This window comes from Papaver somniferum, chromosome 7 (genome assembly GCF_003573695.1).
Source record: "Papaver somniferum cultivar HN1 chromosome 7, ASM357369v1, whole genome shotgun sequence".
In the NCBI taxonomy this organism is placed as follows: Eukaryota; Viridiplantae; Streptophyta; class Magnoliopsida; order Ranunculales; family Papaveraceae; genus Papaver; species Papaver somniferum.
In genome coordinates, this window is record NC_039364.1 from 241083539 (window position 1) to 241155627 (window position 72089).

Sequence of the window (72089 nt, forward strand, 5' to 3'; positions counted from 1 at the left end):
ACATTCGTCAAACGAGGAACCAAAAACAGAGAAATCATCCATAAAGATCTCGAGAAAACTATCTATCATGTCAGAAAAAATGCTCATCATGCAACGCTGAAAAGTAGCAGGTGCATTACACAACCCGAAGGGCATACGTCTATAAGCAAACGTCCCAAATGGACACGTGAATGTAGTTTTTTCCTGATCTTCCGGAGCAATGTGAATTTGGTTATAACCGGAAAAGCCATCTAGAAAACAGTAGTGACTGTGTCCAGACACACGTTCTAGCATTTGGTCAATGAAAGGGAGCGGGAAGTGATCTTTCCTTGTTACTGTGTTCAACTTCCTGTAGTCGATGCATACTCGCCATCCTGTGGTTGTACGAGTAGGGACTAATTCATTCTTGTCGTTCTGAACTACAGTAATGCCTGACTTCTTAGGCACAACTTGAATGGGACTAACCCATTTGCTATCAGGTATTGGGTATATGATACCCGCATCAAGTAGTTTCAGGATCTCTCCTTTGACTACATCTCTCATGTTAGGATTAAGTCTCCTTTGCATTTCCCTGGTTTGGCATTCTCTTCAAGGTTAATGTGGTGCATGCAAATGGTGGGACTAATTCCTTTGAGATCTGAGATGGTCCATCCTAAGGCCTCTTTGTGTTCCTTAAGTACTTCTAAAAGCTTACTTTCCTGTTCCGTGTCTAAACATGATGAAATAATGACGGGTAAAGTATCAGAAGAACCTAGGAATGCGTACTTCAACGTACTAGGCAATGTTTTCAATTCAAGCTTGGGTGGCTCAACAATGGATGGAATAAGCTTGGAATCAGAGAGTAAGGGTGGTTCCACTTCATATTTCCTTTCAGTGATGTCCATTTGAGGTACAGATTCGAGCAGAGATAGGACGTCACTACAGTATGCATCATCATAGGAATCTGGGTTAAAGTTCTCCATACATGCTTGAAAGGGGTCGACGGATAGAATGTTAGTCAACGAATCTTGCATTAATCCTTCAATCATATTAACTTCATGCACATCATCATCATCAAGATTCACAGGTTGTTGACTAATATCGAACACATTCAATTCTACCGTCATGTTACCAAAAGACAGTTTCAACACTCCATTACGACAATTAATGATCGCGTTGGACGTAGCCAAGAAAGGACGTCCTAAGATGACAGGAATGTGACAGTCTGGGTTTTGTACAGGTTGAGTGTCTAAGACAATGAAGTCTACGGGAAAATAGAATTTGTCAACCTTGATCAAAACGTCTTCGACCACTCCACGAGGAATCTTGACAGATCGGTCTGCCAGTTGTAGAGTGATAGATGTTGGTTTCAACTCCCCAAGACCTAACTGCTCATAAACAGAATATGGCAGTAGGTTAACACTTGCACCTAGGTCTAATAACGCTTTATTGACCGTGTGTTCTCCTATAGTGCAAGAAATTGTTGGACATCCTGGATCCCTAAACTTGGGTGGAGTTTTGTTCAGAATGATGGAACTCACCTGCTCAGCTAAGAAAGCACGTTTTTGCACATTGAGCTTGCGCTTTTGAGTACACAAGTCTTTGAGGAATTTGGCATAAGCAGGGATTTGCTTGATTGCTTCAAGAAAAGGAATGTTGATGTTGACTCTCTTGAACAGATCTAACATCTCATTGTAATGGGTACTTTTCTGTTGATAGATCAATCTTTGAGGAATGGGGCAACAGGAGAATGAGTTGGCAAAGGGACATTCACAGCAGTAGAATTGTCAGGCTTTCCAACTTGCTCAGATTCTTTGGTTTTCTGGGGTTGTGGAGACAGCGTGGAATTTGTATCAGATTCATTAGGTTCGCCCACGTTGTTCTCGATGACTTTACCACTTCGGAGGGTGGTAATGGCATGGACTTGATCGGGTGAGGTTTCAGTGCAGGATGTTGTGCCTGTTTGAAATATCCTCTTTGGATTTTGTTGGGGTTGGCTCGGAAGTTTACCCTTTTCTCTCTCACACATTTGATCCATCTTTTGATCTAGATTTTTCTGACTTTGCATCAAACTCTGGAACATTTCCTCTAGGGTGGATAATCTCTTGTCGGTATTGTGTTGAGGATATGATTGTTGTTGAGAGTTTGATTGTTGTTGAGGGTTTCTCGGGTGTTGATAACCTTGATTGTTCTGATATCCCTGATTGTTTTGATAGCTCTGATTGGGTTGAGATGGTCCTCCCTGAGTGGGTCCTTTGACCATGAAAAGTTAGGGTGGTTTCTCCATCCTGGATTGTAGGTCTGTGAATAGGGTTATGTCTGGTTTTTGAAACATGGCATGTGCCTGTTCAAGCCTAGATTCCTGGACTGCAAGCAAATCGGGACAATTTTGGAATTGATGGTTGGGATCGTTACAAGCGGCACATACAGACGAAGCGACATGTTCTCGGAGAGTAGTGGTGGAAGGTTTTGAATTTTTGTAGTTCTAACTCTTCTAATCTCCTAACTATTGATGCCATGTTTGCTCTTCCCTCGAAATCTGCTTCAATCCTAAAAGCCTTCGCTTCGGATGTAGTCTTTCTGGGTTCACGGATGGATTCCCACTGTTGCGTCTTTTCAGCTACTTCAATCAAGAAGTCCCAAGACGCATCAGCAGTTTTGTCTACGAATAGACCATTACACATCGACTCAACCGTTGTTCGGGTGGACACATCTAGACCTTCATACAAAATTTGCACAAGTCTCCATTTTTCAAAACCATGATGGGGACATTGGAGCAATAATTCATTGAATCTCTCCAGTATCTAGCTAAGGTCTCACCTTCTAATTGCACAAAGCTATTCAGACTTTGACGAATTGTCGCAGTCTTGTGGTTCGGGAAAAACTTTTTGAAAAACTCCTTTATGAGGTCATCCCATGTCATGATGGATTGAGGCTGTAAAGCATAGAGCCAGGCCTTTGCCTTATCTTTCAGGGAGAAAGGAAAGCCTTAACTTTAGGGTTTCGTCGGACATTTGAGTGAAACGCAGAGTTCCACAAATTTCCTCGAATTCTCTCACGTGGTGGTACGGGTTTTCATTCTCAACACCTCTAAAAATAGGAAGCATCTGTATTGTGCTTGATTTCAGCTCATAATGGCCATTAGCCTCGGGTAGCACAATACAAGAAGGTTGACTGGCTCTAGTTGGGTACATATAATCCTTGAGGGTACGGGGTTCTCCCATTGTTTCTGGTTGATCTGGACTGTCTCCCTCAGAACTTAGAATTTCGATAGGTTCGTCTGGGTTAATTCTAACAAGTCTGTTTGTTTGGTCTCTGTAGGTCACAATCATGTCCTAGTAGGTACCTTAACTAACATGTTGGTCAGACAGAGCAATCGGAAACAATTTGGCCCACAAGGGTTATGAAGATTTGGTTTTGAATGGGTGGTTGGACTAACAAGGGATTTTGTTTTTTGGTTTAAAGTTGGGCTTTGGAAAATTTTTTGAACTAAACCTAGCATAAATTAGCACAACTCATAAAAGAAAATAAAAACAATAATAATAATTACAAGCCCATAAAAGAAAAATAAAAGAAATAAAAGAAAAAGAAAATAAATAAAATAAATAATTATTACAAGCCCAAATTAAAATAAATTAATTATTACATACCCAAATTGAATATTTAATGGGGCCCAAGTGGGTTACTCATGGTTTAGGCTTACTTGGTTAAGGAGGGAAGCCCAGTTAGGCTTTTGTTCCCTTTAGTTGCACAGCCCAGTTGGGCTTTAGGATCGTCCTTAGCAGCTCACGATCAAGCCCAGCAACAACAGGTGGAACAGAGCCCAGCAACAGAAGAATGCAGAGCCCAGCAGCACTTGGCAAGCCCAGTTCAGTTGAAGTTGGTGAAGCCCAGTTCAGAGAAGTACAAGCCCACCAGTAGAAGGCAGAGCCCAGCAACAGCAGGTAGCAGCCCAGTTGCTTTGGCTTGGCAGCAGCAGGCTTTGGCTTAGCAGCAGCAACAGCAGCAGCAGCAGCAGCTCAGGTGGCCTAGCAACACAGCTCTGCAGCAACTCAGCAACAGCAGCAGCAACTCAGTGGCACCTTCAAGTGAACAAGAGTGCAATGATATCAGGAGACAGCTTCAAGCACAGCAAGGTAATATGCACTTTCAGCAGATTATGCAGTGGTAGATGAAAGACAGCAAAGGAAAAGAAATTCAACACACAGCACCACTCCCCGGCAGCGGCGCCAAAAACTTGGTGTGAAATGGAAAACACACAAAAACTCTTGCAAGTATACAAGGCCAAGTTTATAATATAGGGATAAGAAAGGGATCAGTCCACAGGGAGTAGGAGTGCTTAAAAGAAGTTTTCCTAAGCTATCAATGAGTGCAAAGCACTATGGCAGTGAGCAGTGATGGATGAAGGCAGTGAATAGCACTAAAACAGTTAGCAAAGCAAAGCAAATGACAAAACAGCAAGGAACCAAGGCTGTGAGCCAAGGGCAGGGGTGAGATTGTGCACTGACTTCAGTGCACACAGCTTCAAAATGCAAGAACTAAGCAAAACAGTAAAGGAAAGTAACTAAGCAGTGAATAAAAGCAGAGCTGGAATTGTAAGTGACTGAAGAAAGGAATTGTGGCTAAGCTAATGGCTTAGAATCCACCTTGGTGTCCTAGCCAAACAATGTAGTTCTAGGTTGAAATTAAGACCCTAAGCATACAATTGGAATGGAAAGAAAATCAGCTTGCTCAACTAATGTGCTCCTAGCATTGACTGTCTTTTGACAGTACAATCAATCACAAGCACACAGATGAGCACTAATCTCTCCCATTGCTCAAGAAAAACAAGCATTAAGGCTCTAACCTAGCAATTCATCATCCAACAATGCACTAAGGCTTCATCTGAGCCTTAGCTGAAGTAACTTAGTTCATGAAAAACATGTTAACACCATCAACATTCATCACATATGCTAATTGAAACAACATTCTCAACATTGAAGATAAAAATCAAAACATCATATAACATTCACTATCAACTGTCATGCAATAACTGAAATTGATATTGTGAAATAAAACAGAACAAAATGTTTTTCTGGCTAGTCCAGAGATCATCCCCCTCTACCCCTCTACATCACCCCCTATTTATATCACCAAATACCCAATTTTTCCGAAACCCTAGAATTGAAATTAGGGTTTTCAATCTCCGAAATTTACTCACCAAAACTTTGAATTGACGTCGCCCCATGTCTTCTCTGCCTCTCTCGGTTCTTCTCCTGCTCCCAATCGCTACAATTGCTCCTTAATTTGAGGTGTTTTATCAACCCTCACCTAGGTCAGTTGGTGAGAGAGGTTAAAGCGCTTCGAATTAGGGGGATGGGTCGTGTCGGGTAATGATGGAGATGGTGGAGTTGGTGGTAGTTGGTGTAGGTAGTGGTGGTTGTGGAAGTGGAATAGGTGGTGGTACGGCAGGGTATGGTGGTTCTGTTGCAGAGAGGGGGAGAGGAAGACGAAGGTGGAGGTCGATATGGGTTAGGGTAGGGAGCTGTTTGGCTAGGTCATAGGGTTCGAGTATTAGTGTGTTAGGCGGGTGTATCAAGATGTGTGTACCACGAGCTGAAGCCGCTGGATATGGAGATGGTAGGTGGATCGGACGGCTAATAAAGAAGCAGCTTGTAGCGACCGTAGGATGTAAAATACAACGAAGTCTACGGTGCGAGATTAGGTTAGGTGTTGTAGTGTTTAGCGGAATCATCGGGATTTGATGCACAGGCATAGGAGCGACCGTAGGATGCTGAAATGCTTCGATCTGACGGCTGAAATCCGAGACGGGCTTGGATATAGAAAATGGGTTTGGGTGAGGGTTTTGGGCCTTGGGTATGCCAGGCCCATGTCTTCTTTAAGAACAATTCTTCCTCTTCAAGCCCACTTCTAGCCTTTTGGTCTTGTGCACGACATTCTTCGCGGCTTCCTTGTGTAATTCCTCCCGTCTTTTCACTACTTTTCTTCTCTTTTCGCTCCGCAATTCATCCAAACTTTATTTATTACCTAAAAATGCAAAATTAAGTAAGAAAAATATTTATTCTTGAAAACAATGAAAATACAGAATATGAGATAAAATGTAGAATTACTGCGCAAAAGATGAGTTAAATGCCAACAAAAAGGGATAAAATTATAAAATATTTGGCACTCATCAATAACACAGATACCAGAAATTTTGTTGACGAAGAAATCGCAAATGCAGAAAAACCCCGGGACCTATTCCAGATTTGAACACCACACTGTATTAAGCCGCTACAGACTCTAGTCTACTACAAGTTAACTTCATTGGAATATAGTTGAGCCCTAACCAATCTCCCACTGATTAAGGTACAATCGCGTTCCTTACGCCTCTGAATCCCAGCAGGACTCTATGCACTTGATTCCCTTAGTTGATCTCCCCCACAACTAAGAGTTGCTACGATCCAAGGTCGAAGACTTGATAAACAAATCTGTCTCACACAGAAAAGTCTATTGAATAGATAAATATGTATCCCGTAGAAATACCTACGAGTTTTTGTTCCGTCTTTTGATAAATCAAGGTGAACATGAACAAATTGATACAGGACTTATATTCCTGAAGAACATCCTAGTAATATCGATCACCTCACAATAATCTTAATCGTATGGTAGCGAAACAAGATATTGTGGAATCACAAATAATGAGATGAAGAGCTTTGTGACTACTTTTTATCTTACCTATCGGAGATTAAATCTCGATCAAATCTTAAAGAATATAATACTCAATACGATAGAAAAAAGTAAGATCAGAATACGCAACTACAGAGAAAATAGTTGGGCCTGGCTTCATAATCCCAATGAAGTCTTTAAGTCGTTAACCTAGAATGGTTTTAAGAAAAACCTAAGTCAAAAGAGAATCGACTCTAGTTGCAACTAATATTACACATGAGGTGTGGGGATTAGGTTTCCCAGTTGCTAAAGTTCTTCCTCAATTCATGGTTTGGAATCAATGCTACCTTGGTAACAAAGTACTCAATATTCACCGTTAGATGAAAAACTGATTAGAGTCAAGCTAATATCTGTCAACCGTTAGATTGAGTTTGCTTGTTACATACAAATAAAATGTGCCTTCATTTAGATATGGGTAACCGTACCTAAACGTGTACACTTGGTTGGCTCAAAAATAGTTAACCGAAGTTAGCCATATGAACACTTTCATATCAACCTTGTTCATCTTTATCACAACTAGTTCAAATGACTCAAATGAAACTAGTTATAGAGTTGTTCAATTGTTTATATTCTCATAGAAGTATACAAGACATAATTGAAGCAAAATCGATTTTGACTCACTCGAATCGATTCATGAACATTATATCCACAGCTTGCAAAGATTGCATTCTTTATTATATAAATGTTTTTTTTCATGAGTTTGTAAACATACATAACCGATTTTAGAACTTAACCCACTCAGGTATGCAAACGGCTACGCATACCTAAGTTCCCAGACTTAGTCTTGTTCGCCAGTATGGAAACAGGTACGTATACTTTCGTTCATGATCGAACTCAGTTGAATCAGTATGCATACGGGTATGCATACTATAGTTCCCGGACTTCAACTGTTAAATCAGTACGCATACGAGTGTGCATACTAAATTCCCGTACTTGGAATACACTTGCACCAGTTTGCATACAAGTACGCATACTTTGCTTTATCCAATTAATGGTTAATTGTTTTAAACTCTCATTTTAATCATTGAAACATTCTTGGAAGACGAGAATAGCTGTCTCACACAAACTATTAGCTTCAAAGCAATTTTCAAGTGATCGAATGATCAATACGAAACATTCTGAGTCTCCACAAATGCCTGTCCCACACAAATCATGTAAGATGTTACCAGGCAATTTTCACATGTTCATCTTTTTACTTTCGTCAAGAATAAAATATGAACTTGGTTAAAGCGAAAGCTTACCAACACATATTTTGAGAAATATGTAAGCGAGTTAAACTCGACTCGAAATATCAAATGTGTATAATGTAAAATCTATATAGCTATACGATTTTTGTCTCAATAGGAGATAGAATAGAAATAAACTTCTGAGTGATAGATGAGTTCAAGTCTCCACATACCTTTTGTTGATGAAGTTCCACAATCTCCCCTTAGTAGTTCTTCATCTTCAATCTATGAATGTCGTGAATTCTAAAGCTCAACTACACATTTTATCCTAATCCGAGACATATCTATAAGTAGAATAGAAATCAAGACTTATAGGACAACTAAACTTGACAAACAAGCTTGAGATATCAACGCTTGCGAGTTCGACCGAGCAGTGCTCTAACACCTACTACCAATCTGGTCTATGCGCGTGAATTTTAAGATAAAGTCTACTATATTAAGTCGATTCACCCACTGTGAAGACTTCTAGCACTCAACTGCTTTGGATCGTATTCTGAAACAGTGAAGCACTAAACTATTACAATAACCACTTTATCAATCTCCCAGATTAACAAGTTAATCAAAGATAAGTTGAGTTACAAAGTTTCTTTCGTTTGATACTTTGTATCGGTTTCATCAACTAAGATATAAATACTATCAGAGATAATCGATCTTTCTTCACAATCTATCAAATTCGGATTCTGAAGAAAACCACCAAGTGATAGGTTGTCGATCTATGCGTCAATTTATAAATAGTCTATCATGATAAACGAGCTTGTCGGATCCCTGTCAATAAAATGTTCACGAAGCATAATCACGAAGATCATAATACCAATAAAGAAATTTTTTTAGTTTTTAGATCTTAAGTCTTCAAAATCTGCACAAGCAGCTTGATTCCCTTGTGATTGATCACGCAGAACGATGTTAACAATGGATGATCACAATTCCTATCTTTAGACCTTGAATAAAAAATCAGATCTGAAATCGTGATCCTTGATCTAGTTCGAGTGATCTTATATTAGAAGAGAAGGATCACAAAATAAACAAACTAGGTGATATCAAGGTTCAATTATGTCAATAATCGAAAACTAAAATAACAATACGATTCTAGTTTACCACCAACGATACTACTCGATGCTTCTTGATTCCAAAGAAGTCTTTAAATGAAGCGCACATAAGAGATTCCACGTAATTAAATTACGTTCCTCTTTAGAGAGTATTACGAGAATACTACTGGTGGGATTATCTCTCACCAACTACAAAATGAAGTACTTGTGCAAAGGGGAAAGTTTGCAAGAAGAACAAACTTCACTATTTATAATGACCAAGGTAGTTTGGACATCAAGGAATTTTCAAATATAAAAATATCAAAAGATATGCAATAAATACCAACTTTCGGTTTTCTAAAAGATTCCAATTATTTTCCGACTAATATACCAAAATCTCTCATAGACGAAAACCAAATATTAGTTAGCATACAAGTATACTTTGTTAACATAATATCCAGAGATATGCTTTAATTACTGGGAAATTAAAGACATATAAATTCCGAATATCAAAAAGATATTATAGAATATATCGGTTTAGCTTCCCACCTTGAGTATCAAGGAAAATACTTGAACATTAAGTAATAAGAGTTTATCACATGTTCAAAATATTATATCGACATTAATGAACTTTTCATGTTAACCATAATATATTCAAATATATATGCAAACCCTAAAGTAATAAACAAATTGGAAACACGTTTTTAAATGGTTAACATAATATATATCAGTCCTGCAATAGATCGATCCCCAGGTAGGGATCGGTTCTTCTATAGATCCCCAGGACCGGTCTTAGTATAAATCAATTTTCAAGGGATAGGTCCTAGAATGGATCCTTTAATTCCTTTCAACTACGAAACAAGTTTCGTAAGTCTGCTTCCTCAAATTCATGTAGTTAAACATCGTTTTCTAGGTATGAAATCAACCAAAAGTTCAACATACTAAACTTGTAACGGATTATCAAATAGTGTTATCTCGCATTTACGAAGTTCAAAAGATAAACGTTAAACTTCGTAATCCAATATACCAAAGTTGTATGAGACAACTAGTATATACTTCCTTGATACTTTGATCATAATTTAATGATCAAGTCACTAATACCAGAGATATATAACTATACTTCATATGTTATGTTTTCAATCTAAACGATTTGAAAGAAACGTAGATAAAAATGGAAACAAGTTAGGTCTATATTACTAACCTCGAATAGAAGGATTATTTTATATTGATGTTGATACATCTTCAGATTTTTTAAAGTAACACGAGCTTGTCTTAACACTTCTAGTGTTCCTAGTCTAACCTAACAAAGTTGACTCTAGTAATCTAATCAAGCAATTTCAAGCTTTGGAGCTAAAATATGATAACCAGATTTGACATACCAATACTTGGTGGGTTCAACGAGCAATGCTGATCTAACAAAAAACAAATCGACGCATTTCTAACACAAGTTTTATATTTTTGTATTTTCATTAATTACTTAGTAAATTTGAATTTTGATATTATACATATTGCGATAGAAATAATTCAACATTACAAAATTAAAACACAAAAATCGACAAGAATAATCTTCTTTTATACGAAATATGATGTAACGTGTCGTGTTTTATGCATGATGTGATACGCTTTCCTATGACGTGTGATGTGATGTGCCACGTGTTGTGTTGTGCTGTTTGTTTATCTGTATCGCGTAATATCCTGTGTCAATATGTCGATTAGTATGGCACGACACTCGAAACTAACATTTTATGTCGTGTTGTGCTCAAGTTCTAACGTGTTATACTATGTTGTCCTATAAACGTGCTGACACAACCCATTTTTTACCTCTAATACCAAGCTCTGTTAAGAAGTAAAAGAGTGTTCTTCATGTCCATCCGAGTAATCACAACTCACTATCGATGATTCTCCACCGTATTCTAGAAAAAAGTTCACCAATAAACCCCATGTGACCAGTATATAGAGAGAACACCCGATATCTTGCCATGATTATCCAACAAATTGACTCTCTTATTTTACTCTAGCTACTCAAGTAAGTAAATTATTACTAGTGCTGGAAGTAAAATAATTAACCCCAACTTTACCTACGACAAAAATCACTATCGACCAAGCAGAGGACGATTCTGATACCTCACTTTACACATAGATCTCCTCAGGCGGTGACCCGATCTTGTATATTTCTTGTCACCTTCCCCATATTCCATGCCGGTGAAGAGCAACTTTTGCAGATCTAGGATCATGCAAATTGTTAAATGCGAATATACATACGGACAGAGGATCTACACCTTTACATGATCTACAAAGGGAAGATTCCATTTCACCCCTCTTATTATATTTTCAACTCTCAAAGAAAATTACTTTAGCCAACACGTTATTTTGTAGCCAGTTTCCCATGAATAGATAAACAAATCACATGAGATTGTGAGGTTCTCTTCACTGACCTCTAGTTATAGTAATCTGAAATTTGGATCCGATCTTGTTTCACATCTTGTCTGAATGTTTCATATTTGTTTTATCGTTTACTTTAGATAGATAGATCCACTACCCGATGCCAATGAATCTTGGCAGTAAATTGGCTTACCATAAATGTAAATAAACACTTAGTATAATTTATGACTGTTACAGTGGCGCCGCCGGTAGGTGGTGGAAGGTAAAACAGTTATTTTGGGGGAAGATAATTCTTTGGATGTTCTGAAAATACCAAAAGCAGACATTCATGGTACAAACATTGGATCCTTTTGTGGAAATTTTATTTTCTATTTTAATGCAAAAGTAGATGGGGTTTTTTGAAAGAGGAAACTTCAACCAAACATACCTAATGAATTCTCGCCCATTCCTTTTGGTTTCAACAGGAGTGTATTTCTGTCTTGCAAGAAGGTAACCAGCAATGCTCCATTGCATTTTGGAGACTTCATTTTCAACCTATAATCATTTACAGGACTTAATATTTGTGTTATAAAAACTATAGTGCATCTGGCCGATGTCACTATTGGGTAGTGAATCAGTGATAAAATCACCGGATGATTACCTGACTTCGAAACTCATCAGCATTAATTAATTTTTTCTTTAATAATAATAAAAGAAAATAATTGCATTTTCAACCATTTAATCAACCCATATTTTTCTTCTTTCATTTCCGGGATTATATAACATGGATTACGTTGAAAACATACAGTATTAGAAACCATAAGTACCAGCCACAGGAGTTAATTAATAGGTAGAGCCACATGCAAGCAATTTACCATGTTCGAGTAGTTGGCAGCCTTAAACACCCATGCATAATAAAATTTCTCCGAAAATTATTAAATCCATATGAAATAAGGCTACTGATAATCAAAGTAATGCCCACCACTAAATCCACTGGATTGGTAACGCTCCATGGAACTGACAGTGGGAACCTCTTAACTGAATCATGAGAACCGACTCATAGCTAGCCAACTGAGCTTACCCCAGTTGGTTCAGATTGCATTTGACTTTCACGCTGGAAAATACTGTATAGTGCACATGGAACTCTCCATCCATCGCGCCTTCTAATTGATCAAATTTACGTTTGACATTTTCTAACATGCACATAGACTCTACTTTACGATAGGGGTGTAAATTGGGCCGGCTGGGCAGCCGGGCCTATTTATTAAATGGGACGGTATAGGGCGGGCCGGAACATCTCTTATCCATGAAATTAAAAGGGTCGGGCGGTCAGGATTATTTTTCTACAGTAAGTACCCATGACCTACTCAAACCTGTTTTATAATTTGGGCTCGGGCGGGTAGGGCCGGGAGGGCCTTGAATATTACAAACAAATATATATTATACATATATATTGTTAAAAATAAAAAGAAAGTAGTAAAAATACACAAGTTTTACTTAAAATTAATAATCAAATACGAGAATTCATATGGGAATAAGATAAACCAAACTTCCTATAATTTTTCCTGAATTGAATCATCAGAAAAGGAAAGTGTCTTAGATTTTGCTCAATATTTTCTCTATATGGTTAACAAAATTATTCTCCTATGGAATAAAAGTTAAGAAATACATATAAAAACTATGAGGGTTGACTGTATTAAGTATATGTACCAAGTATATTCTAGGATAAAACAAAATTGGAACAGTCACTTACGCTAGGTAAATGGATAACACTGGCGGGTAGCATTGACGGGATAATAGGGAGGGTATTGGGCCGGGCAAGAAAATTAGAATTGTGGTCTGTCCCCGCCCTCTTATTTAAATGGGCTAGGTCGGACCAGCCCGTAAAGGGCCACGGTCATCCATGGACTATCATGGGACAGGACGGACGGTACTGGGCCTCGGGCTGCCGGGCAAAATTTGCACCCCTACTTTACGAGCACATTAGATCTTGGAAGTAACAAAAACTGGATCACAAAGGACGCTAAAATCAAATCAGATGTATTCGATCGTAAAAGAATCGAAATTATAATAGTAGTAGCTATATAGAGAGAGCTAGCAAGTTGCTAGCTAATGAAACAGAGAAAACAAATATAAATCTATCAAACTATAATCTCAATAGCCGTTTCCTAATTCTACTACGAGATTTATCAGTTTCCATCGACTCGAAGAACGATTCGATTTGATCGCACCCGCGATCATGATTTTCGAAGAATATAGATGCATCTGATAGTTTCCTTTTGGAAAGAATTACTCTGTTTTTAGGCTTCACTGGTGCTCGTGGACAATTCACCGAAACCGGAATTCTGTTTTCGTCAGATTTTGGTGTTCTGCATCCTGAATTTTCTTCTCGTTTAACCGATCGATGAATTTTGATTGGAGAATTACATACCGGCTGTGACGACTCTGGCAATTCAGATTGTTTAATACTAATGAATTCAAATGCTGATGGGACTCTGTTTTCGTCAGTTCTTGGTGTTGTACATTCTTCTTCTTGGTTCTCCGATGGATGAAATTGCGAATTGCATTTTGGTAATGATAATTCAGGTAATTCAGATTCTTTAGACATGGAGACTTGAGGTCTCTGCAGGTATAGTGAGATGGAGAGAGAGAGAAAGAGGGAGAGGTGATGAATGATGAATAGATGATTGCTGTGAGGTGTGGGCATATATATATATATATATATATATATAGGGGATTTTAATAAAGTGCTACACTTCCAATTTGCAGTTTAAGAAAATGCCACCGTTTTTTTCAGAGTTTATTTAATGCCACACGTTTGACCTTTTCCATCCAAAAAAACTGTTGCCATCAGTTAGTGCATAGGTGGCATTTATCCAGCTTAGTAAAAGACATATACACCCTCAAATCTTTCACCAACTCACCAAACCCATTCCTTATTTTGGCAGTTCCCTTCTTTTCTTACACTTCTTGTAGCCTTCACCGTCAGTTCATAGCTCAATCTTCTCAGCTTACAGCTCTATCTCTGCTTAAACATCTCAACTCCATTTACTCCAGCCATCACCCTGTAATCTGGCATACCCAGCTTCACCAGGACCACGGCCAGCTTAACCTCCTTTCTTCATTTCCAGCAATCTCTGCCTGCGAACACATCAGAACTACCACCAAACTGCAGCGGCAACAATACCAGCTGCACCATTTCATCTCATAAACATACATCTCCTCATACCATTTCCAGTGCCAATTCAATTTCATTACCAGCACATCTGTTACTCATCTCGCCATGTCCAGTTCAACAGCATCATACCCATCCGTAATCCATCACCGATTCCTCCTTGTTCTTGGGTTCACTGCACCTGCAACATCCACCAGTAAAACTCTCCAGCATCAACACTGTCATGTCACCTGTCCTAGCATTCATCTAAGTCACCAAATACCCATGGAACTCTGTAGCAACACTTCAGTTCCATGGCAATTCATCACCAACCATCGCAGTCATTTTCTCTTGCTTCATCTCAAGAGCCTACAACAACTCCCTGCAGCTCCTGTGACATTAACCAAGCACAAACCACCTTGTACACAGGCTCAACTGGTAGAAACTGAGCTTGAAGAGGTGAAGAAAAAACCATTTAGGACTTTTATCGAACACCTAATGTGCCATTCTCATCTTGGTGTAACATTGAAATTTCTAGCGCTTCTAAACTCACCGAAACACCTGCAAATTCAATCCCATGACAGTTCTACCATTTTATAGCCATATATCCCCTGGAAAACCATCTTCAGTTTCATTCAACACCTATCATAAAAAATGTCACCAAACCCATGGAACCAACATCATACATCTCCATTACCACCAACCAGTTCAGTCTCTGCAACTCCTTCTTCAACCTACCATCACCTGCAACCATGGCCCAAGCCATGACATCACCACCAGTATCAGCCACCAATACTGCTTCATCACGACAACCATCATAATCAAAACAATTTACAGTAAAAAACAATTAGAAACCCTAATTAACATACGAAACTGGAAAAAAAATGAAAATCAAGCTAAACCCTATTCTTAAAACAACCTGAATATGAATTAAACATAATTTTGACGAACCCTAAAATTATTTCCCAAAACTTTAAGAAAGAATTTTGACAAATCCTATATGTAGGTTTCACAAAACTGATTTTGATACCATCTCATCACTGTTCTTGCTTCATCACAAAATTCTAACCAATTCTCGATTTGATTCAAACCCACAATCATCACAGCATCCATCAGATCAATATCTTGATCTCTATCGGCAAATCAAACCCAATGTTCAATTTATTCTCAATTATCCACGACTGTAGCTTTGTTCAATTTCATCATTGTACCCTATCAATTCTTCTTCATCTTCCATTTCTAGAGATCGACAACAACATCAACTCCAAATGTTCATCTGAATCACCAAGAACACCTCCAATTTTAAAACAAATCCTCAATTTGAACCTTCACAATCTCAACAGATCTAATTCTCAGACCCATCTTCATTTTTTACTCGATTTCATCTCTCAATTTCTCTGTTTTTTTCTCGACCTAGTTCTCGGCAATAATAGCAGCAGCTGCTGCTTTTCTCCTCTCTCAGATTCTTTGTTCTGCTTTCTCCTAATTAGCGATTCACAAGTCTTTAAGGATTGTGAAGGGTAAATAGGGAATGATAACATATTTTCTTGACTTGTTCAACGCATATAGACCGGTTTGGTAGGCCCTGACGGAATATTTAACGGTTGTAGCATTTAATTAACTCTGAAAAAAACGGTGGCATTTTCTTGAATCGGGATTTGCAAGTGTGGCAGTTTGTTAAAATTCCCATATATATATATATACACGTATTTGATTGGACGTGGTCATTCGGCATGCTGGCATTGCCTCAAATTAGCATACGAGTGAAAATTTCTTACTCTGGTAAAGTGGACTAGTAGTTGACACATCAAAGTAAAAAGTAGTCCTGACAACTTGTCATTTGGAACATAACACCTTGAGCGCATAAGTTCGGGCCTTCCTACCTTATTGTGATAGCAACTGGTAACCACCAATCAAACGCCAAAAACTATTCATTAGGATTGGAAACGAGAATTTATTGCTGCTTTGATTCGAATCCCTTTCAAGAAATTTGTGAATTTTTAAATTGCCATTTGCGGATACCAGAGTGTGAAGTATCCAATTTCACCACGAAAAAAATGTCAATGTCTCTAGTCTCTTAGTTGCACCACAAACGAAATCACTAACACGTAGCAAGTATGTGACGCAGCAGGGTGGCAATGGGACCATAATATTTTTTTATTTTTTTGCTAAGAAACACCACCCTTCGTTTAGAAACAAGAGAGTTTTATCTTCCCGAACACACCATCAAGAAAATCTGGAAGAGAAAATCATAAACTCTTAAGATTACTTTTCCTAACCCGTCGCGCAAGACGGTCCGCTAAGGGATTATTCAACCGCTTTACATACATAACATTAAAGGAAACATAATTAGAAATAGAACTCCGACATTGCTCCAAGAGGTCTTGGCTTCTCCAGTCCACAGAGATGTTGCAGCCGTTCACAAAATGCACCAGTTGGAGACAATCACTAACAAACACCACTTTGGGAAGATTCATCTCTTCTGCGCAAGAGATGGCAAAACTAAGCACAACAGTTTCAGCTCCCACTGCATCTTGAATCAACCCAAAGTCCGAGCGCATCTTTCTTACATTCCCTGCAGCATCACACCAAATTACACCAACTCCAAAATTAAAATCCTTGAAGGAGCCATCTACAAACATAAAGTTCCCACTTCAGACTGACGAATTTTGACATTGTGTACAAGATTCATAACAGTAATCCTTAGAGCAATGTAAGAATTTAACATTCTCTTGATATCAACAATGATCCTGTTCATATCCAGAGAAGCACTCTTGAAAACTACATCACACCGCAGTTTCCATATAGACCACATCATAATAGCACCTACACTAGGCCAACCAACTTTAAAAGGAGAAGCACCCAGGCTTGATTCATGCCAATATAAGAAAATATCATCAACCCAATCCAAATCAGTAGATATCAAATGCTGAAGGGAAAGACTGAACCAAATACGCAACACTACAGGGCAGTTAACAAAAAGATGCATCATAGTTTCATCATGAGCATTACAAAAGGGGCAGAGGACATTCACATGAGGATTGTAAAGCTGCAAAATGGCATTAACTGGGAGCATACGAGCAAACATTTTCCACATAAAAAACTTAACTTTCGGCAGGCAATCAATATACCAGACTTTCCTCTAGAAAGTGGAGTCTTCAGGAGAAGGGATGTCATTCATATAAATTCTATAAGCAGATTTGATGGTGAACTTACCATTTCTAGTATGAGCCCACATAAGGGAGTCCGACTGCGACAAATTCAATCTAATAGACTTAATTCTAATAACCTCATCTGAGGAGAATAAGAGGTTCAGAAGAGGAACATTCCAACAGTTATGTTGATAGTCAATAAGTTCAGATACATAAACAAATTCATTACAAGCAGTATTCATGGGAGAGGGAGGAAGAGAAATCCCTGGAATCCATGAAGCATTCCAAATGGGAGTAAGCATCCCATTATTTATTTTAACCAATGAGTTAGCCTTTATAAAGCTCAACCCCTTAATAATACCTTTCCACATCCACGAAGCGGAATCAACAGCCTTATCAATCTCTAGAAGATTCTGGTTAGGGAAGTATTTATCCTTGAGAAATATAGTAAGTAAACTATCCTGATTCTTCAAAATTCTCCAGCCCAGTTTTGCAAATGAAAGCCTTATTAGTAGAAAAGGAATTCCTAAGACCTATACCTCCATTAAGTTTAGATTTCCCTATATCACCCCAAGATTGAAAATATGCAACATGCTTAGGATTCTTTTTATCCCGCCAAAAAGTTCTTTGAATCGAATCAATTTTACTAGAACTGTTTTAGGAAGAGGAAAACATGTCATATGGTAAACAAACAAACTAGAAAGAACATGCTTTGTAACCACAGTTCTACCAGCTATGTTCAAATTGGATTTTTTCGAAGAATTTAATCTGGAATAGAAATTATCAATGGGATCATAATATTCAGGTTTACAGCTTAGATTTCAGTGTCGCCTAGTGGTATGTCTCCATAATATGGATTAAAGTTTATAGCTTAGCTTATACCATAACTTGCATAAATTTTAAATTTGGATTAAAGTCCATGGGTTTTGGGGGCTTTATTGAGTTCTAACATCCTAATATGGATCGGGGAAAACCTATCTAATAGTAAAAGTCAACTATACCCTTTCCAATAAACATATTATTATTAAAATAAATAAATAATTAATCTTCTCTTCTTTTTCTTCTCTTGTTCTCCTCCTCTTCTTCTTCTCCTCTTCTTCTTCATTTCATCATAACAAAAATGATGATCATAATTTCATCATGATGAAATCATCAAAAAAAAACTTAAATCTATAATTCTTTTCTCTCTTCTTCTTCTTCTTCTTCTCCATTACATTGTTATTCTTCATCGCATCATGATGAAGATGATGATCACAAATAAAATCTATTATTTTCTTGCTATCTTCTTATTCCTCCTCTCCATCGCGTAGAGATGATATAAAAAATCAAAACTAAGGAAACCCACAATTTATTTTTATTTTTGATTGACTTAAACATTCATTTCAATTAATTTGAGAAAAAAAAAACAGTTTCTGAAACTGTAACGGCTGGGAGTTCACACTTTCTCAACTGTGAATCTTATATTACGGCTGAGATTCCCAACCGTGAATCCTATATTACGGTTGGGAAAATACATGTTTCCCAACCGTGAACCCTGAATCTACTTGTACGGTTGGGAAATAAGAACTCCCAACCGTAAAAGAGTGTCTACGTCTAGGTTTTTATGGCCGTAATGACAACTATTATCACATTAAAAAAAATACAAACAAAGGTCTAATTTCGGTAAGGTTTTACCAGTCGAAAATGCTCACTTTCGGCTAGGTTCTCCCGCCGTAACTTGAACTTTCGGCTTGGAAAACCTGGCTGTAACTGTTCCTTATACTTATAAAAAATAGAAGAAGAAAAAAATCGGTCGGGAGTTCTTGTCGACCCAGCCGTGAAAATAATTTACGGCTGGGAAATTTTCAATCCCGAACCGTAAATTATTATTCACGGCTGGGTCGACATTATTTCTCAACCGTAACTGCAAAAAATACCCAGGTTTTTTCTGATTTCCATCGATATTGAATCAACAAAATTATTATTGGGAATCAAGTATAAGGTTCTCCCGAGTGTTTTAAAATTTTGAATAAATAAATAATTTTTTTTGTCGAAATCATCTTCCCGATCACAAAGAAAAAAGAGAAAAAAAATTGATGAAAGAAAATTAGTCGAAGGATTAATCTTAATCAATGTACTAATCATTATTAATTTGGTTAATCACCATAATTACACTAATCAAATTGGGGGTGTTTTAGGCATTATTGAAATAGTTGGATAAGTATGTAGAAAACATATAAAAGGGCAATTGGATCACTAGAGAAAATGGACCACATGAGGATACAAAAATCCTAAGCGAGCAAGCAAAACGTAAAACTATCCATGAATCTAAGTCCGTAGAAAAATCAGGATGGATAGCCTTAACCACTGAAAATATAGACAAAAGTTTCTGGATTGGATTGGCAGAGTGATTGTTAGAATGGAGGAAGATCTTACTGATGAGTCGTGACCAGTATGCCCAAACCGGGCGGCAAAGAGTCAAAAATTGAACAATTCGAGGCGTATGCAGCCCTTATCTGATAGTAAATGGTAAATATCAAGATAGTGAAATTAGGGGTGTAAATAAACTAAAACCCTAACCCTTCACAGTTCACACTTCACACTCCATCTCAACACCATTGACACAGACAATAGCTTTAGAGGTTCAGCAGGTAGCTGAAGGAGGAAACCCTAGTACGAAATTCAAGTTTTTGAGATCATCAATCTGCACAACACCAACACCAGCGGTAGCAAGAATCCGATATGGAAGAAGCTAGTCTAAGAGAAATTGCCAAGTATAAGCTGTTACTAAAGACTAGAGTAATACACAAGAAGAAGAAAAGGAAGAAGAACAAAATACTTGATTTATATTGGAGGTTTGGTATGAGCGAATTCGTAAATAAAAATTGGTTTCAAATTTTTCAGCAGCACTTGCTAGATCATCTTCTTTGTAAGGTAAGAGAAGAAATCAGGCGGACCAAATTGCTCGTAATGATAATAGTTTTCAGATCCAAAATTTATCTTAATTTTGGGGTCAATGATTTTTTTTATTCTTTTCAAATTTCTGTGTGTTTTCAATTGTTTTCTAATTTTTTTTTTTCTCTCTGATTTGTTTTTTACAGGGGGTTCAGATAAACAGTGCCGTCCATTGATCTTCGATATAATCCACGGTAATTAACTTTCATACAAACTTGGAGATTTGTCTGACCCTCAAATTTAGCCTTCAAATAATCTTTTTTAACTTTTCAGATCGATGGGTTAAAGAAAGATTAATTGTTTTAAGAATGCTAAACTACTCACGATCTTAAAGCTGAAAATGTTTGGAGTAGGAAACCGTCTGTTTGAACTCCTGCTATTTGTAAGTAAACTCATCAATCATTCGATTCTTCAAATTTTTTGATTAGAATCTTTGAATCATGTATTTGATTGTAAATTTTTCCTGGGGTTATATTCATTTTGAGATTTGATTAAAATTGTGTAGTTTTCAATTGAAATTAGGTAATCTTCTTTCACTGAAGATTCGGTTCCTCCCATACAGGTAAGTTGTCTTTCCATTTCATGTTCTTATCATTTTTCATCTGGATCTTCTCACCAAAAACAATGGAAAGTGAAAGGCTCAGAAAATTTGCCACAACTATTACCCATCTCAGATGACTGATGCTTCTTCTGTGCAATTTTGAATAGGAAGGTGGACGCCACACATTTCAATTTAACTTACACCCATTGGGGTAAGCAAGCTCAGGTAAATAAGAAGTGCTGTGCGCCGAACTTCGGGTGAACATACTCAGCATAACCTGCAATTTCGATCGGATAATTATCATGGAATAGCCATTTCTTTATACTCTATTACTTTAGCTTGTTTTGCGTGCCACATAATTTTTTCGTGTTACTTATGCACTGGACGACAAGTTTATTGTTTCATCTATTTCAGGATTTTTTCGCACTAGATGAACGTTATGAAAAAGCTACCTTGTCTATTGCGCTGTGGAATATATAGGAACAGGAAAACAAACTGGAGAAGGTGTCACCATACTCTCCATTGAAGATGAACAAAGCTACCTTGTGTTGCAGATAAGCCCAATGTGTAACCGAAATGGAGTGGAAGGATCTTGTAAAATTTTGGACTACTGAAGAGCATCAGGTAAATTGATAATTGTTATGTTTAATCAGTAATTTTCTTCTTTACATTCATGTCTAGTTTATACTGACTTGCGTATTCATAAGGTACTTTTTGATCGCATTGTCAAGAGCAGAAGCCATCAAGAAGGCAGACACACAATGGGGATACTTTTCTCTATACAAATCTGAAATGGTACGTACATACATACGTGTCACTTGCATCTTGAAAGCTCTTTGAGGTTATTATTTAATCTTAGATTTGACTACTCGTGGTTGAAATATTTCACATATAGGAATACCATGTGCTAGCAGACATTGGATAGTGCTACCCCATGTTTTACGGCAACAAAAATTTATGCAACTTCCGTTCTTTCACTTTACTTGCACGTACTGCCCACCCGGTCTAGTAGTTTGCTTGTGTTATGTGTGGTAGTAATTATTAACAATGATAATTGACATGATTCCAGGCCAAATCAGCTGCTATATCATGTGGTTTGCTTGTGTAATTTGAAAATATGGTACAACTGGTATTATTCAAAAAGTATGTTAAGATATGTTAACTATGTGAGTAACAACGAAATTGAGGTGGTTAATGTACATGGATTAGCAGTCTTGTGTGGGGAAATTTTCTGTTACCAAACCATGAAACTCCAATTATCTTCAGCACCTGACATTTAAGATAGTACAGGTTGTCTGATGACTGGATACTTGGCTTGGTTGGGTCAACCTCATATACGTGTCCAACCTTGTTTGAGAAGTCATCGGTTAACCATTTTGAATTGAGTTACACTATCTATAATCCAAGTTTGTGCATAGTTTTTTTAATCAGTAATGGTATATAGGTATTGCTCTTTGGTTATAACTCCTAATTTTTTAATTGCTATGTTAACTGCCTTTGACCTATCCAATAGATGGTTGGCAAGTCTTTGGCTCGAATCCGTTAGAAGAGCAGGAAAATGGTCTGGTGATCCAGATGATAGAGGTATGTGTTGTATATTTGGTTGAAAAACATGTCAAATTTATGATGAATTTTAGACATGCTACATACTGAATTTTATGGTAGGCGAGTAACTGATGTGATAAACAATGAGTTGAACTTAATTTTTTTTTGATGAGAGGCAAAATTTGTAGGTCTTCAGACATCTAGTGATGCCCAGGCATTTCACAAATATCTGCGATGATACCAGAGTTTCAAACAAAAATAGAACTTTAGTGGTCCAGTATTATATAAGCAAGGCATCAAATATGGTGGTGGTTATATTAAGCTTTCTTTCCAGTTATGTCAATCTGAAGAAATTTGGTGGTGATACTCCTTACAGCCTTACAGGTCTGTATACTTGTGTGTGAAATGTCTTACTTTATAAATTTAGAGCATCCCCGGTTGACATGGTTGAGTTGTAATGTGGGTCTAGTAGGCCCTATCAACTGGATCGTCACGAGATTGATGAAAGGGTCACATGATCTTAAACAGTTTGTGGAATAGTGGAGTTGATTAGTTAAGGTCCGTAACCACATGTCCTGTTCTCTCACTGAAGTAATAGTGTAAACAAAATTGTGTGCCAAGGTAACCGTTTGCAGCAAGAATGTCTCCAGACTTCGCTGCTGCATGTTGAACGAATCAGTTTCCTTTTCTGTGGTGCTAATTGATTCTATATTGCTTTCATATTTTTGTTTTAGAACCCCGCATCCAAAACCTGTAACTGTATGGGTTTTTAACAAATCAGTTTCCTTTTCTGTGGTGCTAATTGATTCTATACTGCTTTCATATTTTTGTTTTAGAATCCTGCATCCAAAACCTGCAAATGTAATTTGTTGATTTTAGCAGCCCTGCTGAGTATCCTATGCTCACCTAGGCTGGTTCTTCCTCAAATACTTGACCACTTGTTCCTATGCCTTCAACTTTTGTTGTGTGATTGCCGAAGTATCTCTGTTGTGCTTCTTATCAGTTCTACGGTTTTGAACGTAGTTGCTTCTAGGTAGCCATTAGTTTTCTGAAACATCCTCTCGGCATATCACTTGAATGTATACTAGTATTTAGGTGTGTACTATTTTCCACGAACTAGATAGACAAATAGAGTGTCCATGCCACAAGCATCGGAAGTTTTGTGTTTTCGTTCTTATCTACATAATTTGATCCATCCCTGTGTTTGTGGCTGTTTACAATCTTATAAACTGCTGGCAAGTTCAACTATTCTGAAATGATGTACTCTAACACATACTCCATTTATTTCGATTGCAGCTCAGATTGATGGATGTTTGACGACCAGGTTCGAGTAAGATAAGTGGTGTGATCTTGATGCTAGGAAAGACTTATACTCAAACTTATACTCAGCCTCCTCCTTGATGGACGCTTCTGTTGCTTTTGCTAGGGCTGGCTACAATGCAGGTTTGTCTTGGAATTTGAATTTTTCAACTACAAGACTGTGTATGATGCAGAGATCTCTGAACTGGCTATTGTTTTTCCAATTCTGGATGCAGTTAACCTTGATCCTAATCTTAGCAATGAGCTGATTTGGTTAGGAGACAAATTAGGTACTTTCTCGGTGAGGTCTGCTGATGTAAATGAGCTTATTCTGCCTGCAAATTCTTCTTTTCCGAAAAAAATTAAAAAGATTTGGTCGAGGAGCTGTTTTTTTCTTTGGCAACTGTGTTAAAATAGGCTTCTACTCTTTCCAACCTTCACAGGAGAAACAATGCAACATACTCCATAAAGGGTAACTTCATGTCTTTGTCTCCATACTATGCTGACGATGTCATTATACAGGCATTCCATTCATGATTTCATAGTTTGGCCTAAATTGTCAGAGTGTAAATCAAGAATGGGTAAATAAGAATTTTGGCTAAGTTCCACCTAGTCATTCATTAAGTTTATATTTTTTGTTTTGCTAGAATTTATTTATATTTTTCTCTTGGCAACTTGTCATTAAGAGCATAAAACCTTTCCCACATAAGTCCATCTTACTATCATATGGTGATAGCAACTAGTAACCACCAGTCGAAAGCCAAAAAACATTCATTAAGATTTGAAACTAGAATTTATTGCTGCTTCGCTTCAAATCACTTTCAAGAAATTTGTGAATTTAGGTTGCAAATCTCAAACACCAATTTCACCACGAGGAACATGTCAATGTCTCTAGTCTCTTAGTTGTAAAGACTGAAACTTCAGCGCCTACTTCCCAAGTTCAGACGATTGAAAAACACATACGAATCATATGATTAATTAACAAGAATGTAATGTAGCAGGGAGCAATTTAACCATAATATTTAATCACAGAAGTTTATAGCTTCGATTTCAGTGTCGCATAGTGGTCTGTCTGACATACACAAATTTGCAGAGTGCTTGCTAGAATAGCAGAATGGAGGAAGGTGTGGCCCATGAGCAGCCAGAAACGGTAGGAAGAAGATCTGCCGAAAGCTGCGAGGCAAATAGCAGTGTAAGAAGATAAGATTAGTATCTTCAGGTTACACTTGGCATAAATCACATCTATCACTATCTGCACTTAGTAATTCACATCTACCATAATAATTCACACCTTGAACAATTTTCCCTTGTTCAAACCGATTTCTACCCAAAATCCATTTCTGTCGGAAGCAGCTTTCGAAAACAAAAAAGAAGGTCAGACTTCAGAGGTGTAAGCAGCCCTTATGTGATGGAAAAATATCAGAAGTAAAATAGTGACAGTTGGGGTGTAAATAACCCAAGACCATAACCCTACACATTCCCAAACTCATAACCTGGTTTAATTGGGGGCCCTAAAAACAATTAGGGCCCTGCACTACGGGACAAAAATGGTCATGAAATAGTAAATATGGATTATTTCTTATCCCATTTTTTTTGAAATGGCTAAACTATCCCTAAATGATTAGTGTTAATGATTAGTTAAGTTAATTAGTTTGTTTTAGTTAAAATCTGATTTAAGAGTTAAAATTTGGGGGGGAAAAAGTAGTGTTTTTGTGTGTTGAGAAGAGTTGTTGATAGAGGAAGCCATGGATATTGATGCAAATTAAGATCCAATTGCTCAAAATAAAGGAACCAATCCTCAAAACGAGGAACCCCAAGCTCAAAATAATCAGGTAAACATCTTGTACCCTTCGATTTGTGTGTTTGTTGCTCCAAGTGGTCAAATCAGCCCCACTATGGAACAACTCAGTGTAAGGGTCGTCAGAGTCGGGGTGTGTATACCCTAACGACTCTACGGGGTTGTTAGTATATTGACACTAGCAATAACGACTCAAACCTGCCACTTTTCCAGGTTATGAAAAATCGTTAGGGTAGTGTGGTACAGATTGACGACCCTTTTTATCTAGGTTACCTAGAGTCGTTATGTTTTTTGGTTAACACAGGAACAACTCTAATACTTTGGACAATGAGTATTTTTGTTTTGCAACTAGGGTCGTCATCTAAGTGTAACGACTCTAATCTAAACCAAAAGAGTTCAATGACGACTCAAATATATCTACTGACGACACTTCCAATTTTGAAGACAGAGGGACTGTTCTTAGTCGAGTTAGGGTCGTCAATAGATTCGATTACAGAAGTAACGACCCAAATCTAGACCAAAAAATTGTAGTAGCAGAATTAGGGTCATTAATTAGAACATCATACAGCTTAACGATTTTTCATAGGGTATACATGCATACGAAGAATCGTTAGGGTATAAGAAATTACAGACTGACGATCCAATTTAGGGTTAGCAAACTTTCCTTTGTACTCATTGGTTCGAGCCATGTTTGTAGGAAAAAGTTAATCATCAATTAAAGTTTTTCGTATCGACGATTGCGATGAATCAACAATTTTTTTTTTTTTGTCGTTAATGAAGGAGAGGGAGAATTTGGGTAGGAGATGAAGAGAGGGGAAGAGAGTTTTCTGATTTTGGATTTAGAAAATAAATTGGGTGTAAATTGATTTTTTAGTAGTAAGGATAAAATAGTATAATCACCACCTTTTGGAACCTCCTAAATTTTTTGGTGTGGATATAAATTGGTCAGGGCCCCTAATTGTTTTTAGGGGCCCCCAATTTAACGAGGACTCATAACTATGGACACAATCAAATATCTTTTGAGGTCCAGCAGAAGGTGAAAACTGAAAACCCTAGAAACAAATTCAGATCATCAACACCAGCAGTAGTAAGGTTCTTCTAAAATGGAAGGTGGTGTAAGAGAAATTGTTAATTGTTAGTTGTTGTTACTAAAGACACGGGTAATTCAGCAGAATAAGAAGAAGAAGAAAAGGAAGAAGAACAAAATGCATAATTTATGTTGGATATTCGGTAGGAGCGGAATAGGAGCGGAATCGGAAATGGATGAACCAAGAAGCAGAGTAAGAAATGCAGAGGCAATTGCTTTTCTTTCTCCTAGGAAACTCTCTTCCAATAATGCCTGAGGTACTGTCTTCCAACATCAGAACAGCAGAACTTCTATTAACGGAAAGGTAGTATACTCATTTTATCTGTTTACTGATATTTATAGTGCTGGATAAATTGATTAAGTTTTAGAATTTACAAATCTTTCTAATGATCTATTCATTTGTTGATTAGGGTATTTATGGTATGTTAAGTAATTGAATAAACCTAAATACATTCAAAGGATCAGCTGATGGATTGTTGTTTGTTTGAGTATGTAATTAGTTTTTTTTCTTTAATTAGATCTAAAATAGTTATTATGATATGGACAATTTTGATTCTTTCTTTTAAATGTAAAACTACAAATTGTTAGCTGACACATTAGGTGAAACTTTAATGATAATGATGCGCTTTGGTGGTCCATTTCTTTCTATCAGGAAAATGGAAATTCTCATTCCACAGACAGTTCGGTACTTATTGTTAACTGGAACCATTCTGGGATTGTCAGTGTTAAAACCTTAGTCATTCTCAAGAATGAAGGTCGAAACATACTCATTTATGGAGAGGAAGGGAGCCTTGAAGGTGGCATCAACCATGATGTCACCGCCGCAGCACCTTTTGTGAAAATAAACACCATCTCCTTAGCTCATGCATATGATAATGGGACCTATGCGTGTGTTCGATTCGATGACGAAGGTTGTCTGAACTCTATTTGGTGAGTCCTTATTTCATACCGTAGAAATGTTGTATAGTTACTGCTTTGATTTCCTTTGTGGTATTACTCCTTAATTAACAAACTTAAGAGAATATGACGGGTTGGTGGGTTAACCTTCGGGTCGATCTGCTTCTGGCAGAACAGGTAGGGTCAGAGGATTGGTTAGGAGGTGATCGCACAGCATTATTATTTGGCATCACTTGCGAATCAATTTATACCTCCTTGTCCTGTAGCCAAAACTCTACCTTCCATAACGAAGATGGACATCTCAGTGGAAAGCTATTGTATGGGTACAGGAGGAGGGAATGCCTCTGAGAAGTTATGAGCGGGATGAACTTCAGGTGGACATACTCAGCATAAAGCTATTAGGCTGGTCATGGTCTGTCTATACTGACAATCGGAGATTCAAACCGTTCGGGAAGCTTACAATGACAACCAGCAACAGAACTTGAGAAAACAGAGTTGGCAGTATGAGCGGACTCGGAAATACTGGTTTCACCTTATCATTCATCAGCTTTCGGAGCTTAATTTGGTCCTAGATTTCTCTGAAGGTTTTTGGATTCAAGATCAGAATCGACTCTGTTCACTGCTGTTGTTTGTAAGTACATTCATCATCATCTGAGCTTTATAATACTTTTGTCTGTCTTTTTCAGCATATAATACTTATTTAATTCCTACTGATTTGATTAGAATTGATCGAATGGCTTTCGATTGTAAATTTTCTTGGCCATGTATTCTTTTTGAGATTTGTTTTGATTTGTGTGGTTTTTAACTGAAATTATGTATTCTTCTTCAGTGAAGATTCAGTTCCTCCTCATTCCTTGATGAACTGATATTTTTTCATGAAAAACAAATGTTTTGCATTCCAATTAAAAGTCGTAAATCAATTCAAGGTTCTGAGACGGGATCATCACTACACCCATTGGGATAAACAAGCTCGGGAGAATAAGAAAAGGCTGTGGGCCGAACTTCAGGTGCACATACTCAGCTTAGCCTGCAATTTTATCCTTCTTTCGATAGCTGGCATGTGCTTTTCCATAGAATTATGGGATAAGTTATCTTGGAATAGCCAATTCTTTGTATTATGTTAGCTTGTTTTTCGTGCCATATGATTCGTTTGTGTGACTTATGCACCAGATGAAATGATCTATTTCAGGGTTTTTTTGGTACTAGATGAAAGTTGTAAAATAGCTACCTTGTCTATTTCCCTGTGGAATATATAGGAACATGAAAACTTAATGGAAAAAAAATTACTAAGCTCCCCACGATACAAATGGAATGTGTCTTGCTGATGAACCCAATGGGTTAAATTGCAGAGAGTGGAAAGATCTTCTGTAATTTTGGACTACTTACCATCAGGTACATTCATAACTCTGTTTTGTTCATTTAGTAATTTTCTTCTTTACATTCATGTCTAATTTATTCTGACATGTGTAATCGTTATGTGCTTTCTGACAGCAATGTCAAAAGAAGGAAGGCATGAAAAGGCCAAGCACACAATGGGGCAGAAAACTTTTCTCGATGCAAATCTAAATTGGTACGTACATTCATGCGTCTCACTTTGCAATCCTGCAACATGAAAGCTATTTGAGGTGTATTATTTGGTCTTAGATTTGACTGTTGATGGTTGAAATATTTCTCATATATGTCTGTGTATAACTTTACAAAACCTTGTCAAGAATGGGAATTACTATATGCTATTAGACATTGGATGGTGCTGCACCATATTTTATGGCTGCAAAAACTTAAGCAACTTTCATTCTTTCACGTTAACTTGCATATATAGTATTGCCTACTCAATCTAGTTGTTTGCTTGTGTAATTATGTGTGGTAGTAATTATGGACCACGGCACTTGACATGATCCCAGGCCAAATCAGCTGCTATGTCTAGTAATTTGCTTGTGTAATTTGAAAATATGGTACAACTGGTATTTACTCAGAAAGCATGTTAAGATACGTTAAACGTGTGATTGACTATGAAATTGGGTCGGCTAATTGTGTGGGAGAAGCATGGACGGAGCCAGGACTTATATGCTATGGGGTCGAACAAATTTTGTTCTGGGATTCACAAATTTTTTTTTTGCCCAATATACAGGTTCACTTGGTATAAAACTTTGCATTTTCACGAAAACACTGTAAATCTCATTTTGAATCGAGGAAATTTTGCACACAGAGAGTTTGTCGGGTAGAAAATAATAAAAAGGGTTTGATCAGTTTACACATTCACTATATAAATTTCAATTGTACTATTAATATTTGCACTCGTAACTTTCAAACTACATAAAATCCATGCACATTTCACACCCACAATACTTTCAAGTTGTGTAAAACCCATATACAATCCTATTGACATTCAAATTTTGGTGGGTGCAAGTAACCCCATTTGCACCCACCTCCCTCCGTCCCTGGGGAGAAGTTACCAGACCATGAAACTCCAATTATGTTCAGCACCTGATAATTAAGATAGTAGAAGTTCCCTGATTACTGGAGACTTGGCTTGGTCGGGTCAACCTCATAGATGTGTCCGACCTCGTTTGCGAAGTCGTTGGTCAACCATTTTTAATTGAGTTTCACTATATGTAATTCAAGTTTATGTTTTGGTTTTTATCAGTAATGGTATTGCTATTGGATTGGTCAAAGGCAATCTTCTGGGCAATCTTGCACCAAAGAATGGACGTTCTGCATTCCAATTAAGCGTTGTAAATGAATTCAAGTTTCGGAGATGGGATCATCACTATACCCATTGGGATAAGCAAGCTCGGGAGAGAATAAGAAATGCTTTGGGCCGTACTTCAGGTGAACATACAACCTGCATTTTTATCCTTCTTCGTGTTTAACCATAGGATTATTGAATACATTATCATGGAATAGCCATTTCTTTCTATTATGACTGCTCGTTTTTGGTGCCATATGATTCATTTGTGTGATTTATGCACTGGATGGTAAGTTTTTTGTTTTATTATTTCAGGATTTTTTCGTACTAGATGAACGTTATAAAAAAGCTACTTTGTCTGTTGCCCTGTGAAATATACAGGAATAAGAAGACTAAATGGAAAAGACATCACTATACACCTCAAGATCCAAATGAAATGGGTCTTGCAGATAAACCGAATGCCCTAAGCGACAGGGAGTTGAAGGATCCTCTAAAATTTTGGACTACTGAATAGCATCAGGTAAACTCATGACTCTGTTACATTCACATAGTAGTTTTCTTCTTTACATTCATGTCTAATTTATTCTGAACTGTGTATTTCTTAGGTACTTTCTGAGTGCAATATCAAATGAAGAAACCATCAAAAAGCCTAGCACGCAATAGGGAGGAAAAACTTTTCTAGATGCAAATCTGAAACGGTACGTACATACATACATGTCACTTTGCGTTCCTGCAACTTAAAAGCTATTCAAGGTTTACTTTTTGGTCTTAGATTTGTCATTTCATGGTTGAGATTATTCTTATATTTGTCTGTGTAAACATTGCTAAACCTCGTCAAGAATGGGAATACCATATTTTAATATTAGATAGTGCTACACCATGTTTCACTTTAACTTGCGTTTATCTAGTACTGCCTACTCAGTCTAGTAGTTTGCTTGTGTAATTACGTGTGGTAGTAATATGAACCATGGCACATGACATGATCTCAGGCCATCAGGTGCTATATCTGGCAGTTCGCTTGTGTAATTTGAAAATATGGTACAAATGTAATTACTCAAAATTATGTTAAGATATCTTGTTAAGTGTCTAAATCACTATCAAATTGAGGTGGTTAATGTCTGTCCGGGAAAATTTCTGTTACCAAACCATGAAACTCTAACCATAACTCCTCTTCACATTTCAAACTTAAGATATTGGCACAATTCCCTTTGAGGTCTAGCAGAAGGTGAAAACCCTATTAAGAAATTCAGATTATCAACCGGCACTAACACCAGCACTAGCAAGGTTCTAACAAAAGCTTGACGAATCGGTCAGGATCAACTCTAGGATGAAGTTGATGCTAGCTAGCTTTTAATTCTTTTTTGAAGACTGTTTTCAGTTATCTTTATTTTTATCTCTTTGTAAACATTTTTTACATTTTCTTTCATTGATATAACAACTACATCCTTGTTATTGTTTTTCTTTCCTTTGTTAGCTTGGTTAAAAAATAAAAGTAACACGCTCTTCTTAGTAGAAAAAAATAAAATAAAATTACAGAACTCCAGGATCGCATATCCAAGATTTTAAATACCCTGCCCCACTGTCTAGTTTCAAAAGAAAATATCTAGTTACCATGGATGATCTGTTAGTCTTATCCATCCCCATATCTTAAGTATCGCACGAGCATTATTTAAGAATAAAGTACGTCGTTGTTTGTAGCTAGCACATGCTATGACTTTTATGAACAGAATATAGTTTAAATTATGTTAGTTGAAGTTCCTACAAAAATAGACCGTTCGTTGGAATCGAATCACATGTGTAGACATTGGAATACACAATCAATCAATACTTAACTAAAAATAGCAAATTTAATAATGATAATAATCATCACAAATTACAAAGATTTGAAGCTAGATCAGCTATTTATAGAAGTACCCTAAGAACATCTCAGAGCACAAAACTTAAACACAGCATAACTACTGTACTTCAAATTTTATCATGGCTAACATTTCTTCATCCTTCATCATTTTCTCTGTTGGGTTTCTCCTGTTGTTAATCACTGTTTCTGCAACTTCCGGTAAGTATATATTTACACGTTTAGCATTTTTCCGTGCTATCTTGTGTTTTTTCTTTTCTTTAATTTCTTCTATAGGTATCTTCATATTGTTGCTTGAATGAATATGCAGACGAGGTAACTAGTACTACTGTTGGTTCTCCGCCGGAGGGAGGGTCATGTATGTCCAATGACAAGGGATGCAGGTGGACCAACTGGGACAGACAGAGCAGCTAGAGGTCTATCATGCAGTGGTTGTATCAAAAAATGTTTCAAGAAATGCGGGAAGAGCAAAACAAAAATAGATCTAGCTTGCAGGCAAATGACTGCTACTGAGTGGGGATGTGGTTGCTGTTGTTCCAACGATCATTATGCACCAATCTAGTAATGTTAAACAGTACTGTGGACTACGGATGCAACGACCAAGCACAGTTCCTTTCTTTGAGTCGTTGATTTGTATTGTATTCTATAATTAGCTTGTCTTCTCTCCTCTGCTTTCGTTTCACTGTTTTCATTATAAATAAGTGTGCGTTTTGTTTCTTTGGTGCTTGCTCACCAATATCCTCTGAATGATTTAGTTATTTCTTATTTCTTGCCGTCCTATTTGGTTGTTTAGCAAAGCTTACGACTTTACAGTCAACCTTGACAAATGCATACATTTGGAATCGGAGAAATATTCGTTTAGCGAGTTCATTAATTTAGAAGTAATATTTAAAAATAGTTTGGAAAATATGTTAAAAAAAAAACATTGTGTGTTAATTGTTTCATCGGCTATTATCCTTAATTTAGAGAGTAATTTAAGAAGACGCGTTTGTAAAAATTCTTATCCGATTTAATTAACATCCACCTAATCCTGTTGACTAATCTTGCACCATCAATAAGATTAAAATTATGGAAAATGGGTCATTTGTCCAAATATTTTTAAATCACGGTTCAAATGGACTTGATTCATCCTAACTTAAATTTAAAAAATAGTAAGGATAAAGCTGGATACATCCTGTGTAAATTAAAAATAAGAAAAAATATTTGAAAATGGGCACGATGAAACTGGTTACATCATGCCTATTTTTACATTTTTGTTCATTTAAACAATATCAAAATCTAACTGTCCATTCACCCAGGAATTGTTGATTTTAGTCTTTTTAACCAATTTTGTGTTAAAATTAAGACTAAATACTTGGTCCACTAATACGAGAAAATATACAATATTTACAATATGTTTTAAAAGTTTTAAATGTTATAATTTGGATTTTAGTTTTAAATGTTATAATTTGGTTTTTACTGTAGGTATATAAGAAGGATAAATCATTATGCACAAAAATCCTCAACTATAATGAGAAGGATGCACCAGCAAAATTTTAAATATAAGACGCTACAAGGTCCTTAACTATTTTTATCGAGCATAGGCAACTACTAATATATGGTACTTTAGCACTTCACTCCGAGGATAATGCATGCTTCAAAGAAAAAGAAAAAAAGAAAAACAGAAGAGGATAATATGCTGCCATGGGTCTGGCCTTTGGATCCGATGGATATCCTTTTTCTATCATCGTCACTAGGCTCAGGAATTATTATTTTTTGACTGAAATGGCAAATTTTATAAAAAGCCTTCAATCACAAAAGCTGTGATAAGAAGAAGAGACACTGATCAATGAATCACTGCATCCCAGTTACAAATAATAGTAGAAAGTGAAAACTCTGAAAAAATATCAGTTTAAAGTCCAAGTAAATAACAAACATTTAACTGCTGTAATCAATTGATTAGAATTTCTTGCACGATTGTTATATAATCTTAACTTGACCATCTTTCACCTTAATTATCCCGATGCTCTTTTAGGTTCTATCCATTTTTGTTTTCATCCCAAAGTAGAACAGATGTTGCGCCTAAACCCTCCTCTTTTTTGTTCTGGAGATGTCTCTCATCACGTAAGTATTTAAGAAAAAATCGGATTCGGAAACACTCCTGTATTTGATTTTAGTTTCCGTTCCAAGTAAGTATTTAAGAATAAATCGGTTCCTCGGGGTATTTTTACTGTAATATGCCACGGTTTTCCACCTGTCCGGCCTTGTCCGTTTAAGGGCCTAAAGTCGAACCTATATAAATATATATAAACCTTCACCGCCATCTATCTTCAAGATTGAGATAGAGACCTAGTAACCCGTTTGGTACGTATAGTGTTCTGCTATGGAGAACATGCTCCCAGCAGATATCACAACAGCCATACTTTCCCGCTTACCAACTGGGATAATATACCAATGCAAACAAGTATACAAATCCTGGAGAAGTCTCATAAATCACGATCGGATGTTCACTCGTAAATATCAAAGCCATCTCTACAGCGGCGGAATCGGGATTTGAATGTTGGAGGGGCCAACAAAAATCAACTTACAACACCACATATAAAGTATTTGTGAAACTACTCCCAAATGAAGAACACAAAGCACAATCTTTCTTCTTTGTTTCTTGGCCAACCAATACAAAAGACCTCCTATATAAAAGAGTGTGATCCTAAAAGATAAATGATAATCCAAGCAAATATCCTAAGCTAGGTAACAGTATATGCCCCATATCTCCTAAGATGGGCAAGATATTATACAGGATACAATGCCAAATATATTACAAGATACAATGCCAAATATACCGAGAATATATTTGGCTAATACCCCCCCTCAAGTTGGAGCATGAAGAGTCGAAATGCCCAACTTGAGAAGAAGAGATTGGAATTGTTTACGACCCAAAGCTTTAGTGAGAATGTCAGCTAGCTGAGAAGCAGTATGAACATAAGATGGAGCTATAGTACCACGAAGAAGTTCATCACGCACGAAATGGCAATCAATCTCGATATGCTTGGTTCTTTCGTGAAAAACAGGGTTGTTAGCAATGTGCAAAGCAGCCTGACTATCACAATGAAGAGGAACCGGTGTAGGGTGCTTTATACCAAGGATCCGGAGTAAACCTTTTAACCATATAATTTCACAAGTGGTAGAAGCCATAGCACGGTATTCGGCTTCAGCAGAAGATCGAGATATCGTTGTTTGCTTCTTTGTTTTCCAAGAAATAGGAGATCCTCCCAGTAAAACAAAATGTGCAGTAAGGGACCGACGACTGAGAGGACAACTAGCCCAGTCTGCATCACAATACAAAAGACCTCCTATATAAAAGAGTGTGATCCTAAAAGATAAATGATAATCCAAGCAAATATCCTAAGCTAGGTAACAGTATATGCCCCATATCTCCTAAGATGGGCAAGATATTATACAGGATACAATGCCAAATATATTACAAGATACAATGCCAAATATACCGAGAATATATTTGGCTAATAATATATGATAAAAACAAATCATACCAAAGCCGCAATATAGAATTGTCGAAGCTTTTTAGTGGAAAAGACTATCGTCAAAATTAAGAAGACAAAAATGGGTATCTCTCGAAGTATAATAAAACTTGCTACTCTTTTAAATCTCCAAAATCATCTCTGATATAATCTTAGTTAAATGCATCGGTGTGCACATTCCGGCCGATCTTATAGGAAGATTTATTCCGTAACAAGACCACTCTTCCATGAGAAAACCACTATACACCAGTTTAAGTATTTTATTCCCTTATAAAAAAAATCGTTTAACGTTTCAAGCTTTCCAACTAGTAAAACAAAAAATACCCTCTCTTTCTTGTATTCGTAATCATTCTCAAAAACGATAATCAAATAGAACTCATCTGTATGATGTTTAAACTTGATATCATCCGAGAATTGAGAAGAACCAAAAGATCTATAGGAGACTAAAGATGATGGAGAAGATCTGTGAGAGAACATGGAGATCAAGGTTTGATAAACAGGGAGAGACAAGGTTAATTTTCTTGTGATCCCCAATTATTTCGGGTGATGGTTTTTTTTCTTCCAGGGATGAATTTTCGTAGTGAAAATCACAAAATTTCCAGGGTATATTATATCTACATCTGTTTGATACATCTAAGAAGTAAGTGATGAAGGGTCTGGGAAGAAGTGATCCATTAAATGATGAAATGATGCAGCAGGGAGAATGTTAAGAATTTGATATCTTTTGTATTATTATTTCTCTAACTCTTTACAACGAATTATATATGATTCAATACTTGGGAAAGAAATAAATTCTTTCCTAATACGACTCTCTTCTAGACCGACCTTAAGAGTCCCAATTAAACCATCTTCCTAATCAGTCTCGGATCCTTAGATTTCTTACCGAGCTTAGAAGTCTCATTGGTTGAGACTTTCCTTAACAGACTCTAAGATACGTGTTCTTACCGAGCTTAGAAGTCTCATTGATTAGACTTTCCTTAACAGACTCTAAGAGACGTGTATAACTGAGAGTTTCCTAATCAGTCTCAGATACACGTCTCTCAACACCGTGTCTCAATACCCCCCTCAAGACGGAGCATGCAGGTCACAAATGCCTATCTTGGACAAAATAGCATGAAACTGAGCTCTTCCCAACGACTTTGTGAATATATCCGCCAACTGCATGGTGGTAGGAGTATAAGAAGGTAGAATAATCTTCTGTATTACCGCATCCCTGACTAGATGACAGTCCACTTCAATATGTTTCGTTCGTTCATGAAAAACAGGGTTCTTCGCAATATATAAAGCTGATTGACTATCGCAAAGAAGACTCATAGCTTGTGTATGGTAAACCCCCATATCACTGAGTAATTGTTTCAACCATTTTAATTCACATGTAGCTGCCGCCATGGAACGGTATTCCGCTTCAGCCGAGCTACGAGACACAGTTGGTTGCTTCTTAGTCTTCCAGGATATTGGCGAATCTCCAAAACAAACAAACCATCCCGTCAGTGAGCGCCTAGTTAAAGGAAAACTTGCCCAATCTGAATCACAACCACTCTCAAGGTTAAACTACTATCAGAGCGCAACAGAATTCCTTGTCCAGGATTCTTCTTTAAATATCTAACCACACGAAGTGCTGCTTCCCAATGCTCCATTCTAGGTCGTTGCTAACTGAGTAAGATATGCACTGAGTAGCAAGATCTGGTCTGGTGACAGATAAATAGATCAAACGCCCAACCAATCTTCTATATTTTTCTACATCATAAAGCAAATCTCCTGTTGCTAAAGCAAGACGATGATTGGTTTCAATAGGAAATTCTGCAGGTTTCGCACCCAATAAACCTGTCTCCATTATAATATCCAACGCATACTTTCTCTGGCAAATGTAAAAACCTTGTTTACTACGAGCCACTTCCAATCCTAGGAAGTATTTCAACTTTCCTAAATCTTTCATCTTAAAACATTGACCCAAGTATGCTTTAAATTGTGTAAGCGCAACTAGATCATTTCCTGCAATAATCAAATCATCAACATACACCAGCACATTAAGTTGCATTTTTCCCTTCATCATAGTAAAAAGAGAATAATCTGAGTACGATTGCCGAAACCCATAATTCTTCAATGCAGTTGACAGCTTCGCAAACCAACACCGCGGTGCTTTTTTAGGCCATACAACGATTTCTTCATCTTACACACCATATGAGGGTTACCCTTAGCAAATCCAGGTGGTATTTTCATATATACCTCCTCTTCCAAATCTCCATGTAAGAACGCATTATGCACATCCATCTGATGCACATTCCACTGTTTAGCTGCAGCAACAGCCAAGAACATACGAACAGTTGTCATTTTTGCCACTGGTGCAAACGTTTCATTGTAATCTAATCCTTCAACTTGATGATTTCCAAAAATCACAAGTCTCGCCTTTAAACGCACCAAACTCCCATTTTCATCATACTTTTCCGTATATATCCACTTACTTCCTAAAGCTTTCTTACCAGGTGGCAATTCTGTTAGATCCCACGTGCCTTGTTCTTCTAAGGCCCGTATTTCTTCTGCCATTGCTTTCCTCCAACCTGGATGTTTCATTGCCTCTCTGAAATTCCTCGGCTCAGACTTTGCAGATAATGCAGCAATATAATTTTTATGCATGTCAGAAAACCTGTCACAACTAACATAATATGTCAAAGGATAGGGTGTACCTGAGGATGATGACTGTGATGATTGAGAGTGAGATGGACTATTTTCTCTAATGGTGTGTGTCACAAAACCTTTCAGCCTACTCGAGGGAATCTTCTGACGCTTCCCCTTACCTAAATCATCATTCCCAACTGCAGCATCTGTGGCTTGTCCATCATTTGTCACAACTGCCTGTTTTCCTGCAGTTGTAGTCTGACGTTGAACATCGACATCTTGCTGAACAGCGACATCTTCAACAGGGTTGCAGTTTGCACTGCGACATCTTCATCCGTCTGCCGCTGTTTTTCTGCAGTGTCAGTTTCTCACCATCAGCGACTATGCATCTTCGTCATCACTCCATTCTTCACCAGACTGATCAGTCTCAGTTGCAGTCCCAGCAACATCAGTTGCTATATGACTTATCGAGCTCTATCATATCTGCCTCAACTATATTACCATTCATCTCAGTCTTAAATGGAAAGTGTCTCATAGAATTTTACATCGAGACACCATAAATTTTTTGTGTTCGAGATCATAAACTTGCCATGCCTTCTTACATATGGATAGCAGAAACACACACCTCCGTCCTCGATAGCAAACTTACTCCTTTACTATTTTGATCATGTACATAACACAAACCCCAAACACCTTCAATGATATATGAGGTTTCCAAAACAATACTTCATACGGGTGTTTTATTATAGGATAGGTGTAGGCGTAGATTATCAAGTAGTGCTGTCAATGCACACTCTCCCCAAAACCATTTTGGCAAGCTTGCTTGAAATCTTAAAGCCCTTGCTACATTCATTATATGTTGATGTTTTCTCTCTACTCTTCCATTTTGTTGAGGAGTACCTACACATGATGTCTCAAAGACTATTCCATTAGTCTTAAAATAACCACGTAATGCATTAAATTCCGTCCCATTATCACTTCTAACAATTTTAATATCTTTGTTAAATTGACGCTTCACAAGAGCAACAAATTCACGAAATATTGATTCAACCTCTGTTTTATTCCGAATTAAATAAATCCAAACACCTCTTGAAAAATCATCCACTATTGTCAGAAAATATTGAGCTCCACATGATGAATGGATCTTATAAGGACCCCATAAATCTATATGAACTAAATCAAAAATACAATTTGATTTACTCAAACTACTAGAAAAGCTGCTTCTACGATGCTTTGCTCGGGGGCAAATATCACAAGCATCATTATTCTTCTTAATTAATTTACTAACACCTTGCAACTTCTGCAAAACTTTCTCTGATGGATGTCCCATACGTTGATGCCACAACTCATATGTATCTTCACGCACAGCCATAACTTCAACATGCGGCACACCACAAAAAATATATAGTCCACCTTGTCTCTCAGCCACTCCAATCATCCTCCTCGTAGACCGGTCCTGTATAAGACATAACTTGTTAGTACACTGAATAATACAACTCATCTCATCAATAAGTTGTGTGACTGAAATTAGGTTACAGGTTATCTTTGGCACATAAAGTACGTTTTCAAGTTTCAATCCACCAGGAAGAATCACAGTTCCTATTTTCTCAGAGGATGCATACTTTCCATCAGGAAATCCAACAGAACATGCCCTAATATCTCTTACATTTATCATGTTAAGAAGTTCATACGTAACATGGTTTGTTGCTCCTGTGTCAACAATCCAAGAGGTTTCATTCTTTTTACCTTGTAGATGAGAACCCGATTTTCTTGAGTTTAAAAACTCCATCACCTGTTGAACCTGTGCTGCTGTAACTCCTACTAGAGACGTTTCATCAGCTGATGACGTACCAGCACTATCTTTTGTTGCCGAAACATGCAGGTTATGAGCACGGACAGGATTACCTCCTTGTCCTCTACCTCCTCTTCCCGCACGTCCTCTTCCTCCAGTTCTTCCTCCTCTGCCATTCTTCGGCCTGTCTCCCCACCATTCTGGATATCCAATGATCTTAAAACAGCCATCATCAGAGTGTCCTTGTCTGCTGCAAGTTTTGCAGTACTTGGTGGGATCATAAGCACTATTAAGTAGTCGTTGATCAGCTTGCACCTTGAAGGCCATAACATTCTCCTGCATCTCTGTAGGTACTGCTCCATCTCCAATCTTCAGGCGTTCTGAGTTCACAATGGTTTGATATGCAACGTCTACAGACGGCAATGGTTCCCTTGCAAGCAATTGTTCACGCAAAGAACTGTATACAGAATCCAACCCAATCAGAAAATAGTGCAAGAAATCTTCTTCTCTTAACATACTAACCTGAGATGCAATATTACATGTACACTGTCCACACTTTCATTGAGGTATCTTCATATAAGTCACCATCTCATCCCATATTTTGTTCAATCTTCCAAAATATATAGCAACTCCCTCTGTTTTCTTCTGTTTACAGTCACTTAAAGATGCTTTTAGTTGACATATTCTTGTCCCACTAACAACGCAAAATCTTCTCTTCAAGTGTGCCCATAATAGACTTGCATCCTCATAATCTCCCAGGGTTGATCTTACTGACAACTCCAACGTGTTAGCAATCCATGACACCAACGTTGATTGCACTGCTATCCATTCTTCTAACTGATCTGGATCCTCAGGTCGCTTAATAGTTCCATCAATGAAGCCATATTTTCTCTTGGCTATCAGCGATCTTCTTATGGCTCTAGCCCATTCATCATAATTACTTCCTCTCATAACTATTGGCGTGATGATAGTTCCTGGTCCATCACTCGATCCTAGATGATATACAGGATTCTTCTTCTGTGTATCATATTCCACCATCTTACTTTTTGATGATTCAATCTCATTGACCATCCTTCTTCTTCTTCCTTTTTTTTTTTTTTTTTTTTTTTTTAGGTTTTAAAACTGGCTCTCGATGCCATGTTAAGAATTTGATATCTTTTGTATTATTATTTCTCTAACTTTTTACAACGAATTATATATGATTCAATACTTGGGAAAGAAATAACTTCTTTCCTAATACGACTCTCTTCTAGACCGACCTTAAGAGTCCCAATTAAACCATCTTCCTAATCAGTCTCGGATCCTTAGATTTCTTACCGAGCTTAGAAGTCTCATTGGTTGAGACTTTCCTTAACAGACTCTAAGATACGTGTTCTTACCGAGCTTAGAAGTCTCATTGATTAGACTTTCCTTAACAGACTCTAAGAGACGTGTATAACTGAGAGTTTCCTAATCAGTCTCAGATACACGTCTCTCAACACCGTGTCTCAATAGAGAAGCAATAAAGATTTGGTGTTGGGTAATGGGAAGATGTTTTGACAGTGGAATCAAATGTTGATCATTCACTAATTTTATGAGAATCCATCAAGTAATCACGTGCAGCAATAGTAGTTGAATCCTTTGTTAATCACCGATTTTGTAGCTTAAATTTTTTGAATCATTTTTCTGCGGGATTAATTTCGATGGTTGCTAGTCAAGATGAGTTTATTAGTGATTTATTTGCTCTACTTCTAACTTGATTGATCTTTCGTATAAAAAAAATCAATCAAATCTCTGGGAAGATGACAAGGACCCAAAATCAAAAAGAAAATAATCCAAAATCACTTAACATATCAGGACCATGAAGCAAACTTCACAAACAACTTGAGGGATTCATCTGGTAGTTTTAGGAATAGTGGAAGTTCTTGGAATAGTGGAAGCACTCGTGCTGTGAACTTCAGGTCTTGGGAGGATCCTTGTGCGTTGTCCATCAATACTTTGGTACTAAGTATGACATATGGTCATTAAAGAAGGGGAATGATGGAAATGAATACCCTCATTGGAGCAAGGATTTTAATACTTTTAATTGTGGGTGCCAGTTCGGTAATATGCCACGGCTCAAATTCTTCGATGTTACGAAGGATGATGAAGTTCTATTCTGCAATGAATATACTTTCTACAGTCATGACTTGAAACAAGATAGAGACAAAAAATTGGAATGCATTATGGATTCTGTAAGAAATATGGGTATGGAAGTTAGGGATGCGCTACTTCATGTAAACAGTTTTGTTTCACTGAAAGCATTGGGAGAGGAGGATACACAGATTTTTGAATTAACTGAATTAGACAACTTTGATGAATTACATCTTAGAAACTGTACATGTCCTGAAGACGGCGACTTCTCCATCTGTAAAAAGGCTCGTTCACAAAGCAGAAAGGGGTCCGAGTCATGGGTGTGTAGTCAGGATCAATTTATTCAAAAACAACCCTAGCAGCTAATTCATTATCTACTTAGCTGCCTGCACAAGTACAATAGTAGACCCCTTTCTCATTCTCTTAAGCGCCAGGCAGGCACAACCAAGCCCCGTGTATGGACTGTGAAATGGTAACAAAGGTTCGGGTATAGGAATGGGACTTTAAAGTCAAACAACAAGAAAATGGAGTGAATACACATTTTTGTTCAAATGGGTTATGGTGATGTCATTGCCGGTAATAATGGGGCTGAATGGAGGATATTATGAATGTTTTTGAGTTCCTAATGAACTATAGGAGATGGGTTGTGTACGAATTGAGTTTGCTGGAATTAGATAGTTAGCTCAGACGGCTTGTTAATGCATAATGACACCATCAGGTGTTCGCAAATATGCCTGAATCGCAAGAATTTTTTTCTGGAAGAAGGAGATGGAAAAGGACTAGAGGGTAAAGTAGAAGAGTCGACTAACAACTTTTTAATGGCCTTCTTTTAGTCTACCCGAACACATCAATGACATGTTTTACGACCCAGACCCTAGTATGACTAAAAACATGAGACCCTTTTACAAAATATCTCTTGAATAAAACGGAGAAGTCCCCAATGTAGATTAAATTCTTTTTTGCTGTGGTTGGATTATGGAATAGTATCGCAATCGTGGAAGATTGAAATTCAATGGAAAGGGCTACTGCAACTGCAAGCCCTCACTTTAAGCGTGCACTTTAATTTCTCATGGCACACAATTCTCTAGCTAGTTTCTCATGTTAGGATGTGGGAGGAAATGTTAGGATTTGTGTGTCAGAGATCTGAAATCTGAGGTCAGTAGCATCTCCATCACAGGAATGAACAATTTTACATTAACATTTCTTCAATGGATATCTCTCTTAAAGACATCAATCTTTCAGATGATTCTTTACTGAATGTTTATATATAGCCGACTAGAAATTAATAACCGGCTGAATGTTTGCCAAGGAACTTCTTGCACATACAGATGAACATGATGGCTTCACTTCTACAAAATATCTAAGAAACCAAAGGTTTTCTTTCCCTTAGAAGAAAAAACAGCATCTGTATAACCGAAATTACATACAAGCTAGTGCCGGAAAGCGTATTTGTGAACGGAGCTCTTCACTGGGTAGACAAAACACAAGGAAATATTGTGTCTTTTGATTTGACTGAAGAAAAGTTCAGTATGATCTCCTTGACACCAACTTGTTTCATAAATAATTGGCCTTTGGACAGAGATTCCTCAGACTATGAACTTCAGGTCTTGGGAGGATCCTTGTGCATTGTTCATCAATATTATGATACTTGGTATGACATATGGTCATTAAAGAAGGGGAATAATGGAAATGAATACTCTCGTTGGATTAGGGATTTTAGTGCTTTTGAGTTTCAGGGCCGGTTCGGTTCTGTGCCAGTCTTCGTTGTTACGAATGATGACGAAGCTCTATTTTTCGATGATTATAGTAGTACTTTAACATTGATTGAAAAAACAAGAATCTGATTTCTTTCTTACACACTTAAAACAATACATTCCTGCATTTATATATGTCTGACTAAGACAAGAGATGTTCTAACATGACAGGCTGTGAACAGCTCACACTCAGCCAATAAGGGTCATTTCTCACACACTCAGACACACGTGAGAACTCTATACTATTATCCCCCCTCAAGCTGGAGGTTGTGACTAGAGATAACCTTTAGCTTGTCTCTGAGTGTAGAAAACCTTGGTCCTGCCAGTCCCTTGGTGAGAATATCTGCAATTTGATCCCAAGTTGAAATATATGTGACCTGAATGTTTTTGTTCTGAACAAGTTCTCTGACAAAATGATTGATAGTCAATGGCCAGATGTTTCATTTTACTATGAAATACTGGATTAGATGACATAGAAACCGCACTTTGATTGTCACAAGATATCAATGGTGGAGCAGGAAGCAAGAGATGAAGATCCTTAAGTAGTTGACAAACCCAAACAATTTCTGCTGTGGTATTGGCTAGAGACCTGTATTCTGATTCAGTGGAACTTCTTGAGACACTACCTTGTCTTTTGCTAGACCAAGAAATTGGATTAGGACCAAAAAATATACAAAAACCTCCTGTAGATCTTCTTGTATCAATTGATCCTGCCCAGTCAGCATCACTAAAGCCATGTAATGTAAAAAGACCTTTGGAAAACAGTATACCATAGTCTAGGGTGCCTTTGATGTATCTTAGAATTCTCTTGGCTGCAATAAAGTGTTGATCAGTAGGAGCTTGCATATAAAGACATACCTGATTCACATCAAAACCAATTTCAGGCCTTGTCCAAGTAAGATATTGTAGAGCACCCACTAATGATCTGTATTCACTTGGATCTGCTAATGGAGTACCAGCTGAAGCAGTGAGTGAAGTAGAGAGTGAGACTGGTGTACTACAGGGTTTAGCACCAGTCATATTGAATTTCTCCAATAAGTCCAAGGCATACTTAGTTTGACTAAGAAAAAGGTTTTCTGAATTTCTTTTCACCTGAAGACCAAGAAAATAATGAAGAGAGCCCAAGTCTTTGATAGGAAAGTATGTCTTAAGATGATTGATAAACTGAGAAATATACTCAGTTGAATTCCCAGTGATAATAATGTCATCTACATAGACCATAAGAACTGTAATCCTTGAGCCAAACTTTTGAACAAATAAGGAAGCATCTGCTAATGAGGGTTTGAAGTCATGAATGAGAATAATTTGTAACAATTTATCATACCAAGCTCTGGGAGCTTGCTTCAGACCATATATGGATTTATGTAGTTTACATACATAATGTGGCTTGGTTTGATCAACAAAGCCTGGAGGTTGTTGCATATAGACATCTTCAGCTAAATCCCCATGTAAAAAGGCATTACTAACATCTAATTGTTTCATTACCCAGTTGAAATGAACTGCCAATGAAATGATTAGTCTAATAGTTGTTGGTTTGGCTACATGACTGAAAGTTTATGTATAGTCAATTCCTTCTTGTTGATGAAACCCTTTGGCCACCAGTCTAGATTTATATTTATCTAAAGAACCATCAGCCTTATATTTGATTCCAAACACCCACTTACAACCTACAACATTATAGGATGGATCTGGTGCAACAAGTGTATATGTGTCTGCATCCTTAAGGGATGTATGTTCTTCTTCCATAGAATGTTTCCATTGAGGTATTCTCATTTCCTTAGAATAACAAGTAGGTGTTGGTGGTGGAATATCAGAGGTAAAATTTTCTGATAGAACATACTTTGTATTAAAAACTTTGGGTTTAAAAATACCTCTTTTACCCCTTGTTACCATGGAGTGTGAATTAGCCAGTGAAGAAATAACAGAAGCTGAAGTATGTTCAGAAATAGTTGTAGTGGATGCATCAGATGACTTAACAATATTTTAAGAATCAGTAGATAAAGTATCAATAGATGCATCTGGTGAGGTTGATGTTGCAGGTGTTGGTGCAGATATCTTGGTATATGGAGCTGTAGAAGCAGTATCAGTTGGTGCTGATGAATTTGTAATGCCAGGAAGTATTGTATCTGAAGATCTCAATGTGAAGAAAGTCTCATTAAATACTACATGTCTAGAGATATATACTTTCCCTGTTTTAATATCTAAACATCTGTATCCTTTGTGCATAGAACTGTAACCAATAAAAACACAGTGTACACTCCTTGGTTGGAGTTTATGTGTAGTGTAAGGCCTTATCCATGGAAAACATGATGAACCAAAGGATCTGAAGAAGGAATAATCTGGTTTCTGACCAATCAACTTTTCAAAAGGAGATAAGTAATCCAAACTTCTAACAGGCAGTCTATTAATAACATAATTGGCTGTATGAAAAGAATCAACCCAAAATTTTTCTGACAGACCTTATTGAATTAAGAAAGTTCTCCCTGTGTCTACAAGATGTCTGTGTTTGGACTCAGCCAGTCCATTTTGTTCTTGAGTGTGAGGGCAAGAAACCTCATGAATAATTCCATGTATACTCAGAAATTCTTGTAGTGCATTATTGATGAATTCCCCTACCCCATCAGTTCTGATTTTAACAATTGAAGTATGCAGTAACTTTTCAGTCATAGATTTGAAATGTAGAAAAATATCTTTGAATTCAGACTTTTCAGACAAAGGAAATATCCAACAGAATCTTGAATAGTCATCTATGAGATTAACATAATATCTGAAACCACTTGAAGAGATTACAGGACTAGGACCCCATAAGTCCATATGCACTAGTTCTAGTGGAGATTGAGCCCTGTTTGAAGATAGAGTAAAGGGAAATTTATGACTTTTCCCTAGATGACAGTCATTACAAAATAGTGGTGTTTTGACTAAACTAGACAGTTGCATATCTCTGCACACCTTTTGAAGTACTTGAAATGATGGATGAGCCAACCTTTGATGCCAGACTGTAGCTGAATTCTTGTTGCTAAAGAAAGCTTTATTCTTAGTAGACTTGGCAAAATTCACTGGATATAATCCTCCTTTATGTGGTCCTTGTAAAATGATCTTCCCAGTTGAGTAATCCTTAACAGCAAAACCAATAGAATCAAAAGTAATAGAACAGTTGTTGTCACTAGTGAATTTATGCACTGATAATAAGTTTTGAGATGATTTTGGAATAAGAAGCACATTGTTTAGATTAAAAGAATGAGAGGAAGCTGTTTTAGACACATGACCAATATGAGTAATTGGCATACCTTCTCCATTAGCTGTTTGAATCTCATCTGCCCATTCAAAAGATGTTGCTTCAGGCAATTCAGATTCATCATTAGTGATATGACTGTTTGCTCCAGAGTCAGCATACCAAGGATTTTCACCCATATATTGGCAGTACCAAGCATGGCACCGAGATTGTGAGGAGTATAGTTGTTCTGATAGGCAAAATTTAATCTGTGTCTGCATTCCAAAGCAAGATGACCAGTTTTGTTGCAGATCTGACAAATCTTGTCAGTTATTGGTGGTGGAGCAGAAGAAGAAGGAGCTGAACTATAGTGAGGTCTTGGATGGAAATGAGGTGATGTTGTGGATGAAGAAGCAGAATGCATCTGAAATTGAGAATAACCTCTTGGATAAAAAGATGGGGGTGGTCTGATGTATCCAGAGTATGTAACTGCAGGTCTTGAAGAATTATGATAACCTCTGCCACTACTTCTATAATTTTGAACAAAAGGTCTTGTAGCAGCAAATGCCTTTGAATTGGCCTCAGTAAGTAAGTTCTTTTGCTTATTTGTAACAATTATTTCTTCAGTAAGAAGCAGATTATGAAGTTCCTTTGAAGAGATTGGTGGATTGCGAATACGAATAGATGTACAGAAAGAACTATAATCTTGGCCTAACCCATTGAGTATAGTAACTACCAATTCATCATCATGAATTTGTGAACCAGCAGCAAACAATTCATCTGTTATTTTCTTGATTTCACTTAGGAAGGTAGAAACTGTACCTGACCCAAGTTTTGTGGATTGAAGTTTGAGACGAAGTTGAATTGAATGTGTAGAGGAGCTTCTTGCATACCTAGAATCAATATTATCCCATAAATCTTTCGAAGAATCATCTCCAACAATGTATGGAATTACAGATTCAGAGATAAACATCTGAATCCAGAGTACAAGAGTAGTATCATCATCATGCCAAGCTGTATAACCAGGATTGACGCCATTATTGAGCAGATAAGGTGGACATGGTAAAGATCCATCAAGAAAACCATTGACTCTCTATCGACGCAGAAGTGGTAGAAGAAGTGATTTCCAGGTAAGGAAATTGTCATCCTTGAGTTTGTAACTGAGTATTTTTGAAATTTGATTGAGCGGAACTTGAGAGATTCTTGATTCATATGCTGCCATTGAAAGAACAGATAAGAAAGTAATGAAAGTAGACTGAAAAATTGAATTGAAGTAAGATGATTGATTAAAGTTTTGATTGTATTGAAGAAATTAGATCTGAAAATTGGTTGATAGGTTGAACGCCATTAATGGCTATTGCGGAAGCTTTATCTGATACCATAGTAGTACTTTAACATTGATTGAAAAAACAAGAATCTGATTTCTTTCTTACACACTTAAAACAATACATTCCTGCATTTATACATGTCTGACTAAGACAAGAGATGTTCTAACATGACAGGCTGTGAACAGCTCACACTCAGCTAATAAGGGTCATTTCTCACACACTCAGACACACGTGAGAACTCTATAATATTAGATTACACTTTCTACAGTCATGACTTGAAACAAACTAGAGATAGCAAACTGGAATGTGTTCTGGATTTTGCCGAAAATTTGGGTATGAATGTCAGGGAAGCACTACTTCATGTAAACACTTTCGTATCACCGAAAGCATTGGGAGAGGAGAATACAAAGATAATCGAACTAGACAACTTCGGTGAATTACATCTTCTAAACTGTACATGTGCCGAAGACTGCGATTTATCCATATGTAAAAAGGTTCTTTTACAAAGCAGAAAGGGGTCCGAGTCATGGGTGGAGTCTGGATTAGAGGTAATTGATTAGCATCCCGAAGGAAGAAAGCAATCGTTACAAATACAATGGTTTCGTTTTTGATATTGGGTTAGTAAATACATGACACCTTTTTTTTGAAGCCTTTGCGATTACTATTGTTAACTCTCTATCCTTACATCATCCATTTCATCTTTGTTTTTATCATAAACTTGAAGTTTGGGTGTGTATCTTGTTTTGTTAATTGCACATTTGGCGATATTTATACTCGCGTTTTTAGGGGCCACCCGAAAGGATTTAGGGACCATCAAATTATACCCAACCAAAGACTCTAGTTAAGGGTACCCTATATGATATTGAAGTTACATAAATGCCTTTCTGGTAAAACTGTATAAAAACCAAATCAAAAAAAATTCTACTCATTTCAACTCTTCTTCTTCCAGTTTCATATTATCTTCCGATTGTGGAAGAAAAAAAAACTTTCCCTCGTTCTTGTGTTCAACCGAAACATCGCCGCGAATCGTAAAATCAAAACATCGTCGATTCGTTTATAAAACAATGGATAAGGAAAATGAAACCCACAGACCTAGAACCAAAAACGTTGCTCGGGGTATCGATCAAAAGATTGAGATTTTAGCAAGAAATAAAGAAATTGTTGCTGCAAATGAAGAAGAACGCGAAGAACGCGAAGAAGAAGTACTCGTCGATGTAGTCGGTGGTTGCGATTCCGATAGTCAAAAACTTCGTCAACTTCAAATGGCCCCAATTAGGTAAGAATCTATCATTTTTGGGGTTTATTTCGCTTTAATTCGACGAATCGAGAAAAAAAAATTCTAGGGTTTTCGGTTATTTATCCAGATTCGGGCGATATTCATGCTTATTTACTTCCGAATGTAGTCGTGTTCTTCATTTCTCAAGAACATCGACAGTATTCGGGAGAAATATTTGATGGTTATCGGCCGAATATTGTTGGCCATATCTTCCTGGATACAAACTGGTAACAATCGGTAGTTTAATGAATTTTTTGACTCCCGAATATATTTAAGTAGACACACAGTATTCGGAAGTACACTCACTACCGAATATATATATATATATATATATTGAAAAAATCTCAAAATTTCTGATATAGGAAAAGTCCCATTTTGGGGCCAGTAGAAGACAATATAATGTTTTATACCTCCGATTGTGTAGGATAAAATTTTAGAGTTTCTGAACTCCAGTTGATGAATATTCGGTTGTAAACATGTTTAGTTATATTCCGATTGTTTTTCATTCGGGAAAAATATGTGTCTTCTTACTTCCGAATTTGTTTATTCGGGTTGTAGTTTTGTACTTTTTCTTCGGATTGTGTAGGATGAAAAATTTAGAGCTTCTGAACTCCAATTGATGCATATTCGGTTGTAAATATGTTTAGTTAGCTTTCGATTGTTTTGTATTCGGGAACAATATGTGTCTTTTTACGTCCGAATGTGTACATTCGGGTTATATTTCCATACTTTGTCTTCCGATTGTATAGTTTGTAAATATTGTTCCTTTCTTTGTTGTTTAGACAAAGTCGAGAAAGGAGGAAGAAAGTGACAGCTAGTGCTAGGAGGGAAAGGAGTGCCAAAGATAATTCAAGTGCTCAACAAAGCTTACAAGAACAAAACAGTCAACAAGGAGTGCAACCAAGTGCTGAAAAAAGTGTAGAACAACAAGGAAGTGAACAAGGGGTGCAACCAAGTGTTGAACAAGCCGCTCAACAAAGTGCAGAACCAACTGCTCCACAAGTTACACCCCACCATGAAATTGAACCAGTTGATCCAGTGCCAAGAGTAGAAGAATAAGGACAACCAAGTGGTACCCAAAAAGCCAAAAAAGGAAAAGATGGTGTAAAGAATGATATTGCTAAGAAAGCATCACATCTTGTCCCTCAGCACTTGAAGAAGAAGGGTATTCCAGCAGGCACAATCCTTGGGCTACCGACGGATGGAGGAAAATTGCTATTTGGATACAAAGACTCTTGGGACAGAGAAATATACGAAACCGAGGTAATAAAATTACTATTTTTTATTAATGTATTGTCTATGTGTTATATCGTAATATTGTATTAAGGATTTTTTTATGTACTTTAATAGGATCATCAAGATGCGGTCCGTCTACTCAAACCTACCGCCGCACCAACAAAAATGCTTGCTTGGCCTTTATCCGTTGAATGTGAAAGGTTCAAAATTTGAAAATTTGAAAAGTATCAATTTTTCCCAAATTCTGATTTTTGGGCCATCGTACATTCGGGACTTTACAAAAAAAAATTATCCTCCGAATATTACAAGTTCAAAACAAACCATGCCATGGATCTAGGTGGTTCCAAGGGCCAATATAGAAGGTTAGACAACCCATATTCGGAAGTTTGGGTAACTAAGTTTACTTCCGATTATTGAAAGTTCAAAATTTGAAAAGTATCAGTTTTTCCCAAATTCTGATTTTTGGGACATCGTACATTCAGGACTTTACAAAAAAAAATTATCCTCCGAATATTACAAGTTCAAAACAAACCATGCCATGGCTCTAGGTGGTTCCAAGGTCCAATATAGAAGGTTAGACAACCCATATTCGGAAGTTTGGGTAACTAAGTTTACTTCCGATTATTTCAAGTTCAAAATTTGAAAAGTATCAGTTTTTCCCAAATTCTGATTTTTGGGCCATCGTACATTCGGGACTTTACAAAAAAAAAGTTATCCTCCGAATATTACAAGTTCAAAACAAACCATGCAGGTTAGACAACCCATATTCAGAAGTTTGGGTAACTAAGTTTAATTCTGATTATTGCAAGTTCAAAATTTGAAAAGTATCAGTTTTTCCCAAATTCTGATTTTTGGGCCATCGTACATTCGGGACTTTACAAAAAAAAATTATCCTCCGAATATTACAAGTTCAAAACAAACCATGCCATGGCTCTAGGTGGTTCCAAGGGCCAATATAGAAGTTGAATGTGCCACGTACATTGCAAGTTTTGGGCTTCCGGAAACACTAACGCTATTGCATGCATTAAGGCTTGATCGTTTTCCGTTACAATAACCCTTGGAAAATTATCACCGTTATAAATGGACCTCAACGTCTCCAACATCCAAATAAAACTCACATTGTTCTCATGATCCATTAAACCCCATACAATCGTAAACGTGTTTTTATCCGAAGTATGGCAAGCAATGTTCAACAACGGCATGTTATACTTGTTTGTCTTATAAGTAGTATCTATCAACAAAATTTGATGAAAGCATTGAGCCAATTGGATCATTTTGGGATGTACCAAGAAAATACGAACCACTATACCATCCTTTTCTTCCCTTCTCAAGGTGTAGCCGTGTAACTCCGCTAACCACTCCGATTGTTGCATGACCGTTCTACCATCCCATTCAGTCCTTTTGATCGTAGCTAGGGCCGACTTAATTGTAGACAAAGAAGACAAGTTTTCGGGGTCGTCCGCCTTTATTTTACTTAAGATCGCACTCGCTTTTTGGATCCGCATAGACCTCACCGTCTGCATTTGATGTGGTTTTAACTTGGCAACCATTACATGTCCAATTAAATCCAACGGATCATCATGGTTGTGACAACCGTTATCAACTTTATACATTTTATACTCTTTACCTTTAAGACCATCGGGATTATAGAAGACAATCTTAAATGGGCATCCTATCTTCTTGGTATTGCTTCGGTATTTCCTATTCGTCTTCCGTACGTACTTACTATTCTTTCCCTCGTGACTCTTTCGCGTCCCACCTCGCTCACAAATCATTTCAAATCGAGTGTCACTAACATGTTTATTTTAAACTACCACGCACATGTTATCTTTTGCCTTGTTCATAAGCCATTCCTTTGCCTCCTTCTTACTTCCAAATGTCTAAACGTGCATAAAACAAAACAAATCTAATAAGCATAACCATTTAACATATAAATTTTGAAAAAAAAGAAAAGTAGTAATGAGTATACCAAATCGTTTGCATAGTATAGGGAAGTGTCAGTCCTCAAATAGAAATCATCAACAAACTCTTCAACGGCCTGCATATTAAAGCAAAAAATTATTATACAATAATCGGAGGTTATTAAATAAGTCAAACTGCCAAATATACTATATTCGGAATCCTATCGGTTACCCAAAACACCCGATTTATGCAAATGAATGTACACAGTTTACTGAGTGCAAAAAATGATATAATCGGAATCTAAAATATATAGTAAAACAGCCGAATATAAATAACCGGGAGATAACTTTAATCGATAAACATCCGATTTTCAAGTTTTCGGAAATTTTATTTTGAGGCCACTGTTATATTCGGCAGTCAAATAATGTTAAACTATTACCGACTGTAAAGGATAAGAATACTGAGTTTTGAAATTTTTTGAGGAATTCGTTTTTGGGGCCATTCAGAGGTAAATAACTCTACATAACTACCGAATGTATATTTTTTTGGAAAACCAGTTTGGGGTTTTTTCTCATATTCGACAGTAAACTACTATCTTGGAACTACCGAATATACATATTTGGTACTCAGTGTGTTATATTCGTAAGTTTATTCGAGAAATTATCTACCGAATCTGGGTAGTTCATGGCATTCAATGCATGCAATAATCGGTTTTTCTTGTTTACAAAAGCACACAAACGCATGCAAATCGAGTATTTGAGTTTCTTAACACAATACCTGTGTTTTACATGCATCGTTAGCTTCAATATCAGGCGATTCTCCATTTTCTTCCATGAAAGGGTCGTCTAGGTTTTCCTCTCCACAAAAGTTTGGATCATTCAACATATACCCCAAATCGCCTTCGCCATGATTCTCACCTTCTTCTTCATATCCATCCATTTTTGTAGTGATAAAATGGGTTTTCCCTTTTTTCCTTCACCTTCTTCTCTATAACTCTAACAACTCAAAAATGAAAAAGAAATGGAAAAAATGAAACAGAAATCATTCTAATACTGCACCGACTACAATCAGAAGTCTGGGTAATAATTTTGGCTTTCGATTGAAATCGGAGGATAAAAATGTTATCATATCCTCCAAATATATAAGGGTAATTTTGCCATTACGAATTACGCGAGATAAGGGCTGGCTACATTTTCCCTTTGGGTGACCTTTTTTGTTTTATTGTTGGCCCCTAAATCGTTTTGAGTGGCCCCTAAAAACGCGAGTATATTTATTATGTTTACCTGACTTTAGTTTAATGGAAGAATTTTGCATAAACTTGTTTGTATATAATGATGAAATGGAAATCTCCAATGCAGATTAATTTCTTTGGCTATGGTTGAACGAAATTGCATTTTTAGAATATTGAAATTCAATGTATAAGGGTTACTGCAAACCCTCACTTTAAGCATGCGCGTGCTTTAATTTCTCATGGCACATAATTCTCTTGCTAGTTCTCATAAATAGTATTCGGGAGAAATATTAGGATTCAGAAATAGCCTTGGTATTCCCTAGGAGGAGGGGGAGAGGTAAAGAGAGGAATGGTAGCGTGATATACCTGACAGAAGTTATGTAGACAGAAAAGTAGTTGCATTCAACGTAGGCAAGTACAAGAGAGAGTTGTTCAATATAAAGGAACAACTGAAGAGGACAGCAGTAAACAAGCTAAACCCTAAACAGTGAAAGTAAAAGCAACAAGAGATAGGGCAGTAGAAGCCATAAATATAACTAGGAGTTTAGTGTGACACTCCAAATACACCAAAAGATAAAACGAGTTGAAATATTTCCTCTAACACTCCCCCTCAATCTGATGTAGAGTGAGAACAATGCATCAGTTGGCAAGCAAGATTGAAGAAGGTAGTGCTTGTGAGACCTTTAGTAAACAGATCATCCAATTGGTGTGAAGAAGGTACAAATTGCACTGTCACAGTCCCTGCATCCATTAAGTCCCTGACATAGTGATAATCAACTTGAATATGCTTAGTTCTTGCATGAAATGCAGGATTGGAGGCTAAGAACTGAGCACCCATGTTGTCGCAGAAGATAGAATGTGGTACAGTAGGAGCAATGTGAAGTTCTTCAAGCAGAACAAAAATCCATATCACCTCAGCATCCAAAACACTTAACGCCTTGTACTCTGCCTCTGTAGATCTTTTAGAAACTGTGGGTTGTTTCTTTGATGACCAAGAGACTAAGGGATTACCCAAAAAAACACAATACCCTGAAGTGGATCTTCTATTATCCGGGCATCCAGCCCAATCAGAGTCAGAGTAAGATGTGATTTTACTGATATCTCCAGATTGAATGATAATACCTGATCCCAAAGTACCTTTTAGATATCGCAAAACTTTTTTTACTATAAGCATATGTGTAGTGGTTGGAGCATCATGAACTTTGAGATGTAATTAACAACAAATGTGATGTCTGGACGAGTGAGGGTAAGGTATTGCAGGCCACCAACTATACTCCTGAATTGTAAGGCATCAGAAAGTAACTCTCCATCATGAATGGAAGCACGTTTCTCAGTTGAAGCAGGTGTAGAACATGGTTTGCAATCTGCCATATCTGCTTTAACAAGAAGATCAATAGTATATTTTTGCTAGGTGAGAGTCAGAGTATCTCTTGAAGAAGAGAAAGAAGCTTCAATACCCAAGAAGTAATATAGATCTCCTAGATCTTTCTAGCAAACTAAGAACTCATCTGACTGATAAGAGAGTTAAGAAAGTATTATGAGATACCTGTAAGGATAATGTCATCCACATAAAGAAGTAGCACAACTGTGTCATCCCCACACAAATATATGAACATAGAAGGATCAGAAGTAGACATCACAAACCCAAAATCTAAAAGAAATCCACTGAATTTCTCAAACCAAGCTCTAGGAGCTTGTTTGAGACCATAAATAAACTTGTGAAGAAGACAAACATGATCAGGTTTAGAAGGATCTTCAAAGTCTTTAGGTTGCTTCATATATACTTTCTCAGCAAGATCTTCATGTAAGAAAGCATTGGAGACATCCAACTGCTTAATGCTCCATTTTTTAGTTAATGCTATAGTTAAAATGACCCTTATGGTTGTAGTCTTAACAACTGGACTGAAAGTGGCAGTATCATCAATTCCATCTTGTTGACTACATCCTTGAGAAACCAATCTGGATTTGTGTCTATCAATAGTTCCATCAGGTTTGAGTTTTAATTTGTAAACCCATTTTCTACCCTATACATTCATGTCAGGTGCTGGTTCAACCAATGGCCAAGTATGGTTTAACATGAGAGCTTCATATTCTTGTTGCACAGCCTGAAGCCATTCCTCACTCTTGTAGTTTCCGGAAATCCTACACTACACCCCTCATAAGATTTCATTAGTATTCAACTCATTTTAGATTAACAATCTTAATTTTATTGATCAATCTTTGAACGATCTTACAAGAAAAATAAAGGAATCAAGAATAACCACTGCTCTAGATTTTCTCTCTCCTATTTACTTGCTTCTCCCTCTGAAAAGATCTCTCTCTTCCTTTACAATGGAACGACTATTTATAGGGAATTACATAATGGATGACAGCTAATCTGTCCTTTATTTTCGGATATGGCTTGCGACATTCTCGCAACCTTACAAATGTTAATCTCGCAAACTCTCCAATTTTCGCAGAACCATCACATTTTTCTCATGATTTTGGCTGACGTCGTTTATTATGTCATTTCTGAAATTGTTCTGCGACGCTGTTGTGTTGTGTTGTGGATAATTTCGCTGAGGCATTACTGTTGCGAGATTCTGATCCTACATCTTGCCTCTTCTCATATCTTCTATGCGAAGTAGAGAAAGATGTGAGAACTGCCGCAACTGTCCATCTCTTCTTATTCTGCATTTATCACACGTATCCTTTCTTCCATTTATTTCTTGACACGTCTTCTGTAACCGCTGCTTTTCAACCGCTCACGTCTTTTCGCATTAATGGTGTTTATTTCTTCGAGTAAGAAAATCTCCTTTATATATTCTTCTTACTTTTCTTTCCATTTTCTTTTTACTTTCTCTTATCTTTTTACTTTCTCATCTCTGCAACTCTTTTGTTCTTCCGTAAGTTCTGCTACTGTAATTCTTTCTTCTTTAATTTTTTCATATTCATTCCCATACTCTATATTCAGATATGCCTCCAAGTGGCCAAAAACATGAGAAAAATTTAAAAGACGTCCAAAAAGATCTTGCTGAGAAAGGTTTCACACTTTCTACCATTCCTGGTGAAAGTGCCAAGTCAATTCTTTCTATCAAACTTTTCTCTGATCAATATTGTGATGATCAATCAATCATAATTTCGCTAGGTCAAATTCTCGCAGGTCTCCCCATTCCTCTTTACGACCCAGATATTCATCTGTTCTATGAAATTCTCGCTCACTCGAGATTTTCGCGAGCTATCTTCCAGTTGAGTGGGGATTGCATCCTTCTGATGCTAGAGTTCGCTAACCGTGGTGCTGATAAAGGATCTCTGTACATATCCTAAATTCACAGACTTGGAGATAATTGCTGAGAAATACACAGTAGCGAGTTTCTTTGAAAATTATGAATTGATCTCCATGAAGAAAGAGAATACTCGCTGGGGTATTCGTTTGAAAATGAAAGATAACATTGATGAATCTAAAATACTCATGCAATACATTGGTTGGAATTCTGGTAAGAACACAACTCCTCGCCAATCCAAAGATGATAAATGGTGTATTTTTCCCTTGATGCTGAAAGGACCTTACATTGCTGGGTCAAATGTTCTTCCTGAGAATCTCGCTACTTATCAACCTTGGGTATTCTCTTGGCCCGAGAAGGAGAAAGAGGTATGTTTCTTCCAGTTTCGCTCATGTCCATCTCTTTATTTATTTTTATTCTTTTATTCGCTAATTCTTGCGAAATTCTACAGATCCAGAAACTGAAAGATAGCTATCACAGGACTGGGAAGGCTAGTACCTTATTAGCTCTTCGATCATACACAGATGAGGTAAGAAATATTCTTCTATGATTTTAAACAGTATACTGTTGCCTCTATTTCTTACTTCTATTCATGTGTGAAGATTATTGCTGAAATAGAAGAGCCTGCCAATGTTGCGAAGACTGGTGATAAAGGCAAAGGTGCTCTTCGCAGGGAAAAACCAACTGCTCCTCCTTTAAAGAAGAGAAAAATCTATTCTTCTTCTCCTTCAAATGTTCCTTCTCATGAAAGTTCCGAGAGTGACAAGGATGATAAGGATAATGATGACCTTGCTGCAAGTGAAGATTCTCCATCTGAATCTTCTATGGCTAAGCTCTTTGGCCTCTTTTCTGATTCTTTGCAAGGAATGGAAGATAGTCAATTCGCTAATACTTGCAAAGATCTCGCTACAATTTGCGATGTCCCTTTACTGGATGGTGATAGTTCTCTTCGCGGAGTTTCTAGATCAGTGACCCCGATTTTTTGCATTCTCTCAATAGCCTGGTATGCTTTCGTCCTGTTTACTTCTTCATTATTGTAACTCAAAATATTTTTCTATTTTAATACTTTTTATATTTTCTCGCAGGCTGGAAAAGCTTCTTTCGCTGTTGCCTCAGATCTGGAGAGGAGACGCGAAATTCTGGAAAAGAAGAATCTTCAATTTCGTTCAAAGAATGAGGAACTGAAAGCTGAAGTCAAATGTCTTCGCGAGAAGAAAAACAACTAGAAATTGATTCTTCTTCGTATAAGAACAAAATCTCTAGTCTTCAGCAAGCTAATAATTAACTCTATGGTATGTTACTTTTTCTCCTTTCCCTTCATTCATTCATCCTGTTGTTTTATCTTATTTAATTGATCCTTTTTGCAGACATTTATGGTCTTTCCGATGAAGCTACCATTCTTCGTTCATTTCCTAATGCCTTGGATAATGATACCCTTCTTGAGCGTCTTAATAAATCTTTAAATAGTTTCTCAAATGATAGAATTTCACCTCTTTCTCGGAATGAACTAAGATCCAAATGTCGCCTCTTAGAAATTGACCATATATCTAGTTTAGGCTTAGCCAACCGATTCAAGCGTCTCCTTCTTAATTCTAAAGAGAAAATCAATGAGTTGAGAACCAAAATTAGCGGTCTCATAGATGATAAGGATCGCATCTCTGATCAAGGTGCTAAGGCTTTGGCGAAATTCCAAGAGACCCTTCTTGAAGTTCAACTTGAATGAGATGAAGCTAACCGCAAGAACATCGAGCTCTGCGAAAGAGAAAACCAAATTCGTTCTCGTCTTCTTATAAGTAATGAGGATGAATTTGCTTGGGCTGCGAAAATCTTAGACGATGCCAGAAAAGATTTAGGTGTAAATGTTAGTCTCCAAGTTGAGCATACAACCTTGATTAGAGATATGATTTCTGACAGAGAAGGTTATTAACTGTTCTTCTTTACTAATTTTTTGTTTCTTATGAATTTTCATCAAGTTATTAATTGATTGCCTTTTGCTCGCAGATTTTGAATGTAGATATCCTGAAAATATTGAGGAACTTGAAGCTGAAAAAGAGGAACTCGCAAAGAATCTTTCTTCTCGCAACGACAAGTATTCTAAATTAAAGAATCAAATCAAGATCACTGTTGCGAACTTTAAGAATGATGCTATGCATTTTCGCAATCAAACTTTCCAAATGGTTTGTGATGACCATAGTATTCCTCATTTTGATTATCCTTGTCTCTTGGAGGAGATCCCAAAGAATATTCCCAGTCTGATTATTTCTGATAGCGAAGCTGATGATGAAGAATCTGATGGTGATGAAGGTTCTGATGGAGATGAAAGTTCTGACGCAGATGAAGAAGGGAACAAGTCTGATGAAGATGATGAAGTATCAACTAAGAAGTAGTCTTTGTTTCTTTCTTTGATCTTTCTGTAATACTTGTACATTTATTCCTTCTTTCTGTATATTTGCGAATTCTTTTGGTTCCCCATATTCCTTAATATATGAGTTTCTTTCATTTTGACTTGCATTCATTAAAACAATTCTTCCTTGCAATACAGTTAATTAATATAATCATTAATTTTTGAATTTTTGTGTAAATCTATCATATGGAGACAAATAACATTTTCTAATTTCATTCATTCCCATACTTGCCTCTGTTATTTGTATTCAAATGAGAGATTTTGTAGATTTTTCTTATTTTGTGCCTCAATTTCGCAGTTATTTATGTATAATTTCGCAATCTTATGCGAAGTGAATTTTGATTCTTTTCAAAATATCATTCCTGTGTGGTCTTATTTTACCTTCCTAATTAAAGGTCTTATTATGCCACCTCTTATCATTGCGACAAAATCACAGGACGTTCTTGCACTTTCATGCAAAAACCCATTGATCTTGCCTTAACTTTTTCTTTTGTATTATGGCCTCTTCAGGAATGTTGCGACAATATGACATGCCTAAATATTCTTGCGAAAATAAAGCCCCATGACATTGTCGTCTTGCGACGAAATCGCAGGACGTCTTCGCACTTTCATGCGAAAACCCATTGATCTCGTCTTATCTTTTTCTTTTGTATTATTGCCTCTTCAGGATTGTCGCACAAATATGACAAGCCTTAATACCCTTGCGAGTAAAAATCCTCATGACATTTGCATCTTAAGACACTTATCAGCTCCCTAATGGAGGGTGCCGCCCTTATCTTCCCCCTGGTTGCCCCTTTAAGGAGGCGTACCTATACCATACAAGGTTGGCTCCTCCCATCCGGTCTTAACAACAACCAGTTGTTTTCGCATCCTCTTATCCCTTTTACCTATAGGGTTTATGGTTACGAGAATGCATCCTAAGTGGGGTTTTCTTCGGGCCGAGTGCAGTATAATACAAGACTTGTCAAGAATGGCAAGGTACGCTTCAAACGCCCCTGGCACTCTTGATTCAACCGTGTACCTCGGCGCCTTGAACAGATTTTGCACTCCTTGGGAGAGTCCTTATTACCTTAGTCGCCCAACCTAAGTCATATGCTTAAGCTGAGAATCCAAGGTGCCTCTCCCGGATGGGCTTTATTGACCCCAAATCTCCATGACTCAGGTTCCGGTGGCGATGTAGCCTTTACCTGAGCCATGCAACAGGTACCCCCTTATATGACGTACTTTAGGTCTTACATTTGCCTCTTGCGAAATTGTATTCGCGAACTAGGGTGTACGCCATAAAGGTTCGCCCCTTTCTATTTTGTCATTGTTCTCTGGTTGTCTTCTGTAAAATTCATTATCTCTGCGAGATTCTCGCATATCATCATATCGTATTTGCATTTCGCAATCTCAATTTTGTCATTCAATAAAATGTATTTTTGAGAATTTTACTTATTGCGAGAGTGTCGCAACAAATTAATCATTCATACATTTCTTGTTTTTATTACCTTTGACATCCTCTGCTTCTTTATTATTTTCTGCTACCGCTTCCTTGGTAGTGGTATGTTCATCATTTTTAGTCTGAGCTAGCATTAGTTTCGCAACATCTCTTATTCTTTTCGTTCGATTGCATCTACCATCAATTTCTCACTTCTTTGTGTCTCTTTGATTTTTTGTCGCCAACTTGCCTTCTTGTTTGCTCTTCCTTCGCAGGATTCCACCTCAGTTTCGTAACACCTTTTTCCTTCAACCCAATCTCCCTTTATGATTCCTACACCGCTAGGATGAGGAAATTTTATGCACTGGTGGAAAGTTGAAGCTACACCTAGAATCTCATGTAGCCAAGGTCGACCAATTAATGCATTGTAGGGTGATTCTATATCAACGACACAGAATAGGATTTCAGAAGATATTCCCTTCAATGGAATTCGCATAGTAACCTCCTCTTTAGGCTTGTTGGCAGTACCATTAAAACCACATATTTTATATGTTGATGGTATAAGATCATCATCTCTTCCTCCCATAGTTTTATAAGTATGATAAAATAAGATGTTCACAGAGCTTCCAGTATCGATTAGAATCCTATTAATTGCCCATGAATCTTCAGCTTCATCATCCTCATCATATTTCGGTTTTGGATTAATTTCTAATTTTACTACCAATGGATTATCATGTACCTCTTCACCTTCGGGGATTTCTTTTGCGGTAAAAGAAATAATCTGTTTCTGCCATTCCTCTAGTGGAGAGATTTTCACAATATTCATAATTTCTCTTCCATCATTATCTCTTGCGAACACTCTTCTTAAAACATTGTCATGAAAATCTTTAATTTTCTTATATGAATGTACGATAGAGTGACAAAATAGATTCTTTGAATTTGTACCAACTTCTATGAAGAATGTTTCCTTCTTTTTCATCGTGTTTACTTTGTGATGCTCTGGTGGTGGTGGCAATGGTTGAGATTGTGGGTTCCCTACCAAAAAGTGGTTTAGTTTTCCTTGATCTATTATTCTCAGAATAATTCTTTTTACATTTATGCAATCATTTGTGGTATGTCCATGAAAATGATGATAAGAACAAAACTCATGACTTCCGTGGTTTGGAGGTGGTTCCGTTCCCATGTTCCATGGCGTTGGTATATTCTCCATCAAAATTATATCTTCCCATATTTTCTCCACACTTGAGTTTAGAGGTGGCATCTTGATTTCTTCCCATATTACCTTGTGGCCTCCTTGTCCTCTACTATAGTTTTGTCTTTGGACTCCATAAGTTTCTTGTGGCTGATCGAGTCTTTGAATATTGTTATTTCCACCACGATTGTAGAAATTTCTTTCTCTTTCATACTCCTCTTGATCTCGGCTTCCCATAGCCACCATTTTCTGTTGATTGTTACCCATCACCTTCTCTTGTTGTACTTGCGAAGTGTTCGCCATTGTGTTTATTAGTTTAGGTAATAAGCTTGCATTCGATGTTTGTGAATTGGTGTTCGCAACTGGGTATGATTCCATTTCATTTTTCCTTTCCTCTAGAGCAATATATTCTTCTTGAAGTTCTCGCAATTCAGTCATTCTGATCGTATTCTTGACTCTGAAAATTTGGATATACAATAGGTTGGTTGCAAACATAGCATTGATAAATGATAAGATAATATATCTCTCATCCACACGTCCAGCCATTTCGCTACACATAGTCCTCCATCTTTTAGTTAGGTGCTTCAAACTTTCGCCAATTCTTTGTTTTAATCCAAACACATCTTCAATACCAGGTCGCGAAGAATTATTACTTATATATGCTCCCAGGAATGTAGTCTGCAAATGATTAAAGGATGTTATTGTATTCTTTGGTAGACCTTCGAACCATTTTAACACCTCCCCTGTTAGGATGGATGCAAAATACTTGCATAATACGGCATCATGATTTTCCCATTGCAACATACACCTCACATAGGATTTAATGTATTGAATTGCACAAGTTGTTCCATCAAAAATGCTGGTTAATGCGGGAAAATTGCATTTCAGAGGTATTCCTCCTAATTGTACTTCCCTTTCAAATGGAGTTTTCGCAGCTTCTTCTATAGCTTCATCCAATTGCCTTCTGCCTACTTGATAGACGCATTTATGTGTCTGTTTTCATCTCTATTGTGTATATTGTTAGTACCCATTTTTGTACTTATTTCGGTATTTTATCTCTTTGTAGGTGTTTTTGGAGAAATAAGATTTTGCGGCGAAATTGGCTCGAAAAGTTGTTAAAGGCACCTGGGAGGACATTTGCTATTCGGACTCTCACTTTGGATAAGGGGTAACCTAATTACTAAGGGGTAACCTATTTCCAGGCAGCTGCTAAAGGGATAACATCACAAGATAGGGGGAGTTCCTTCTTCACGTTTCAAATTAGAAAATTGGCGGGAAAAAATGAGTTCACGCCTGGCAAATTTGGACTCGATTTTTGGAGCTGTTTCAGGGAGATTCAACACTGGAAATCGATTAGGCTGGACTTGATAGAGCAAAACAGGTTTAATACATGCGTTTTTATCGATCTAATTGGGCTGGAATGGCCGGAAAAAGGAAACAGAGCAAATAAGGAAACACGGTCCTGTTGGGTTTGTTTCTGGATATTCAAAGAGATTAAAGGCAAGAAATTCGTTCCAAAGGTAAATATTCTATCTAAGGAAGAGTTTGAGATAAGTGGGAAGGCTCAGAAACGCGTGAAACAATTTATGGAAGGAATTATTGTCGTGAATGCCAAGGAAGGAAAGAAGAATTTTGATGCGATTTGGGAAAGATTCAATGACCCTTTTGTGTATAAATAGGATGCTTAGGGTCCCAAGAAAGAGTGCGGAGAGTTTGGGGTCGAGAGGAGAGCTCAAGAGGCGAGAATCAGAGATTACAGGAGCCCGTCTCTGCTGCTGCTGCTGCCATTGAAGAGCACGAAGATCCTGAAGAACACGAAGAACAGACTTCCACCGACAGTCGTTCTTCTACAGTGACAAGGACAGAGCCTAGCAGTCTTAAAACAATAGCAACAGAAGCACTTCAGTTTTATCGTTCTTTTGTGGACGCCTTCTGTGGGTCGCAAGATTCACTGATTTTATTCTTTTCACTCTTTTAATCAATTTTTGGGCTATAAACATGTATTTTGAGCAAGTGATTAATATGAGGAGCTAAACCCTAACACTGGGATGACGGAGGAAGCCCTATTTCACGCATGTGGTAATTCTAATAATTCTTTTATGACTATTTGCATTGATTTTTAATTGACTTATGATTTTTATTGAATGGGTGTTCTTTTGTTTGATGGTGTATGCTTGGTCTATGTATTTTTGATACATCATGCTTTTCATTTACAGTCATTGCTTTTCAAAAATCTATTTTTGGCAAAGAACAAGAGTCCATGTTTTTATTATTTGAACTATAATTTATTGGAATTATTATTTGAGTCGCATGAATGGAATTTGGTGGAATCCTGAGTCTCAGTATCTCTCGACATTGTGACAAACCTTTTGTATATATATTTTCTATTTTTATTTTAAGTTTAGAACCCAATCTTATCAAGTCCGAGTTGAACGAACTTTACTACCACTTTCAAAACTACATCAATTGTTGGCGCCGCCGACGCGGATTTGTATTAGGTTTTAGGTTTTAGATTTATTTTATTTCTTTTAGAATTTTTGTTCTTTTTTACGCCTTTGGTATTTTTTGATTCTTTTCAGATTTCGAGCGAAGCTACAAGGAAAGAAAAAGTGCTATAAAAGGAAAGCATCGCCAAAGAAGGAAAGAAAAGAGGAATCCGAAAGGAGTGAAGAAGAAGATTTTGTATATAGTTATTTTGTTTTATTTTTAGAAACTGTAAATAGGGTTTTAATTTTTGTAATTTTTCTTTTCCTTTTTGGGACATTTTTATTTTTGGACTTTTTGGACATTCTTGGACATTATTTTTTAAAACCCTACGGAAGGATTAAGATTAAATATAAACTGTTTGCAGGGAAGGACGACAGTTACGATAATGTCTCGGCCCCTCGGGTTCGTACACTGACATCGGAGTCGGTGGCCTGAGTCGACTTCAACGGTTCATCCCCCGTATGGTACGGGAGGTAAGTCCATCGAAACACTCGTGAATCTCCTGTAAGTGAGTTACTGTATTCCTTAAGGTGATTTATTGATTGAGGACGAATTTGGACTGTTTTTAAATTCCTAGTAAAGGGCAAGGCCAGGCCAATACAAGATAAGGGTTCGGATTTCATCACCGCTTCCTTCTTGCCCGCCTTAGGAAAACGAAACCTAACGCGAAACCAAGCTTAAAACTTGACTAGAACGAGACCGATAGGGTAACGCGCTTATTAGGAAAATTTTTCGAAGGATATTGGTTACTTTCTTAAGCACACCTCGAAGTTCATGATGGTTTCTGTGAGTTGAATGCGTGACTGCACCGCCTTGTGATAGCGGTGAGGCCTTGGGTATCAAAGCTCCACTGATCTTCCCTCGCCTTGATTCAACTTATTTTGACTCGGATTGATTCCAGAGGGGTTTGCTCAAATTGTAACGAATTCCCATTCAAGAGATAGAAGCTAGTCTAGAAACAATCTAAGTGGAGCCATCATGCTTTTTGTTTGCTATAAATCTTTAGGTTTGCTTTGGTGGAGTCGAGTCGGCCTTGTTTGTGATTGTGTAGAATTTCTTTGCAATTAAGAATGTCGAACTGGTATGATAGAAGCCAATACAATGAATATAGACCCGAATTTGAATATGGACATCATCAGTATTATGACCATAGTGAGAATAGTGTTTGGGAACGCCAACCTTTTCAAGGTTATGGTTCATACCATAGTGAGCCCAATTACTATCCGCAGGTGCATCAGTCTTACGAGCAATAAGATTATAACACTAGTTCTTCGTCTTTAGAGGATACAATCAAACTTTTGAAAAGTAGTCCTTTTTATGATCATTCAGTTCATATTCCTTCTCTAGAAGAGTCTCTCAGGAAATTAGAGGAGTCGACACGTAAGTTCGCTGAGATGAATAACTTAGTTTATGACGAAAGAGAACTTTCTATAGAGGAATACTTCAAGTTGATAGCTGAGACGAACGAAAGAATTGCTCGAAATAATCTTAATTTCCAATATAGTGTTTCCAATAATACCCTTGAAACTGAGGATAGTAATTTTCATAATCAAGATGACGAGGATAAAATTGGTAACACTACTTGTTTAGATGAGGTTCAACCATTTTCATGTTATTATAATGATGATTATGATGAGGATAGTGTTGATGAAGAATTTGAAATAAGTAGGCATAGCGATCAGGAATTTGTTACTCCAGTTGAGCTTAATAATAATATTATTTCTAGTTCAAATCCAAATAATTTTAATAACTATTCACCTATTCAAAAGGACGAGGATTTGACTAGAGATACCCCCGTTTTAGACGATGTATTATTTCCTTTTGATTACGAAGATATTAATGGTTTAGAGAAACGAGTTTTTTCTAAGAATATTGTTTTAGAGTCTAGCGATTTAGAAACATTAGTCTTAGACAAAGAAAGTGAACTCGTAGAGATGAGTGAGGATGAACCATACTTAGAAGAATCAATTGACCATTTTCAGGAATCTAATGACCTTGAAATTAGGGAAGTTGTGACTAGTCTTTCTACAGACACTGAAAACTCTAAGTTTGGGGGTGATTATCATTCTCCATGTGCTTTAACTATTAGAAAGGTCCCTCACTTGGGACTTGACATATGTGCCTCAACCATTTTACAAGATTATCTTCACACACGTTTTCCTGAACCTAGTGATGTCCATAAGGAAGTTCAGTTGTTAGAAACCCATCCTCTGGTTGATGAGGTTAGACCAGGCTATGATACTAAGATCGAATTTGTTTTCCCACCAAATACTTTTCTTCCAAATGTGGGAATGAATGATTTTCAAATGTGCCGAATATTAAGTTTTGAGACTAAGCCTAAGTACTTTAGGAAAATAGAAATGACACATTTGCTTAAGATAGACCACCACTCTCATTGTGGTCAGCTGTGTGAGTCAAAACTGATTGACTTTAAGGATCCACAATTATTCAGGTTATTATTATGTGCTTTTAAATTTTTACTTGAGCTTCTTCAGACTCTAATACCTGAACCGGATCTTAGTTTTGAGGAATTCCAACCCATGAAAATATTTTATTTGGACCCAGTTATAGAACCTGAACCTGAACCACAACTAAATGTAGTTATCTTAAACAGGAAACTAGACAAGGGTGTGCTTTATTTGTTTATTTTCTTGACAGGTTGCAGATTCCTTTTATTTGTGATAGCTCTATTTGGTTTTGATGACCCACAGAAATTTCGGATATTACTTTATGATTCTATGAGGTGACTAATCCTTTCTTAGTCTGGCTGAAGAATTTAAACTTAGCACTTCTTGGGAGGTAACCCAACATTCATGCGACACGGTAATATCTTTCCTTATCTCTTTTGCTTCAAATGGTAACAGTTTCTCCTTGTTCGTGCTTTTAATTTATCTTTAGAACATTGAGGACAATGTTAGATTTAAGTTTGGGGGTATAGGAGAAACTTTTTAGTTGCAGTATGAATAAATAAACTCCAGAGCTTATAAATTTATGCCTATTGAGGATTGCACTAACTAATCTAAGTGGATCGAAGCATTTTGATTGTAGGAGTTGAAGAACCAATCTGATTAGATGGAAACATCTAGAAGAGTCTATTCATAAAAGCACAGAGCTCAGGTGTTAGAAATAACATGATAGTTTCACCATATCTCGTTGAGTCCTTTTCACTTCTATTTTTATTTTATTTTGTTTTTAAACTATGTTTCTCTAAGTGATTTGATGGGGCTCACGATTCAAGTTGTTACCAATGCTAGGGTGAATTAGAGTGATTGAGATACCATGAAAAAATGGTAGTTACCAAAAAGTTGAAAAAAAAAATAAAAAATAAAAATTGAGACCAGACTATTTGACCAAAAGGAATAAATTCAATAAAGTCGACCACTGGTACCCTTGTATATGCCAGTTGTGTTGACCTAGAGTTAGGTTATCGACCACTGGTTCCCTTATATATGCCAGTGTGTTGATATTAGTCAGACTAATATCTCAATCCATTAGGATAGGTTCATTTTGGCGTAGGCCTTCAGACAGATATGGGAAACGCCGTTCACTTAGTAAACATCAAAACCATATATGTTTTTCTATATCCATCTTCTTGATCTATCCATGTGATTAGTTTTGACTCCGGATATTGATGTCCATAGTGCGACTATTTGAGTAGAGCTCTGTCACTTTATATGAATTTTAGTATGCTTGAGTGCAAACTCGTGTACAACAATTGGAATTTCGCATCAGGGTACTTCCTCCTGTAGTCAATAAGTATGCCAACCAAGGAGATTCTTTAGTGCCTTCCAAGGTTCTGCGTAGATAGCTAAGGTCTGAAGTAAAGATTTTGTGGGTATATCTCTTGAAAGCCCTCCGGAGACAACACTCCGCCACTAGGGCCACCTAGGGGTTTAAAGGCTTATTTCATACGCTAAATGCAATCGACGATGCCTGTAATAGTGAGTTAGGATTTTATTTTGTAGTTTTGATTTGCTCGGGACTAGCAAATAATAAGTTTGGGGGTATTTGATAAACACATTTATGTGTCCATTTTCATCTCTATTGTGTATATTGTTAGTACCCATTTTTGTACTTATTTCGGTATTTTATCTCTTTGTAGGTGTTTTTGGAGAAATAAGCTTTTGCGGCGAAATTGGCTCGAAAAGTTGTTAAAGGCACCTGGAGGACATTTGCTATTCGGACTCTCACTTTGGATAAGGGGTAACCTAATTACTAAGGGGTAACCTATTTCCAGGCAGCTGCTAAAGGGATAACATCACAAGATAGGGGGAATTCCTTCTTCACGTTTCAAATTAGAAAATTGGCGGGAAAAAATGAGTTCACGCCTGGCAAATTTGGACTCGATTTTTGGAGCTGTTTCAGGGAGATTCAACAATGGAAATCGATTGGGCTGGACTTGATAGAGCAAAGCAGGTTTAATACATGCGTTTTTATTGATCTAATTGGGCTGGAATGGCCGGAAAAAGGAAACAGAGCAAATAAGGAAACACGGTCCTGTTGGGTTTGTTTCTGGATATTCAAAGAGATTAAAGGCAAGAAATTCGTTCCAAAGGTACATATTCTATCTAAGGAAGAGTTTGAGATAAGTGGGAAGGCTCAGAAACGCGTGAAACAATTTATGGAAGGAATTGTTGTCGTGACTGCCAAGGAAGGAAAGAAGAATTTTGATGCGATTTGGGAAAGATTCAATGACCCTTTTGTGTATAAATAGGATGCTTAGGGTCCCAAGAAGGAGTGCGGAGAGTTTGGGGTCGAGAGGAGAGCTCAGGAGGCGAGAATCAGAGATTATAGGAAGCACGTCTCTTCTGCTGCTGCTTCCATTGAAGAGCACCAAGATCTTGAAGAACACGAAGAACAGACTTCCACATACAGTCGTTCTTCTACAGTGACAAGGACAGACGCCCAGCTGTCTTAAGACAACAGCAACAGAAGCACTTCAGTTTTATCGTTCTTTTCTGGATGCCTTCTGTGGGTCGCATATTCACTGATTTTATTCTTTTCACTCTTTTAATCAATTTTTGGGCTATAAACATGTATTTTGAGCAAGTGATTAATATGAGGAGCTAAACCCTAATACTGGGATGACGGAGGAAGCCCTATTTCACGCATGTGGTAATTCTAATAATTCTTTTATGACTATTTGCATTGATTTTTAATTGACTTATGATTTTTATTGAATGGGTGTGATTTCGTTTGATGGTGTATGCTTGGTCTATGTATTTTTGATACATCATGCTTTTCATTTACAGTCATTGCTTTTCAAAAATCTATTTTTGGCAAAGAACAAGAGTCCATGTTTTTATTATTTGAACTATAATTGATTGGAGTTATTATTTGAGTCGCATGAGTGGAATTTTGTGGAATCCCGAGTCTCAGTATCTCTCGACATTGTGACAAACCTTTTGTATATATATTTTCTATTTTTATTTTAAGTTTAGAACCCAATCTTATCAAGTCCGAGTTGAACGAACTTTACTACCACTTTCAAAACTACATCACTACTTCTCCTCTATTATTTAGCATTCCTCTCATTTCTTATAATTCTTTCAAGATTTATTTATTTACACCTGAATTTTGATCCATTGGTCTTTTTAATTTCTCCTCCCTTCTTCTGCGTTCATGTCTTTCTTCTCTCGCGAAATTTTGCATTTCTTCTTCATTATCCTCATCTCGTCTTCTTCTGCGAGTCTCTTCTTCATCTCTATCTTGAATTCTCATATGATGATGTCTCTCATTTTCCCCTTCATGATTTTGTTCATTTCTTATTAATTCTATTCGCTGTCTTTTAGCCATCCTCTGTACTCTATCGTACTCTTCATTGATATTATCGTTATTCCGGTTTTGTGTACGCCTTCTTTCTCGATTGTCGTGATTGTTCTGGTGAATTTTCTCCTGAAGCTCTTGTTCTTCCATTTCCGCTCTCAATCTTTCACGTTCGCAAATTAAACGTGTTTGTTTAGCATAATGTCTTTCAATTTCTTCTTCAATTGTTTGTTGATTTCTTTGAGTTTCTCTCTCATGTAAAATTCTCCTTCCTTCCTCTCGATTCCCTTCGCCATCTTGATCATTTCGTCCCTGACGTTGTCCATTCTCTTGATTTCTACCATTTTTCCTATCATCAAAAGTTTCATTTTTTGCAACGTAACGATCATCAATTCTTTCTCTATTTTCGCGATATTCTTCATTAGGATTTGATATTTCTTCTTGAATATTGTTTCCATCATTAGTTGTGTGTGAGTTTCGCCTCATCTCTCTTTTAGTCGATCTTGAATATGATTTTGTAATACTTCTCGATCTTCTACTCTGTAGTCTCATATTTTCCATCCTCAATTCGTGATTTTGCCTTGTTAGATTTGCACGTTCTTCTGCCTCAGCTCTTCTTTCTTCATGTATTATTCGTCTCAACGTTTCTAACACTCCAATTTTCTCATCTCCATGAATTATTCCTTCGTCTGCCTCTTGATTTCTCTCTACCTGTCTATGGTTTTTAGTTTGCTGCTCTTCTTCTACTTCTTCTGCGAAATTTGATTTCCAAGTGTGTATACTCACACTATCATAATCTATATTCCTTCCTTGTACTAGTGTTTGTTGAACTGGTGGTTGAATTTGATTTTCTCCATTATTTCTCATTCTAGTAGATTCCCCCATTTCACTTCTTTCTCTTCCAGCAATTCTCTTGCTTCTTCTAACAGTAGTTGGTTGTTCTGATGTATTTATTCTCCTAGCCATTTCTTCAATGTTAACTAATTGCAAGAAATTATGTAAAATTCTTAATCAATCACTCCAAATCTTCACAAATCTCAATATTAATCTTCAATTTTTTCTAGAATAATCTTCAATGCTCCCTGTTTCTAGCGCCATTATGTAGTTGCCGAAAATCCTACACTACACCCTTCATAAGATTTCATTAGTATTCAACTCATTTTAGATTAACAATCTTAATTTTATTGATCAATCTTTGAACGATCTTACAAGAAAAAATAAAGGAATCAAGAATAACCACTGCTCTAGATTTTCTCTCTCCTATTTACTTGCTTCTCCCTCTGAAAAAGATCTCTCTCTTCCTTTACAATGGAACGACTATTTATAGGGAATTACATAGTGGATGACAGCTAATCTGT

At 37.1% G+C, this 72089-nt stretch overlaps 2 protein-coding genes and 2 long non-coding RNA genes across 20 annotated transcripts; 2 read left to right on the top strand and 2 right to left on the bottom strand.

The window, feature by feature from the left end:
- Positions 1–19928: 19928 nt before the first annotated feature.
- Positions 19929–25504, top strand: LOC113299988. Of its 7 annotated transcripts, XR_003335329.1 has the most exons (12): positions 19937–20497; positions 20665–20712; positions 20792–20900; positions 21041–21080; positions 21227–21284; positions 21474–21683; positions 21767–21854; positions 22573–22643; positions 22793–22988; positions 23901–24047; positions 24140–24375; positions 24997–25504. It is a non-coding gene; the product is annotated as an uncharacterized LOC113299988 (long non-coding RNA). The 7 variants fall into 7 exon arrangements; XR_003335334.1 differs by lacking the exon at positions 24997–25504 and having other exon boundaries at positions 19931–20497; positions 21024–21080; positions 24140–24552; XR_003335333.1 differs by lacking the exon at positions 24997–25504 and having other exon boundaries at positions 19933–20497; positions 21231–21284; positions 24140–24552.
- A 98-nt stretch (positions 25505–25602) lies between these two features.
- Positions 25603–32991, top strand: LOC113299989. Of its 11 annotated transcripts, none has more exons than XR_003335340.1 (10): positions 25603–27092; positions 27441–27718; positions 27858–28316; positions 28515–28692; positions 29035–29077; positions 29177–29255; positions 30330–30514; positions 30687–30891; positions 30977–31069; positions 32537–32991. It is a non-coding gene; the product is annotated as an uncharacterized LOC113299989 (long non-coding RNA). The 11 variants fall into 11 exon arrangements; XR_003335345.1 differs by having other exon boundaries at positions 25605–27092; positions 28595–28692; positions 28875–29077; positions 30753–30891; XR_003335337.1 differs by having other exon boundaries at positions 25607–27092; positions 28875–29077; positions 30753–30891.
- A 2082-nt stretch (positions 32992–35073) lies between these two features.
- Positions 35074–41187, bottom strand: LOC113296259. Its single transcript, XM_026544572.1, has 7 exons — positions 40849–41187; positions 40437–40671; positions 39919–40349; positions 38490–38639; positions 38007–38339; positions 37617–37785; positions 35074–35531 (listed from the first exon to the last, which is right to left on the bottom strand). The coding sequence occupies exons 1-7, from the start codon at positions 41185–41187 to the stop codon at positions 35074–35076; spliced, it is 2115 nt and encodes a 704-aa protein (XP_026400357.1).
- A 3101-nt stretch (positions 41188–44288) lies between these two features.
- LOC113296260 (uncharacterized mitochondrial protein AtMg00810-like) lies at positions 44289–45497 on the bottom strand. Its single transcript, XM_026544573.1, has one exon. The coding sequence runs from the start codon at positions 45495–45497 to the stop codon at positions 44289–44291; it is 1209 nt and encodes a 402-aa protein (XP_026400358.1).
- Positions 45498–72089: the final 26592 nt, after the last annotated feature.

Excerpts from the sequence above, each read along its gene's own strand:
- LOC113296259 (XM_026544572.1), bottom strand. The coding sequence starts at position 41,187 with ATGGTGGAATATGATACACAGAAGAAGAATCCTGTATATCATCTAGGA. Across the intron at positions 38,340-38,489 it reads CGAGTAGGCTGAAAGGTTTT|TCTGAGCCGAGGAATTTCAG; the intron begins GTGACACACACC and ends TTATCTGCAAAG. Across the intron at positions 37,786-38,006 it reads GGAATGTGCATCAGATGGAT|GGAAAAATGCAACTTAATGT; the intron begins GTGCATAATGCG and ends ACTATGATGAAG.
- LOC113296260 (XM_026544573.1), bottom strand. The coding sequence starts at position 45,497 with ATGAAACAATTAGATGTTAGTAATGCCTTTTTACATGGGGATTTAGCT.